At 43.5% G+C, this 72,089-nt stretch overlaps 1 protein-coding gene across 1 annotated transcript; it reads right to left on the minus strand.

Annotated features, from left to right (window-relative positions):
- Positions 1 to 18,265: 18,265 nt before the first annotated feature.
- On the minus strand, positions 18,266 to 52,298 carry LOC138260985 (myosin-4-like). Its single transcript, XM_069209553.1, has 40 exons — positions 52,227 to 52,298; positions 48,217 to 48,435; positions 47,962 to 48,105; positions 44,652 to 44,808; positions 44,538 to 44,565; positions 44,311 to 44,428; positions 44,134 to 44,226; positions 43,972 to 44,035; positions 43,783 to 43,881; positions 43,115 to 43,218; positions 42,840 to 42,978; positions 38,375 to 38,493; positions 38,101 to 38,250; positions 37,844 to 38,014; positions 37,453 to 37,759; positions 37,254 to 37,333; positions 37,007 to 37,094; positions 36,784 to 36,901; positions 36,348 to 36,471; positions 36,126 to 36,262; positions 35,779 to 36,034; positions 35,449 to 35,691; positions 35,183 to 35,359; positions 33,272 to 33,417; positions 32,739 to 32,829; positions 32,246 to 32,635; positions 32,033 to 32,159; positions 30,885 to 31,003; positions 27,776 to 27,972; positions 27,505 to 27,688; positions 27,250 to 27,415; positions 26,811 to 26,935; positions 26,383 to 26,691; positions 24,744 to 24,947; positions 24,523 to 24,648; positions 22,110 to 22,280; positions 21,485 to 21,589; positions 21,169 to 21,264; positions 19,085 to 19,219; positions 18,266 to 18,415 (listed from the first exon to the last, which is right to left on the minus strand). The coding sequence occupies exons 2-40, from the start codon at positions 48,418 to 48,420 to the stop codon at positions 18,395 to 18,397; spliced, it is 5,832 nt and encodes a 1,943-aa protein (XP_069065654.1). The 5' UTR covers positions 48,421 to 48,435; positions 52,227 to 52,298; the 3' UTR covers positions 18,266 to 18,394.
- Positions 52,299 to 72,089: the final 19,791 nt, after the last annotated feature.

Genomic DNA, 72,089 nt, shown 5'->3' on the forward strand with positions numbered 1-72,089 from the left:
AACATTGGGCTTGTGTTTGGAGCTGGAGAGACAGAGCCTCCTGACATTAGCAATCATGTCACTCCCTCTACTTCATACACTTGAAAAATGTCATCCCCAAAGGTGAGTACACTTCATTTGTGAGTTTAGAAAGAAGGGTATTTGGAGAATTGAACACTGGCCTTGTGTTTTGAGTTACTGAAACAGTGCCTCCTGGCTTTACCAGTCATGTAACTTCCTATACTGCACACACTATAGAAATATCATCCTCCCAGTTGAGTACACTTCAATAGAGAGTTAAGAGACAGGGGTCTTTGGACTTTGATGTTTGTAGTTAAAGAAACAGGGCCTACTGGGAGTTGCATTCAGGTCACTCTCACTATTTCCCAATACTTGACAAATGGAATCCCTCCCAGGTGATTAAAATTCATTTGGGGGTGAGTTGCCATACAGGGGGTCTTTAGACAAGAGAACACTCGCTGGTGTTTGGAGTTACAAAAACAGGGCCTCCTGGGGTTGCAGTCAGGTCACTCTCACTGCACCCCAATACATGACAAATGGTATTCCCCTCCCAAGTGAGTAAAATTCATTTGGGATTGAGTTGCTAAACAGGGACCTTTAGGCAGGCGAACACTGTGCTTGTGTTTGGAGTTACAGAAAAAAGGCCTCCTGGCCTTAGCAGTAGTCCCTCTATTACACACACCATACAAATGGTATCTTTCCAGCTGAGTTAACATACATTGAGGGTTGCCAAACAAGGGTCTTTCAACAAATAAACACTGTTCTCTCGTAGGGGATTTCCATGTATAGTCATAAGCACTGAATAGTTCCGCGCGCCTGCGGGGACCCCGGAGCACTGTTGTGTAGTATATTCTTAAGTGCAATCATCAGCTCCTTGACAAAAAAGGTCTGTGAAAACACTTAAGAATAACAATGTGCAGCCTATGTGAACAGCTACACAGGCCAAATTGTTAGAAGAAAAAACAGTTGTAGTGTAAATTCACGTTTAAACCTCTATTTATTCTATAAATACATAAATAAATACATTCTCATATTTTATTTACACCTCTCATGAGAATAAAACAATGTAGGGCAGTGTAGCCCATAGGCTGCCATTATACAGAATGAAAATAGAGCTGTGCCTTTAAGAAAGTAAAGTCTTCCTGTTTCCCATCATGCACAGCAAAAGGCAGTTGCCTCAGTTCTTTTTTCCGGCTCCTTTCTGACAGGACCCTGAAGCATTGAGCTCTACCTCACAAAATCCTTTTGTGACAGAAATTCATTTAAAATCTTTTGAATTTCATTTTCACTCGACGTTTTTAACATTGAGTGATCATTTTCTACTTTTTTCTGTTAGATTCTGACAGAATTTTGAGGTTTTTCTACTTCAGAAATGCCTTCACTGTTTGACAAATGTCCTTCTTGTGGCAGAAAAAAGGCCAAAACAGATCCACATCGGGTCTGCATAATTTGCCTTCCATCCAGCCACAAACCGGAGTCGTGTGACATCTGCAAAACCTTCTCCAGAAGGACCCTTCGTGACAGGGAGAAGATCCGACTCCAGGCGAAAGAGGACAGGAGGAAAAGTGGTCATTCTACCACAGAGCGAGGAGAAGGTCAGTCTTCTACCAGGGCTCACACTGGTTCCTCTATAACTCCGGCCAGACCAGCTCAAAAACGGCACAGGTCTCCGACGACGTCGAGGGCGTCGACGTCGAGACAAGGAACGGCGCCAACATGCTCGCCGTCGAGGAGTGGTTCGCCGGCGAGAAAGAGACATCGCTCGCCGTCGACGACGATTTCGCCGTCGAGACGGCGTGGACTTTCGCCGTCGAGATCTGGGTCGCCGTCGACACGGCGAGGACGTTCCACGTCGAGGAGATCTGAATCCGGCTCGCCGTCGACACGGCGAGGGCGATCAACGTCGAGGGGTGCTCGACGTCGTAGGCGTTCACCGTCATCACGGCGACGTCGAGGGTCGTCGTCGAGAGATTCTCAACGGCGAGAAGAATCGACGGCGAAGGGTACTCGCCGTCACCGTACTTCGACGTCGAGGAGTGTGTCGACGTCGAGACAAACAAAAAGACCTAGAAGGGTTTATACAACCTCAGAATCCTCGGCTTCACTCATCCTCCTTCCAGCGTCTCCACAACTCTCTCCTCGACAATCACCATTGCCACAGACGCCGGTAACACCTACGGCGCCTCTTCCGGCTCCGCCTTCAGAGTCTGTTTTGAGGACTCCAACGCGGTCTGTAAGACGTTCGGGACATTCCTCTAGACGCTCTTCTTCCTCTCGGCACCGTCATGACTCACAGAGATCTCAGCATTCACATCACAGGCGTTCTTCTTCGTCTACACGGGACTACTCTCCAACCCTATGGGACTCACCGTCCCCGAGAGTGTCCCCCATAGATGATGTGAATACGTTCCAGGAGGTCTTAGTACGAGGGGCGACCAAGCTGAACATCCCGCTGGCGGTACCTGCCCCATCGACGTCAGTGATCTTCGAGACCTTGCATCACAGGACATCTTCCAGACCTTTGCTTCCACTGGTTCCAGGTCTCCTTGAACCAGCAATGGATATTTTCCTTGCACCGGCCGCAATAAAGTCTGCTCCTTCCAGACTTATTAAAAAATATCGTCCACCAGAACAAGATCCTCTATTCTTGAGGTCGGACCCAGTACCTGATTCGGTGGTCATAGTAGCGGCAAAGAAACTACATTCAACCTCACCATCTTCTTCTTCGCCTCCAGATAAAGAGAGCAGAAAGATAGATGCTGCAGGACGAAAAGTATGTTCTACTGCAGCCGTCACGATGAAGGCAGCCAGCGCTACTGCGTTATTAGGGCGGTACGACCGTGCCCTCTGGGACTCTTTAATGCAGTTTGCGGAACATCTTCCTAAGGATAAAAGGGAAGATTTCCTGGAGGTCGTGGGTGAGGGAGCCATGGTTTCTAACCAAATTATAAGTGCTGCAGCTGACTCTTCGGTGCTATCCGCACACAATTATGCACACGGGATAGCGCTCAGAAGGCATGCATGGTTGAGACTTACATCACTCAAACCTGAAGCGCAGCAGAGAATACAAAACCTGCCTTTCTCGGGCTCCACCTTGTTCGGTTCTCATGCCGATGACGAGATGGCTAGAATGAAGGCTGAACTAGATACCCTGAAAGCGGTAGGCATGGAAAGACCGAAAGAACAAAGAAAGGTTTTCCGGCCATATCAACGACGACTTTTCACCCACCGGTATCAGTCGCCACACTGGATGTCTTCGCGCCCCCAGCAGCAGCAACAACAGCAGCATCAAAGGGGTTTCTCTACTCAGCGAAGGTCGACAAGGGGTCGTTCAACACCTCAAACTCAGGCAACTCGACAGGCTCCCACGTCTAAGCCCTGAATCTTTGCTTCCCCCTCCTCCGTTCTCCACTCCGGTAGGGGGAAGTATCTCAAATCATCTGGACGAGTGGCTACGCATCACAACAGACGCCTGGGTATTGAATATTGTGAGACATGGTTACGCTCTCAGATTCACCAGTTCTCCACCATCTGTTCCACCCAAAACAGCCAACCACCATCTCGAAGCTCTACAGTTAGAGGTCAATATCCTATTGCAAAAAAGAGCCATAGAACCCGTTCCCATCAGCCAACAAGGGAAGGGGATTTATTCGAGATATTTCCTTGTACCGAAAAAAGACAAACAAGAGTTTCGTCCCATCTTAGATCTGAGGACAGCAAACAAATGGATTCGCAAAGAAAAATTCAGGATGTTAGCCTTACACCAAATTTACCCACATCTACGTCAGGGCGACTGGCTATGTGCGATAGATCGTTGCGACGCTTACTTTCATAACCCAGTAACCAAGAAACATCGAAAATTCCTAAGGTTCACCGTCGGAAAACGCCATTACCAATTTGCAGTTCTACCTTTCGGCCTAAAATCAGCGCCAAGAACTTTTTCCAAATGCATGGCGGTAGTAGCCGCCCACTTGAGGAAACAGCGAATATTCGTCTACCCCTATCTAGACGATTGGCTCATAAAGGCCTCCAGTTGTCTCGAGGCACAGCAACATTTCGAATGGACTCTACAACTGCTGCAAAAACTTGGTCTTCAAGTCAATCTCCTGAAATCTACAGCAACACCTGTTCAGAGGTTGCATTACTTAGGGGCCATTGTAGATACCAGGCTAGGAAAGGTGTTTCCTTCGGAGGAACGATGGTTATCGATTCTCCAAAAGTGAAAACAACTTCAGGAAAGACCTCAAGCCACTGCAAGAATAATAGCTTCTCTACTGGGCTCGATGGCGTCTTGTATCCATCTGGTTCCCAATGCTCGCCTCCATATGAGACCATTGCAGGAAAATCTGGAGGATCAGTGGTGTCAACTGAGGGACGATTGGGAGAACAAAGTCCTTCTTTCTCCTCACACCCTACAATCCCTCAAGTGGTGGTGTTTACCCAGCAATCTCTTGGTGGGGATTCCGTTCCAACAACGGCCTCCATCTCAAACCATTGTAACAGATGCGTCACTGCTCGGATGGGGGGCGCACATGGAATATCTTCGAGTCCAAGGCGAGTGGTCACAGAGAGAGAGTCTCTATCACATCAACCTGCTGGAACTTCGCGCAGTCCACCTTGCGCTCAAAGCCTTCCTTCCCTCTCTGAGAACGGAAACTCTCCTTCTCCAGACAGACAACGTGGCCACTATGTACTACGTGAACAAACAAGGAGGCACAAGGTCCAGAATTTTATCCAGAGAGGCTCAGACAATCTGGCATTGGCTTCTAGCCAGGAACCTGTCGCTAGTGGCAACTCACCTGCCCGGCATCCAGAATGTTCAAGCGGATGCCCTCAGTCGGGTAATGGACGAGAACCACGAATGGGTACTACACGACGACGTCGTTCATTCCATTTTCGCACTCTGGGGTACCCCCTCTACAGACCTATTCGCAACCCCAGAAAACAAAAAATGCCAAAACTTCGCCTCCAGATATTACCATCCAGGGACACTGGGGAATGCCCTGTGGATAAGCTGGTCAGGAGCATTTCTTTACGCCTTTCCACCGCTTCCCCTGATTCCGGCGGTCCTCCAGAAGCTGTCCAATGCTCAGACCAAAATGATCCTAATTGCTCCGGAGTGGCCACGCCAGTGGTGGTTCCCAGACCTTCTTCACCGGTCACTCAAACCACACATCAGGCTACCATATCGTCCGGACCTTCTCACGAAGTTCAGAGGGCAGATATCTCATCCCAACCCCTCATCGTTGAGTTTGGCAGCATGGCTCCTGAGCTAGTGCAATATGGACACTTGAACCTACCTCAGGACTGTATGGAAATTCTGAAGGAAGCAAAGCGCCCTTCCACACGATCAGCCTATGCAAGCAAGTGGAAGAGATTCTGCATTTGGTGTTTACACAACAACATTGACCCGGTTTCCTGTGGAGAACAATCTATACTGCCATACTTGTTAAGTTTGGCAAAATCGGGCTTACAACTGTCGTCAATAAAAGTTCACTTGGCGGCGATAACGGCATACAGAAAGAGTCCTTCACAAACTTCCTTTTTTCGGATTCCGATTATTAAGGATTTCCTAGAAGGTTTAAAGAAGGTTTTTCCTCCCATTAGAAAGCCTTCTCCTCCATGGGAACTGAACGTTGTCTTATCACGTCTGATGCTGCCGCCATTCGAGCCGATACATAAGGCATCGCTGCAGCATCTCACATGGAAAGCTGCTTTTCTGGTGGCAATCACTTCAGCGCGTAGGGTCAGCGAAATCCAGGCCCTTTGCGCTCAGGAACCCTACACGGTTTTTCATTCTGCGAAAGTGGTAATGAGAACTCATCCAAAATTTTTACCTAAGGTAGTCTCCTAATCCATGTGAACCAAACAATTTCATTACCGACTTTCTTTCAGAATCCAGCTACTCCTGCTGAGAGAACTCTGCACTCTCTGGATGTAAAGAGAGTCTTGAAATTTTACTTGGACAGGACAAAAAGCTTTCGAAAATCACAACAGCTTTTTATTAACTATGGCCCAATCAGAACAGGTTTGGGCACATCTAAACAATCGTTATCCAGGTGGATTGTTTCATGTATAATGTTATGTTATCAGTTAGCAAACAAATCCCTTGGTGGTAGGCCAAAAGCCCACTCTACCAGAGGGAAAGCAGCTACTGTAGCCTTGATGAGAAATGTCCCTTTGGCAGAAATATGCAAGGCTGCCACTTGGAGGTCGGTCCATACCTTTACTAAGCATTACTGCCTTGATACAGACGCTAGGGCAGATGCTCAGGTTGGACAGGCTTTGCTCAAGAATTTGTTTGCATGATTCATGTTTTTCTCAGTATTCTTATATCTACTCCACCGCGGTTATGGGCTTGCTACTCTATTCAGTGCTTATGACTATACATGGAAATCCCCTACGAGAGAAGGAATGGTTTCTTACCTGTAACTCCAGTTCTCTCGTAGGGGTATTTCCATGATAGTCATAAGCAACCCTCCCTCCTCCCCGGTGGAGTTGACATAGAACATGAATATTATGGAGGTTGGTACTCCAACAAATGTTTTGTTTTTCTTCATGTCAGGTTAATAGCCTCCAAAAAAGAACTGAGGCAACTGCCTTTTGCTGTGCATGATGGGAAACAGGAAGACTTTACTTTCTTAAAGGCACAGCTCTATTTTCATTCTGTATAATGGCAGCCTATGGGCTACACTGCCCTACATTGTTTTATTCTCATGAGAGGTGTAAATAAAATATGAGAATGTATTTATTTATGTATTTATAGAATAAATAGAGGTTTAAACGTGAATTTACACTACAACTGTTTTTTCTTCTAACAATTTGGCCTGTGTAGCTGTTCACATAGGCTGCACATTGTTATTCTTAAGTGTTTTCACAGACCTTTTTTGTCAAGGAGCTGATGATTGCACTTAAGAATATACTACACAACAGTGCTCCGGGGTCCCCGCAGGCGCGCGGAACTATTCAGTGCTTATGACTATCATGGAAATACCCCTACGAGAGAACTGGAGTTACAGGTAAGAAACCATTCCTTCTGGTGTTTTGACTTGCTGAAACAGTGCCTCCTGTGAGTTGCAGTCAGGTCACTCCATCTAGTTCACACACTTTTCCAATGTTCTCCTCCTAGGTGAGCATACCTCATTTGTGAACTGACAAACAGGGGTATGTGGACAAGTGGCCACTATGCTGGTATTTGGGGTTCGTGAAGCAGAGCCTGCTAGGAGTTGGAGCCATGTCAGTCCCTGAAATGCACAGACTATACACATGGTATCCTCCCAGGTAAGTAAACTTCAATTAAGAGTTAAGACACAGGGGCTCTTGGAGATGAGTACACTGGGCTGGTGTTTGGAATTACAGATGCAGGGCCTGCTGGGAGTTGCAGTCATGTTACTCTCTCTACTACACACACTATGCAAATATTATCCCACCAGGTGAGTACACTTAATTTGTGAGTTACCAAACAGGACTCTTTGGAGAAGAGGACACTTGACTGGTGGTTGGGGTGACAGTAACAGAATCTCCTGGGAGTTACAGTCATGTAACTCCCTGTACTACACCTACTATACAAATGTTGTCCTTCCAGGTGGGCACACTTCAGTTGAGAGTCCACAATCAATGGTATTTGGACAGGAGAACACTGGGTTTAGTAGTAATCTCACTCCATCTACGTCCCACATTTGACAAATGGTATCCTCCCAGCTGAGTAAACTTAAATTATGAGTTGCCAGACAGTGGTCTCTAAATAAATGCACAATGGTCTGGTGTTTGGAGCTGCTGAAACAGTGCCTTCTGTGAGTTCCAGTAAGGTCACTCTCTCTACTACATGCACTGGACCAATGTTCTCCCCCCAGGTGAGTACACTTCAATTGAGAATTACGAACAGATGTGTTGTAGCATGTGACCACTGTGCTAGTGTTTGTAGTTACAGGACTAGTGCCTGCTGGGAGTTGTAGTCATGTCAGTGCCTGTACTACACACACTTGACAAATATTATCTCTCCAGGTGTGTACCCTTCAATTGATATGTAACAAACAGGGGTATTTGGCGAAGTGACCACTGGTCTGGTGTTTAGAGTTATAGAACAGTGCCTGATGGAAGTTGGGGTCATGTCAGTCCCTGTACTACACACACTATACAAGTGTCATCTCCTCAAGTGAATACACTTCAAATGTGAGTTGCCAAATAGAGGACTGGTGGACACTGAGCTGGTGAGTGGAGTGACAGTAATAGTGGCAAAGGTGAGCTGTGAGCATGCATGACATGGCATTTTGATGACATTTTTTGTGTTGTGACTTACAGACTCCACTCCCCCAGGTATTCCTGCCAAGCCCGCAGGATGACCAAAACCTTCTCCTCCCAGGGAAAGAGATGCAATGGGGCTCTGGGAGGGCCACCACCAGTCTTTTTGGCCTTCAGCAGGTGCCTGGAGACCAAGGAGCAGACCTTGACCCTGAGGTTGTTCCATGTCTTCCCATTATCCTCCCTTGTGTGAAGGGTGGTGCCTACAGCATTGACCTTGTTGAGGATCCTATCCCACATTTCCATTTTCCTACTGAGAGGAGTGTGCTGGACATGTGCTCCAAACAATTGTCGCTCTACTCTTATGATTTCATCCACCATGACTCTTAACTCATCTTCTGAGATTGTTTTTTTTTTTTTAATGGACCATTGTGGGGTGAAAAACAGGTGACAGTGACTTACTAAAGAGGGGAAGTGCCAAAGGCTGTGACTAGACAAAAGTATGCATAGGGTGTTGTATGGGATGGTATAAAAAGTGGTGCCTAGTATCTGTAGTGTGTGGAAAATAATTTGCTCTGGCTTCTGTGTTTGCAGTGTAAACGCAAAGGATTGTGGTCTGTGAAGTGGTGTGTTTTATAGTGTCCTTTGCAGGTTTGTCTAGTGTGGCAATGTGTGTCAGCTGTCTTGTTTTCAAATTCATCCAATGTAAAATTGTGTATTACTTTGGTGTCCGCGGACCACTGTGGTTCGGACCACCATTGGCTGACCGGCATGGAGATCCGCCATGGTGACAGTGTGCTTCTACTTGGTGCGGGAGGTTGGATCGCCTATTTCCAGGCCTTTCTGCCACTGCAGGTCTGCCTTTTTTGGTTGGCGGTTCTGCCTGTATGACTCATGAAAGACAGCCATCATGCGATCTTTTGAGGACCGCCAACCTTGTCCTCAGTCCTGTGCTCCCTGCTGACGACAACAACTCCTTGGACACAACCGGCTGACTTGCCTTGCTGATCTCTACCTTCTCCTGGACCGTTTCTTCAAAGTTTCCCTAAAAGCATTAATATTCATAACTCCAGTTCTACTGATTAGATTTAATTTGTGTTGGTGTAATTTAAAATCTTTAAATGTATCCTATTTTTCTAAATTGGTCTGGGATTTTTCTTGCATTGTGTTTTCACCGTTTTGTGCTGTATAAATACTTTACAGTTAAGCTTGACTGGTTTTGTGCCAAGCTACCAGAGAGTTAAGCACAGGTTAATTTAGTGACCTTTATGGTAATTTCTGACAAGGATTGTGGGTGTTCCTGGAGAAGGATTTCCTACATACAGTTATTAAGATCAGTGTGCTAATGTTTCATCTGTGGAAACTTTGAAGTCAGCATGTTGAATTTTCTTTGTAGCCAACTCAGTTTTTCATTTTCTTGTAATTTTGACAAGTTGAACTCCTCTCAGTAGTAACAACACCTATTATTTAGAGTGATACTTAACTGTAAGCCAGCAGTAAACAACTACACTTAACACACTAATGCTATATTCTTGAAAAAGTAAAACCTATTGCACTTGCAAATTTTTATTTATTTTAGGTAACATTCTTATCTTTCAAAGCTTGACCTCAGGGTAAGGGATTGATATGATAGAGTACATATCAGTGTGGTATAATGTATTTGATTGTGGTGTTTGGAATTGTTTTAAATTCTGGTAGGATGGCCATTTTTACGTTTCATGTTAATGAAAGTAAACAGTATTGGAGAAACAATAAGGAAGTTGGAATAGCTTGAGACAATTTAATCGACTACAATGCTGGGTGGATGGCCACAATATCATGACAGAAGTACAAGCTGGCTTTTAGTCACTGATAGGTGCCATTGATCCAGCATTTCGATTATGCATGATTTCACTTAAATTTACAGTTGCCAGGAATTCCCATTGGCAACCCTCTCATTTTGTGCAGTCATGGTTCAATGCATTCCCCAGTGACCACCAGGACATAGGATTCTCTCTTGTATCTCACTGAGTGTCCCAAACCTATGATGCCAGATGCCCAGAATCAGAGTTTACTCTCATCCCAGCCTTTATGGCTTGGTGTTGCTCCTCCTGCGACACACAACCTCCCCTGGACAGATCTCCGTAGAGATACCCTCAAATTTAGTAGCTAATTGTGAAGTGTTCCTTTCCACTATGTGTAACAGTCACCATAAAGTTCTCGGTACACAGCATCACTGAGCTTCTTCATTCTTTATAAGTGTGGGCTACCCACAGACTCGAAACATTCGATTTCTGCTACATAAGAATTCTGTGCATGCTTTTATCTTTGATATGGACCTGCAAACTGCTCATATTTGAGACGGACATGCAGAACTCAGAAGCTCTCAGAGTGCCTCAACCCCTTGAGATGCCTGATCATCTGCATCAAACCTGAAAGGAAAACACCCTCTTCTGTGGCTTTTCTGTCCTCTGGGAGTCTCCAAGTAATTCATCCATAATTAATCCATGATTTGTATTTGGAGGCTCTCTCCGAACCTTGCTCTTTCTCTAAGCTGAATGCTTTCTTTTTGGGGGGTGTATCTTTCAAAGACAACATCCAGTCACTTGTAATTCATTTCACCAAAATAAAATCAATGCTGGATCCCCACTACCTGCTTTAACCACCAAAGCATTTTAAGCAAACCTATCATATCCTGTTTGGGCTCCTACCGCTATTTGAGTGGGAGGAGCTCCTTGCAGATGCATCTGCCGAGTTGCCTGTCTTGCTAGCCCAACATTACCTCAACATGACACATGTCTCCCCTCTCCTAAACTTCTAAAAGGTAAACAAGGTACCAAAGATTATCCCTCTCATACCCCACTTCTGCTACAATCTGCCTTGACCTCATTCCAAAAGTAAGAGAACACAGAGTATAGGATCTTCACAGCAACATCATAGGTTCAATGTCACCTTTGGTCCTCTGCTCAGCCACCAACTTCAAACAAAATCATCTCTCATATCAAGCACACCTACCTTTTAAACATTTCACTCAGCATAGAAGCTGTGACCAGCCCACTATAGGATAACATGCTGTCATCATCCCTTGCTGACAAAGTTAATAGGCGACACAAACATCCTCTCAAACTGTTTCCCAAACATCGATCTCTGAATTCCAGCATACTCTTAGAAAGCCATTTGCTATTGAGGAGAATTGGCTACCTGACTACGAGCCTTGATTTAAACCCTTTAGTGGCAGTGAATCAGTAATAGCTAACATAAATGAGTACCTCTGCCCCATCGGCAAAGTCAAGAAGTTAGCTGTTAAACACCTCAGCCTTTCAACAGCCTGTCAATGTTATTTTCAATATTTGTTCCTTGATATTGTGTCCCACTGATATCGTGGGTTCGATATTCAGGGTGCACACTGTGAAATTGCTCATACAGTGGGCAGCAATATCAGGTTTGTTCCTTCCTGGATTAGATTTTTTTTGTTGGGGGTGGCTGTATACAGCTCCGACATGGTCCGGAACTATCAGATCTCTTCACATTAAAGCCAGAACATATCAATAACAAATACAAACAATATACATGTTAATTGAAGTTGACATGATCGTCAGATTAGACCCTCCCAGAAGGTAGACCTACATTGTAACGAAAAGCATGTGGTACCGTACAGCACCATGTGAGGATCGTCTGTAGTTCGTGGAGGTGAAACTGATGTGCAATTGGGGAAGCGTGAGGAGGCAGTAGCAGTTTAGCCTAGGTGTTGTTCAAAGAGGAGAGCCTTTATGCCATTTTTGAAGGCGGCATGAGTGGACTGGCGTAGGCTCAGCAGGAGGAGTTTCAGATTCTTGTGGCACTTTCAGAGAAGGTTTGATTAATGAATCGTTCATGTTTGAAGGTGGTGGGGGTCGAGGAGGAGCAATGGACAGTTTCTTGAATCTCGGTTGGCAGATTCAATTTTCAGTTTCTCAAGTAAGGCGGAGTGAAGAGCTCTGTGAGTGGTACAGGCAGTTTTAAATTGAGTCCTCCAGCTATGGGCCGCCATTGAAGGGAGCGAAGAATGGGGAGAATGAATCCTGACACGAAGCAGGGAGGCCACATATGGGACTGCTCTGAGTGGACCTAAGTGGATTTTGGGAATGCTGAAAAGGAGTGCAATTCAGTAGTCAAGTCTGGAAAGCACGCGTGCCTGGACAACAGATGTAAGCTTTTGGGCTGGGGTGAGGTTTCCGACTCTCTAAAGCAGCCATAGCTAGCACTGGGCACTCTGAGTCATAGAGGAGATATGGCTCTGAAGGTTCAGATGTTTGTCGAGGGTTAATGCAAAAGAGTTGGCATTCGGAATGATAGAAAGGCGGCCGTCAATGTCCAGGAGGAGTTCCAGCCAGTCTTGGATCGGACATATAGCTTTCTTTGGAAAGATGAAAAGAAAATCTGTTTGCGCTGGGCTTAGTTTGAGGCGATTGGTTATGATACAAGTTGTAATTGTATTCAGGAGGTTGGATAGGAGGATGAGTCTTCTGGGCACTATACCTTCAGGTAAATCTGGGTGTCGTAGGTGCACATGTGAAAGGGGACTCCTGAGTTCCGGAGGATCGTGCAGATGGATTTGAGGTAGATGTTGAAAACGGTTGCAGAGAGACTCAGACCTTGGGGGATCCCTTGTTGCAGGCTGACTGGATCTGAGACGGAGTTCCCAGTTTTTACCAGTTGAGAGTGGTCTGTTAGGTATGAGGTGAACCATTTAGGAATGACACCATGAATACCCATTTGATGCTTCTGGGTGTTAACAAAGCCTGGCAGGCCACTGTGTCAAACACAGCAGAAAGGTGGGAGGAGCACATGGAGACCTTATTTCTGACCACGACCAAAAAGTCCTACTAATGCCATTTGAATCTTCCACTTGTGGCCTGTCCTGAGGGATTACAACAATCATCTTTTTCCTGTTTGCTGTGTAACATTTACATGTGTCCTTCCGCTTAACCAATACTAAGTCAACTTCCAAATGTATACAACATCAAAAATTCCCTTTCAGCTAGTTATTTGCCTGGATAATCTTCCATGATGGTTTAAACATGAGCCAGCATTTGTTCATGGTTGAAACATGTGGCCCTTTGAATACAGAAGCATGTTGTGATAAAACTAGGATTCTTACAAGAGAAAGAACTGAACCAGACACCCACATTTCATCTCACCCTAACGTGTGAGTACCCCTACAACACCTGTGTGAAAAGGGACTTCTCCTTGACTCTGAACTCTCATGTAACTTCCAAAGAATTGTTTAGTATCAGGCACCGGCCACGAGCTCTCCTCCTAGCTAAATTGTGTCACTACTCCAAATTCAAACTGAGCCCCAGGTAGAGCTGAGAATAGTACTTGTTATGGTATGCCTGGACTTTTACAACATCATCTTCATGGACCTACCCAATAAACATATGGCCATTCTAAAAGGACTTCAGAACTGGGCTCCGATATTGCCCCCAAACCTCTGCAAATATCACAACAGTAAGCTTGCCCCGAAGGACCTCCTGCAATCTATAATCCTATAAACCTATATGCAAGTATTAATTCAGATCCTTTGCACTGTCAGAACTCCTTGCCCTGTAGCACTAAGGGAGTCAGAAGCCTGCTGTAGTTGAAGAAGAACTGTGGGCAAGATCGCAAAGGTAGAGAAGAAAGACAAACTTGAGAGAATGGAAGTCACCAAATCTGCTAGTGGAATACCTCACCCAGTTGCTGATGTCCTGTCTGTCATCTGTCTACCTTCAGTCAAAATAAAATTGGCCCACATGTAAATTGGCTTTTATCATTGTTTCTGCGGTTTTCTCTGCCTGTCTCGAGTTCCAAGTGGAGGTAACAATATGTGAATAAAGGATGGTCACGGACCTCACACACATGGCAGGACACCCACTAGAACCTAACATTACTGCCAGCAACAGAGTCAAATACAGTCACACTACCGAGCTCACCTGACCAGAATAGGCTATCATCCAATTTACCTACACAACAGCCCCCAACTATGCCACCAGACTGATCAGCACCTCTCACCCCAGCTGGAATAGAGTATCCAAGAGCCAATGGACCAACGCCTTCAGCTCCTCCCCAGACCCCCCCCAAGCTCCCCTCCCTCAAACCTACTCAGACATCGAACAAGCCTTCAAAACCTTCACCACCTGGATCTTCAACAGCGCTGACAGAGTCACCCACACAAAGCACAACAGACACTCCAAACAAGCCAGCTGGTACACCCTGGAACTGAGAACCTCGAAACACAACTGCAAACAACTAGAGAAGAGATGGCACACAACCAAGGAGCCCACTGACCAAACAGCCTTCAAGATCTCACTTATCCAGTACCACAGACTCCTGAAAGACACCAGAATGAATGCCTCAGCCAACCACATCCAAGACACCCCCAACCACAGCAAACAACTCTTCAACATTCTCAAGGAGTTCTCCAAACCCCCAGCGACTGAAAACAGCATCATCCCCTCCCAGAACCTTGTTAAATCCGTTGCCGACTTCTTCTATGAAAAGATATCCACCATCTACAGGAACCACATGCCCTAGCCTACCACCGCCGACACCCTCAGCCTCCTAGACCGCATTGACATTGGACAGCTAACACCAGCTCACCACCCAGAACACTACCTCCAACTTCATGTGCTCTGTCCACTCTCAATCACCCATTGACCCCTGTTCACACCACATGTTCAACCATGGCAACAGCAGCATCAGCAGTAAGCTCACAGATATCTTCAATACATCCATCACTTCAGCCACCTACCCAGATGACTAGAAACAGGCCGAGATCAAGTTCCTCCTCAAAAACCTTCTGCCAATTCCAGCGAACTCAAAAACTACTGAATGCTATCCCTACTCCTCTTTCCTGCCCAAGTTCTCAAAAAATCTATCAACTAACAGCTCCAGGATTGCCTAGAGAACAACAATCTTCTGGACGCAACCCAATCTGGATTCCATTCCAACAATAAGCACCAAAATTGCCCTGATCGCTGTGACAGAAGACATGAGAACCCTCTTGTGCCAAGGAGGCTCGGCCGCCCTGATCCTCCTTGGCCTCTCAGCATCATTCAAAACTGTTTTCCACCACACCATGATCAAGAGACTTCGCCAGATCGGCATCCAGGACGATGCCCTCAAATGGATTGCATCCTTCCTCTCTGGAAGAGCTCCAAGAGTACTCCTTTCTCATTGGAGCCCAAAAACATCATCTGCGGCATCCCCCAAGCTTGATCCCTCAGCCTCACCCTTTTCAATCCCTGCATGCCCCCCTTGGCCAACATCATCAGAACCCACAGACTGAACATCACCTCCTACGTGGACAACACCCAGCTCATCCACTCGCTATCTAAAGACACCACCACTTCAAAGGCCAACTTCCACCTTTGCATGACCAGTGCGCCAACTAGATGCAAGACATCTACCTCTGACTCAACATAGACAAAATGGAAGTTCTGACCTTCAGGAGCCCCACCTTACTGTGGGACGACCCCTGTTGGCCCACCGACCTGGGACATCTCTGCTTCCTCCAGTCTCCACACACCCATGGACCTAGCCCAAAACCCTGGTGTCATCCTGGACAACAAACTCTCCATGAAGAGCCAGATCAACGCAGTCTCCTCTGCCTGCTTCCCCACCCTTCACAAGAGCCATAAGATGTCCAAATGGCTCCCAGTCTCCACCAGACAAACTGTCACATAAGCCCTCGTCACCAGTTGCCTGGACAGTGCTAACGCCTTGTACATCAGCAAGTCATCACATCTCACAAAGAGGCTTGATATCACCCAGAATTCAGCAGCCAGACTCATCCTCGACTTCCCCAGACAAACCCACATCACCTCCCACCTCGGGGAACTTCGCTGGTTCCCAGTACACACAAAATGCCAATTCAGGATTTTCACACACGCATGCTAAAACCTTCACAACCAGTGCCCAGCATATCGCAAGAACCTCCTGAACTTCCACCTACCCTTCAGACCTCTGCACCCTGCCTCCCTCTTCTTCACCAACACTCCCCCTCAACTGCCACAGCAACAATGGAAGTCATTCCTTCTCCTACCTTATCCTAATCCTGGAACAGCCTCCCCATCCACCTCAGGACTTCTCCCTCCCTCCTGGAACTCAGAAGGGACTCAAGACCTGGCTCTTCAACTGAAGCCCCAGAGCAGCCCGGACCTAGTGCCTAGATACCTTCACGGGTGATTAGCGCGCTCTACAAATCCTGATTGATTGATTGATTTAATATTTAACAAGATAAGTTGGACAACAAATTAGAAAGGAACGGATAGTGGCTACACGCTTCTCTGCCCTGTCAGGAGGAACAACCAAAATTGGAAACTAATTGCCCCTACAATTTCTTGTTAAATATAGTTCTTCAGTGTAAGCCTCCCCCTGTTTCACTTTGGGGGTTGAAATGTCAACAGGTTTCTCACAGATTAAAGTTTAAAATTCTAGATACATATCTACTACTGTGACTGCTCTAAAAATGTCATTCAGTGTTTCTAATGGTATATATTTTGCATATTTCTTTGTATAACCTTTCTGCGCTTGTTCACTGCCTCATTACACTTGTTTCTTGTATGCAGCCAGCACCAAGATTGAAATTCAAGAAATTATTAAAAACTATTCTTTTTGTACTTTGGATTTTTTATTGCATTGTTAACCTTCATTATAGCACTGTGAATGATTTCTTTTTCTTTTCAATAATCCTCTTCGGGGACCACTGTACATTCATTTTGTCTGGTGCCACTTCTCTGGCAGATAAAACAGATGCTATCTTTGTCCATGGTCATGTTTTCCTTAAAGGGTCATCACCACACATAAAGGTTTGATGCTAAAATATCTATGTTCACTTGGAGGCATCTTTGCTAACCAACATTTACGGGAAATAATATTTTGGGAACAGGTTTTAATAAGTAGATTTACATTATTCTATTGTTTCCGTCCTGTTTTCACATATGTCTTGTTACAAAGAGATCTTGGGACATGTTTAGGACAGTAGGGTTGGTTTGGCACATATAGGAGAATCTACACTTTGGTCTGGCTGAATCTTTGTCAACATTCATCCTTTTAACTCATTACTGTTTAATACTGGTGGCAGGCATTGGTGATTGATACTTATTTTTTTTTTTCTACGGAGCCATGATTAAAATCCTATCTTACTTCAACATGTCCTCCAGTCCACAAAAGTGTTCATCCTCCTATAGCTTGCATTAACTTCACTGGTTACGAATTAGATACACAGAGTCTAAACAACGTATTTACATACACAGCTGAGGCAACTAGATTTCAATTTTGTTTTTCGTTCAAGCTTCTCAGTTGCATAATTGGATGATTGTTAAAATTAGGTGGTAGTCCTTCAACCTCATTCAAGGCTGTGATCCAGTCTACATCCTCAAACATCCCATCTGTTCTTTGAGCCTGTTCAAGTACATTGGTAAGTTAAGATACTGGGTTCATTCTAGCATCCACCTTGTCTGTCACCAGCCGAATCATTGTAACTAGGTGAACAACATTATTATACATGTAGGTTTAGAGAAAAAAATACCTTATATGTGTGGTTGATGCAGAGGTACATAAACAATTTGCTTTTGGGAATGTAGTAAACTGCATATATCTGCAGCAATCAAACACTGGCTTCTATGAGGTAGTGATCTAGCGGTTGAGCCAGGATGACACGTGCAATTTGCCCTTTTGCCCCAGTAGCTACTGAGGACTAACATAATCCGGTTTATAATGGCCTGCTTTATTCACCGGTTAATCCATGACATTCAGTGTTCCAAAACAAAATATCACTGACTCACACACACACACTCTCGATCTCTCTCTCTCTCTCTCTCTCTCTCTCTCACATTCACTCTCTTAAATTTTAATGTATATTCTTTGGATGTGTATACTGTAGACTCTTTGTGTGTGTATTCAGGAACGTCAGAGGTGTTTGTTGACCAAATTAAATTACTGTTGAATCATCAAAAAACTCTGATTGAAGTACTCATGATATGATAAAGTGGAAAATTATGATGTAGAGGTACATCAGCCAGACAGCTTGGTAAATATTTTATTGTGACAAAGATAGACATAAAAAACACAACATACATAGAAATGTTCAAAGAACAAGAAATTTACATTTTGCAGATTTCTGTTTGTTCACTTGTTGAGGGAAACATGATCACTCTTCGCTTTCTGTTTTCTAGGGGGGAAATAAATCAAATGCATTAAAAGAGTTATGTGACAGTCACATAGAAACGTTTGCCACCTGCAGGATATGTGATTGCTATACTAAGCCTACTGATACTGAGAAACTAGTCAAACACCTCAAAAAAGAATAAATTGAGAAGCTTCCAACAATGTTGTCCAGATTTATCTTCACTTTACTGAATAGTACCCACTCTATTATGTTTGATGATTTTTTTATGATTCAATGTTTTTATCAGAAATGATCAAAGATAGATATTATCGTTTTCTCAGTGGCTAATGCACTAACACTCTCACATGACTGCAACAAACTCTGACACTTTGAGGACATCGCTACCTATATGTTAATTAGGGTTTACGTTTTATGCTCTAGTGGGCTTTGATTGTTAATGGTATAACTCTTTCTTATACCTTCCTGGAATTATCAAGATTTTACTACTCCTTGTATAATCCTTTTGTGTACCCCCCCCCCTTATTACTGGAGGCTTTCAGTGTAACATTTGATGAAAGAAAAAAGTGCTGCTAATTCTGGAGCTTTGCAGTTAGGGTTTGATCATGTATAATCTTGTCAAAATGTAATTTTAGGTGAAACGGATAGAATAACTCATGAAATGAAGAAAGATTTGAGTTGAGAACAAAATGCCTTGTGCTTCATATATATTACCTTGCTCCCAGCATCACGACTCTTGGTCCTAAGTTTATTGACTTGGGATTCTGCAATGTCGGCCCTTTCCTCGGCTTCTTCAAGCTCATGCTGCACCTTTCTGAATCTGCTCAGATGAGCGTTAGCTTGTTCCTCCTAATTGCAAAAAATCAACAATACCAATGTACTTGCACTTACTCTGGACTATTTTATACAAGTTACAAAGTTAAACATTTAATGGAGGCACACAACATCCACATTTTAAAATGTATTTAAAATGGAAATGATGGACTTTGGCACGTATCTGATCTGTCATACTTCTGTCTCTGGTTTGTTGAAGGGAGAACTTTTGTATATCTGCTATGGTTCCATCACTCTATCAGCTGTATATCCTTACAACTTTCCTCCACAATATAAATATATGTGAGTCATGTTTGGCATTGTTCATTACAAAAACGTAAACCAGGTCAGTGCGCAGCCTTTGTACCTAATAGAATGTTGTTAAATCATCTGAATAGACCTTTAAATCAACCTTCTTGGACTTAAATTGGAAACCAAAATTGTGAATAAACATACTGTTGCAGATGCTAAGGGATTGATTTAGAGTTTTGCAGGAAAGGTACTCCATCTCAAATGCGATGGCGTAATCTACCCTGCAAACACTTGGTCCACCCACCTCATTTAGAAACAGGCAGACCTTAAGTATTCTATTGACTGATCCCCCATTAACTCTGTCTATTGAATACTTCCTCTGAAAGCCCAAAGGAGTAGGGACCAGTGGAGGAAAGACGTTACACTGCCTGCCTTATTTAGAGTGGATGGGGGAGTGTTTTTTTAACTGTCTGTCACTCCAGGAAAAAACTTGGCAGGGATGGGACCGAAAAAATATATAGTAACCACCTCTCTCTGGGAGAAAACTGCCAGGGAGTGCGGTCATTCATGTTTTGATTTTCAAAAAGAAACTACTAATTTAGGAGTTTGTGTTTGAAAACAAAAAAAGTTTGGTGTAATTTTACTACTTCAAAAGAAAGCGTTGGAAGTAATATCAGGATGGAGGAGGTAATGTCCTCCTCCACCCTGAGGGACACTACTCTGTCTGCCATGAGGCCCTTATTACAAGTGTCCCGTCCGTGTTAGATGTGATTATAATCATACCTGCTAATTAGCAAGACTACAGGCCACATCGGGTGCAATAAGTAGCACCTATTACCAGTTCCCCCTTGAAACAGGGCTTCACTTGTGGATTGTGTTGCTTATCCCACCAAAATCTGTAAGTTATAGATTTACTAGAGAGCGTTCTCCCTTTAAACTCTGGCAGGTTTAGCCTGCCACAATTTAACAAAGCGTGCATATTTTATCATACTGGTTACATTCCGGGTATGATAGAAAAATGCAAAGCTCATAATTCCAATATATGTGGTAAAAGGAGCTACTGCACATCAGTAATTATCTGTCTACTCATAATGAGGGCTTTTAAGGGAGGTTATATGTTTGCACTTCACTTACCAATCCCTTTATCTTCTGCTGTTAAATTCTGTGTGCCTCAGCATAATTTGATTCATTTGTCAATCGATAACCATGCATCCTAGATGACAATCTGGGACTCAGACAGCTTAGACAGGTGGCATGAGCACCGGTTTCAGTGAGGGAAACATAAAGATTTACCTGCTGTAATGAACTTACGTCTTAGTCAGACCTCTGCCACAATTATATCTAAAACCTGGGCATTCTCGTCAGCTAGCAACAAAGCATTGAATAGTTCCCCAGTGTGTCTGTTAGAAGCCCTTCCAACTTCTGGTTTATCATGTCATTAAAGAGACTGTACCAATATTCAGGGAGTAGAAGGGAAGGAAAGATAAATCCTGCAATGCTAGCAGGCTGTCATGGAAAAGCATTGGCACTCTTTTCTCCCGTTCATGACTTGTCAGGTGCATTAGATTGTTAGCATAACAATTGATGTATAGAATAATAAAAGGTAAGCACATTTTCGGTTATGGCGCACTTGTCTAATGCAGCTTGTTTTGATTTTATCAGCAATAATACTGAAATGTATGATTGGAAAATATCTGTATAAAAGGGTAAGATAGAAATACTGCAAGACTTACAGTTTCCTCGGCCTGTCTTTTGTAGGCTTTAACCTTTAACTGCAGTTTGTCTGCCAGGTCTTGCAGTCTCAGGACATTCTTCTTATCTTCCTCAGACTATAATTACAAAAAGTGTTGGATTAATTAATAGGATTCATTCTTATCAACAGCTGAATTGGTAAAATGGGAAGCCTTGCAAATTTATAAGCTATTTCAGTTTTCTTAATAAAATAATCCTAAAATATGTTATTCTGTTATGAATAAATAGAAATACATTGTTTGGAGTTTTGTTTATTTATGAATAAGGTTTAACTTCATTGTGATTAATTATACATACCTGGTATGTTAGTTCTTTCACTCTCCTTTCATACTTGCGGACACCTTTAATAGCTTCTGCCCCACGTTTCTGTTCAGCTTCCAGCTCATTCTCGAGTTCATGGACCTGATAAGGGATTTGATAAGATTATAGTCGTCTGTCACTGATCTCCACATTCAGGCCCTCCTTACGACTTTGGTGGTCTTTTTGAAAGACCGCCAAATCTGCGGGTGCCATCATACCGCCAGTGGTGGGGGTATGTTTGCCGCCCAATTAGGAGTTTTCTGCTCTGCCATCGGGTGAAAACAGCGTTTCTGCCTGGTGGCCCAGCGGAAAATTCACCACAACATTGAAGCCGGCTTGTAAGAGTGCCGACAGCAATATTGCGGTGCTTTGGGTGCAATAGCACCCGTTGCGCATTTCATTGCTTGTAATTCGGGCAGTGAAATGCACAACAGGGCTGTCCATGGGGGCCCCTGCATTGCCCATGCCAAGTGCATGGGCAGCGCACTTCTGCCACGGTCATAATAGGGTGGTCCGACCGCCCTGTCTGCGGTGGTCCGACCGCCATCGCTAGTGTGGTGGTCGTTAGATCGCCACACTTGTAATGAGGGCCACAGTTTTTAATCTTTGCTGTGTAACTCACTCTGCTCTCCAGTTTCTGGAGCTGCTTCTTCCCACCCTTCATTGCGAGCTGCTCAGCTTCATCCAGGCGATGCTGCAGGTCCTTCACAGTCTGCTCCAGGTTTTTCTTCATGCGCTCAAGATGGGCACTTGTGTCCTGCTCCTTCTTAAGCTCCTCCGCCATCAAAGCAGCCTTCATAGAAGCATAAGTTTGGACTTAGTATTGAAGAGGACACATTTCTCTTTCAAGCACTTTAATAGTTTTTTGGTGAAAACACTTTTTAGTGTGGTAACACCCAAACAATTGCAACAGGATTATGTATTTATCAAATTACTGAAGATGAAAACATGTCTTGAGAACTTTCCTCAATTAATTTTAAGTGTACTCTTTCACTCCAAAAAATCGTTGTATAGATTTTCTCAGTTGTGTTAGTGGAGGCAATTAGCTGCACCAGTCTGACCAACTACACATTGCCATAATTATTTGCTTACTTGAGCAGTTCATCTGCTACTTATGCCACAGTTACTTTCATATTCCTTCCCAGATCAAAACACTTCTTTAATGGGTCCAGTATATTACAGGACCCTGCATAGAGCTTAGCAGCAGGCTAAAAAGATGTATCCAGAAATGGGAGCTGGGAAATGGGCCTGAAGTTAGAAAGTTGGATGGAGAAAAGGTATTTTTCAGCATTAGTGTTCATCCTATAAGTTCCTTTTCCTGGTGCTCTCAACTGATAACAGATTCATAAAAATAACTTTTGATAGATGTTAATGCCTGAAAAAGGGAAATGATAAGAGACAGTCTCTGAGATTCTGGATATCAGACGAATGAGGGAAATCCTCTACTTCAGAATTGCTGTGGAGTTTTGAACACTGAAGCAAAACAAGTAGGGTGACTCGACAGACAAGTCATTACTCCTACATTAGGCAGGAAACAAAAAATCTCCAGTATATTTATTAGACCATAAGTACACCTTTGTTGAAATTGGTTTTTACACTTTGGTTAACATATTTTGAAGCATGAAATTGCATCTGAACGTTGGTTCAAATTGATGTAGCATAGACCAACATCCAGTATTTTCTCGTGACAGGCCTTTTAATTGGCATTAGCCAGCTGAAACATCAACTAATATAAAGGCTTTTGTGGAATTTACAGACTGACAGTTTATGGGGACTGGCTCATCATTCTTTCTGGATTGGGTGAAGTTAGTAATCTTTAGTAGAATATCAGTGACATGCGAAACTGGAAGACAGAATTAGTATCCCAGTTTTGACAAGGGAGTGGAAAGGAAGTACTTTCCTGAAATTAACACAAGGGAAGGCTCTAAGATGTGAGTATATGCTGTGTCCCTCTTATTTAGTGGATGTGGGAGTTTATCACAATTACAATTCCCTGTGCCACTCAAGAATTCTGAACTTTTGGAAGTGAGATTTGCTTCAACCAATAATTTACGTCCCCCATAATAAAAATATTTCAACTACAAGTGACATTCGCTGCTGTGTTAGCAGAAAAAAATAATTGGTGACCAGAAAATGTGAACTATCAACTGATTTATAACTTCAGACTCTTGATGGAAATAATTTACAAACCACCACTCTGTTAAAAAGTGTGGCCTCATATAATGATCCTAAGGTTAAGAAAGGTGGTCATCCAGAATACAGACATATGGCTTGATATGTAACTCAGAAGGCCAACATTCCATCCACCATTGAGGCAAATGTTCCCATCCTCCAAAGAAATGCAGGAAATCTACCACATCTAGTTATTTGCCAGATTGGACGAGTATTTTCAAGTGGCTTTGTCCTCCAGGGAACGACCCAGTTGCTCAGTTAATTTGGATGGGTTGTGGGCTTTTTGAGGATGGCATAGATGAAGTTTCCATTCATTTGAAAAAGTGGTGGACATGATGAAGGTATTGGTGATGTGGGTCAGGGTGGTGCTGATGGTGCTGTTACCAGGTTGTAGCTATAGTGGAGTCATGGGTGTTTTGGAGCCCCTTAGTGGACAGTTGGCATGATTACTGCTGTGTCATATCTGGTGAGGATTCATTTCTAAGAGGTGATCGATGTAGTCCGACTTGTGGGTAAGCCCATATTACACAGGGGTTAGAATTACGAGTTGATAGGTATTTAATGTACCCAATTATTATTGACTGCATTAAATACCCTAACCTTCATTTACGTTCAGTAGGTCAAACCTGCCCAAATTTAATGGCGGAAAACCATATGATATTTATTGTATCAAGCAGATTATGGTGCATTAAATACCAGAATCCACATTATTCCCACAAACTCGTAACAAGTGGTATTTATCACATTCAATAGATAACATGCCCTGTGATATTGTTATTTATCATGTGCACTTGTAATCAGAGCCCTATTGTTTTTGGGGTGTTTTAAAACACAAATAAAACATAATTTAAGAAGAAACCTACATCAGTGATGGCCTTCTTGGCTTTTTCCTCGGCATTCCTGGCTTCCTGGATGGCTTCCTCTACTTCACCCTGGAGCTGAGAGCTTTCACTCTCAAGCTTTTTCTTGGTGTTGATGAGACTTGTGTTCTAAAAATAAATTTAGCAATTAATTCACTGTTTATCCTATATTACAAGCAACACCTTATGTTGGCATGTTGTGTAATGTAAAAGATATGCTGTACTTGAGAATGAAGGAGCTGTAATCGTTCGCTTGCATCAAGAAGTTCTTGTTCAGCAACTTTGCGAGATCGTTCTGTCTGATCCAGGGCAGCCCTCATCTCTTCAATTTCTGCCTGCTGCAGGTTGTTTCTGCGTTCAATGACAGCCACCTGTTCCTTCAGGTCCTCTTGTCCTCTAACAGCATCATCAAGATGAAGTTGTGCATCCTTCCAGAAAATAAATACACTTCAAATAAATTAAACTTATTCTTGAGAGAAAGATTGACATGACAATTAATAATTGAAGTATATGCAACTCATATCTAGCAATGAATATATTGGCTTTGTCAATAAACAAGTGTGCGGCAATATAAAGGATTTCGCACTGAACGACATCTACATGTAGCTGCAATAATGTAGGAAATTGTGGATTCACCTCTAGAGCACAAAAAGATCTCACAACCTACAGAACAGTCTACATAAAAATGTACACAGGTTTCCACTCACTCCAGTTGTGACATCACTGACCACCTGTAGTAAAATAAACAACGTATCTTTTTCAAATTGATTTATAACAGTTAAGATCTAACATCACTATACCTTGTACTAGACTACCACCCAGAATAATTTCAACTTCCAATAAAACTCTTCTTTTTAATACTCCTCATTGTCAGAAACCTTTCTCTAAGTTCACACCCATTAGCAGATACCAAAATATTTATGGTCCTTTGTTGATTAAGGTGCATTGTTGAAGGTCAGGACTGAAGAGCATAAATCTATCAACTGGTGCCTGTAAATGTTACATCGGGAAACTAACGTTCTTTCTAAGTGACTTCCGTGAAACCATCAAGTTCTATAAACATTTGTTTGTCACAAATTGGGAGCTATGTAGCAGTTAATATAATTTCTACAGACTTTATTTCAATGTTCGTTCTATCTACCTACTGGAAAATATGCCTTGCATTAAAGATAGCAATAAATGTTGAATGTGAATGTACGAAGTGTCTGACGTTCACTGTCTGTTATAAGAAATATAAAAAACCTTGCAACACCTACAAAGGACATCGCAAGAGATCTTGGACTTGAATTTAATTCGCCCACATGTCTTGCTTCTCTATATAGTAAAATAACTTCTCAGCGAGTAGCAATATCTTATTAATATTGTCTGGGGATTATATGATCCTGTGTGTATACTTGTAAATGATGCAATGCATGTTCTTGAGTGAGGCACAATCTCAGGCTGTACTTATCCCTCTCTCGTTTTTGGTATGTATTTTCTTATGCTGGATGTGCAGTTCATGTATGACTTCAGCAAACATAAGCACAAAGCTCACATGCAATAGTAGATTTAAATAACAGCATGAGTAAAATGTTAGTATAAACATGTAGTCCGGCTTACACTACCATTTGTAACAGTGCGTGTGGCAGAAATTAGGGACTAAGCAACATGTGTGAGGAGTAAACCACACCTACTCACAAAAATACTTTACATATCGAGTCCACCCTTTAATAAAATATAATGTGATTACTATTGGAGACCATTCTACAGTTGAAAGCCTGGTTAGTAATATAAGTATTTTGCTAAAAACGAGTATAGTAAAAAAAATTAAACGCTAAAGATAGAAAGCAGAAATATAGCATGGGCTAATTTAAATAACAATACCTTGAGTTGACCCTGTACATTCCTGAGCTGCTTCTGTGATTCAGCTGCTTGGCGATTGGCATGACTGAGCTGAATCTCGATTTCATTCAAATCTCCTTCCATTTTCTTTTTCAGCCTCAGAGCATCATTCCTGCTTCTGATCTCAGAGTCTAATGTACCCTGTAGAGAATCTACAGCTCTCTGGTTGTTCCTCTTCAGCTGCTCAATTTCCTCATCTTTCTCTGCCACCTTCCTGTCTACCTCTCCCTTGATCTGGTTCAGCTCAAGTTGGATTCGCAGGATCTTGGCCTCTTCATGTTCCAGTGATCCCTTTTAGAACACAAAAATAAACATTAGTGAGGTAAAGAGCATTTTAATCTTTATATTTATACTAATCAATAGGTCATTCGAGTTAATTGGTTATTGCCAAAATAATAGTCTTCACTCACTTCAGCTTCTTCTAGGGCGGCTTGGAATTCACTCTTTTCTTGTTCAACTTGTTTTTTGGATTTTTCCAATTCATGGATGCATTTTCCATTTTCCCCAATTTGTTCAGTAAGATCCGAGATCTCCTCTACAATAGAAACAGAGTAAACAGACGTAAAGTAGTAATGCTTTAATGTGTGCATTACACTTTATTAGCGAGAATTATTTTTATGCAACCTATAACCGACCAGCACCGTATGTACAATATAATCATGTATTTATTAGTTGGAAAGGTTAATGGTGTCTGTCTTCATGCCCAGAAGACATAGAAACTTTTATTTACATCATGGGCCTGATTATTAGCTCCTTATTTTCAGTACAACTTCTTTGCATTGTCTTATCTTTATAATTGACAGAATTATTGTAATTTTGGCTACCATTAAATGCAAGGGAGAATCTTACGTTGCAGGTTCTTGTTTTCACGTTTCAGGGTTTCAAGGTGATCCAGAGACTCTTCATAGGCGTTCTTCATTTTAAACACCTCAGTGCTCAAGGATCGGGCATCCTTTAGCGCTGCCTCTAATTCAGCCTGACCTTCTTCATACTTCTGTTTCCAGTCTGCTAGGACCTGGTAAAAGAAGTTTTAAATTGTATACCACAAATCACAATTGCAAGGGACACTTCAGACTTGCTGTGAAGTTTGGTGTCAGATGTTACCTTATCAAAGTTCCTCTGTTTCTTGTCGAGAGCCGCAGCAGCACCGTTGGCTCTCTCCACATCGACCATGAGGTCCTCCACTTCAGACTGAAGTCTCTGCTTGGTCTTTTCCAGGGATGCACACTTGGAATTCACAGCTTCAACCTGTTCCTCGGCATCCTGTAGTCTCTGAGCAAGCTTTTTCCTGCAATGTTGTAAGAAAATAAGAATGTTGTGGATCATAAAAAACCGCCATTCACGTTCATGTACCTTCTTGCTAAATTGAACATACTTGGCTTCTTCCAGTTCCTCTGTGCGCTGAATGGCATCGGTTTCATACTTGGTCCTCCACTGGGCAACTTCCCCATTGGCTTTGGACAGAGCGCGCTGGAGCTCAGCCTTGGCTTCCTGTTCCTCCTCATATTGTTCACGGAGCAAATCACAGTCATGTCGAGCAGATTGTAAGGCATGTGCCAGGGCATTCTTGGCCTGTGATCAGATTAAAACGGTAAATTCACATTCACTCACACCCCTGCTAAGAGTCAACACTGTGAAAGATTCTTCCTTATTAACCTGTTTTCAAAAAGGGGAAATGTTTGAGGATGGTTCTCGCCTGCTTGTCTTCTTGCTTACAACTCAACTTACTCCATGCATCTCACTTGTGTCCTGTTACAAGCCCTTGAATACCGCTTAGCAGTGAAACAATGAAAATAAGTATTTGCCGTAATTACCTACAATGAGTTTTCAAAATGCAGTGATTTTTGTGTGTTCTCATTGTTTCCTATTTTTTTAATTATTTGATTTATTGTCTCCTTAGAAATGAAGGTGTTCACTGTCCCAGGATCATCTTAATACTTTGATATGTCACAGCACCACCTGTGTTACAAAATAGCATTTTGACATAAACGTATACGCCAGTCATCTAGAATGATTTTTGACATTTTCCATGAAGGTAGTAGTCCAGCTTTTGGTTTGGATACATATTTGAATAATTGTCAGTTCAATGAAGTAACCAATAGGCCAATGTACTATGGCAATGCGAAAAACAGGCATGAGGGACAGTACACCTACTGGTTTCCAAACAGGGCTGCACTTTGCCATGCAATAAATGTACGAATAGGTGTCATCACAAATGTTCAATTTGCAGAGGGTCGCAAAGTGAGCTGCCTAATAAATGGCAGGGCGCCGTTTGTGGCTTTCTGCAGTCTGCTATTTATTCAGAGATGATAGCCTGAAATATTTTCTTTCAAAGCAGCTCATATCTCTTATAGAAATGGGTGCTGCTTGTAAAAAAAAATGGTTCCTTGCTTGGGAGAATCTCAAGTGGAGACTACAGTAGTCTCCTGGACCACTGTCTGCTCCCCCAGGCCATCCCACACAGTTCCCATCAGTGAATCATTTATCATCTCCTTTGAGGAGTCGGTAACGTGTCAATGTTTTTTGCCTGAGATTGTAGTAAAAACATTCATACATTTAATCGTGACTCAATTAAAAAGGGGACGCACTTTCCTCTGACTCCTAATTACGATTCGCAATGGGTTACAAATTCTGTTTTACGAGTTTGAAAGGCTGATCTGCAAAATGGCTTTAGTACATTGTATATCACCATTTTTCCAGTTGCAAACACAGTGATTATTCAAATGCCAGGGTTGCAAACACAACTTTTCAGTACATTGGCCCGTAGATCTATCCTGAAAACAGACTGGTGAAGCACCGTGTTCCATATTATATTTTATCTTAGTGGGTGTATTATGCTGGTTCTATTTAGAAATGATGTGATATTGAGATTCTTCATTTAATCATCAATACAAGGGCTAGCCTTTATTTTGTAATAGGGAGTCTGGCTAAGCTAGACACTAAGCAAAGTTAGGTCCCCTATACACCATTTTTAAATAGTTGTCAGGGGCATTTGTCCCACCAATACAGCACAAGCTGTAGTTTTCACTCTGAAAGAGGATCGCTCACCCATTTTAAAGACCCCCTCCAGAGCGGCACTAGAGTTGCAGCTCCAGTGAAGCCACTTAACACTGCTAAAAACAAATTGGGAATCTTTAAAGATTTTTCTTAAAAACGTTCATCACCCCGTGCATTGAGGTCATTGTTTGACTTAACTGCCCTGTTATGCATGGCTGTCATAGACAGGGAATTCCAAAGATGGTTGCACTATCCTAAATAAGAGTGTTAGATGTGCTGCCAGGTCAGGGGTTCATGCTAACTGAACTGCTGAGGCTCTGCTGGTGTAAACCTGGTGCGTCTCAAACCTCTTAATGAGGCAGGGAAACTACACGTTTTTCAGTAAAGGAGATGTGCAGATCTACTGCGGGTCTCCCACACTTGTGATTGTGCAAAACATCAAATAGTGATCCATAAGTGTTTTAATTGTTTCGAGACAATTCCTAGGGAATCCTTGTTTGTGTACCAATGGTATCTTTCCTGTCTCCATGTACCAGGATATGAGAAAGTTTACTTATACTGTACTCTGAATGAGCCTTTATGCCACTCTTAGCCCTGTTGTGACCCTCCTGGACTTAAACATTAGTTCGTTTGTACACATGTGATTGTGTAATGGCATCCTCTAAGACTTCCTGGGTAACACTGCTGTCTTACTGACAAAACCACAGACACCCAAATGTGAAAACCTGCCCCACAAGTAGCAGTTGCCCATCCTTAGTGTTCAAATTGGTCTGTCTTTCTTCTTGCACATATGCGGTTAAGGGATCTCTTTGTTCCAACATGAAATATTCTTCAGTAATTGCTAATGTTAAAATGAACAATTACATTTGTGTCCTGTAGATAGTGTCAACCATTTTGAAAAGCACATCTGTCATCCTGGGAGCTTGGAAAATGATGAACCAACTCTAACCTGGAACTCAGGTTGGAGGATGAAAGGCGAGTGATGGACCGTTTTTATGTAAAGATTACCATCTTGTAAGTGTGTATTATCTCAGACCTATAGACAGCAGTTCAAGATCAAGGGTCTGATTTGGATTTTCGCAGACGGGTTACCCTGTCACAAACGTGACGGATATCCCGTCTGCTGAAATGTAAATCCCATAGGAAAGATTTACATTTTGGCGGACGGGATTTCCGTCGCCGTTGTGACGGAGTAACCTCTCTGCCTAAATCTAAATCAGCCCCCAATTCTTTACTTTTACACTTCTGGAATATTGCAAATGGTGTAGGTTTTAAGATGAATCTGAGAGCGTCTGCAGGTTTCTGTGTTTTGGTTCCTACAGAAGCACCCTGTCAGAGGAAGGGGGTCATAAGGATGTGCTGTGCTGTTTTTGTCTCTTATGTCCAATGATGCCCAAGTGGATGTTTTGGTAATCTATAAGACTTCAACTATAAGCAGTAATGCTTGCATGGAACGCAGTTAGTAATATAGTCCGAAAGTAAGATACCTTTGTCTCTTCTTCCAGCTGCCTCTTCAGTTCTTCTGTCTGCTGAGTAAAGGCTTGCTTCCCTCTTGTCAACTGAGAGATCAAAGATTCTTTTTCTTCCACTTGGCGGGAGAGTTCACCTTTTAATAAAAATAGATAACCATATAAGTAAGGTTACAACACATTTGAATATTTGGCTGAGCTGTGTGCAATCCCTTTATAGTGTGAAACCTAAATAAATGTATTTCCTTAGTAATGAAATGGCCTCTGGAATTCTGAGTTTAATGTTTCTAAGAGACCGTTAGATATGAGCCCTATTGTGTGACAGAAATTAAACTTTTGCCCAGTTAGTTTTAGTACTGCTACCTATAGCTGAATTTCACTCCCCACTCATTCTTGAAATTTAACAATAATATTTTGTAGGTCGAACTGCTAAAAGCAAAAATATTGTCTGACACAAAAACATGTTTAAAACAGTATTGCTTTGTTGACTGTCATTTTAGTATTAGTAACTCCAGTATGATGCTTTTTTTGTAGGTATGTCGGACACGTTATTCTTGTAGGACTGTAGTTAGGCCATGAGTTTCTGGTGCCATACTCAATAATATTTATGAAATACTAATGTGTAAAGCTGTACTATGTATATGCTACATGTCTGCTGATGAATAAGTTGAGATATTTACATTGTGCATTCAGTGGACTAAATCAACTCTCCTGGTATAGTGAGGTACTTGGGGGTGTCAACCTAGCATGTCTAATGCATAGAACATTAATAACCTATTGGGGCATTGCAGGATTTGAGATTGTTTTCAGTCTTAATTCCAAAATTGCACCTATGAAGTGTAAATGTACTTGTGGCCATGTCCTGGTGAGACTGATGGTGATTGATAGTAGAGTGGCACATTTAGGTTTATATATGGAACTTGTTACAAAGGTGGGGCAAGTATCTCTTGTTGAATTCTAGTCAGACAATGCTCTGCTTGACTGTAGTGCAGTGGCTAGCCTTTAGTGTCCATTGTAGTTACAGCAAGGGTTTTTACCTTAAATATAGTGCCTCTGACCAGTTCTGAATTGTCCTTAGTAAGAAAAATCTAGGTGCAAATGTGAACTTGTGTGCTGTACTTGAACAAACTGGTATCGCCTACAGAGGTTATAACTGAAATTCCTACCGTTTTCTGTCTGGAAGCGTGCCTTCTGTGTAGTGAGGTCATTAATAAGACGTTGATGCTCATCACTTTTGGCCTTAATCTCACTGAGTTGATCCTCAAGTAAACGGCTCACCTTCTCAAGGTTTGCCTGTGGAATAAGAGGAATTGAATTAGAACTGGAAGCCTTTAGAGAACAATATTTAATGATGAAAAGATTACTTGCCATTGGCTTACCTTGGATTTGGATACATTCTCCATGTTGCTGGCGAGGTCATCTATTTCCATTTTGTATTCACTCTTTTCTTTCTCCAGCTTTTGTTTGACCCGCTGCAGATTGTCGATCTGCTCCCCAAGTTCTGCAACACTGTCCGCATGCTTTTTGCGAAGGGCAGCAGCAGTAGCTTCATGCTGAAGGGTTGATTCTTCCAGGTCTCGCCTCATTTTCTGGAACTCTGATTCGCGTTTCTTGTTCATTTCAATCTGGGCAGAAGTGGCTCCACCAGCTTCTTCTAGCCTTTCACTGATTTCTTCAAGTTCCCTGGAGAGATCAGCCCTTTGTTTCTCAACTTTTGCTCGAGCTGCTCGCTCAGCTTCAATTTCCTCCTCCAGTTCTTCAATGCGTGCCTAAGAATTGAAATATCACATTCTATGAATGACATTCTAATGATAACATTTCCGACTTTGTCAATGCTAACTAAGCTGACAATTTATCTATTAAAGTCAGTACCTGAAGTTCTTTGATTTTTTTCTGTAGCTGGGCTGCCAGAGATTGTTCATCTTCAATCTTGCTCTGCACTTGGCTTAATTCAAAGTCTTTTCTGGTTTTCACAAAAAAATGTGCGTTAATATATTTAAATGTGTACTAGACTGCATTTTATATTGACTGACTTCAGAACTGCTAGTTTAGCCATATTAAAACTTTAATAAGAATAACACAAATTAAATTACCCTGATTTCCTGTACAAACAGCAAATTCCATCAAAAATAATTTTATGCAAGAAAAGTTTGAAGACAGAAAAAAGGAAACACAGAAATTGTTGCCAATATCAATCTTTACAATGTTGCCATCCTCTGACAGCAATGTCTGTATTTGAATAAAAAGTTTCCTAGTAAAGGAATTTACATCAAACGTTATTGAAAAACTGTCAACAATATGTAGCTCTTCTACGTTCTAGCTCCCAGTCTTGCAAATTTCCTATATTTGATTTGAAACATTGGAACAACATAGCTTTATATCAGCTCCTCCTTGCATGTACTTACTTCTTCAGTTTTTCATCGCTTTGCTGTTTATCATTTTCAAGGTCCATCACAGTTTCCTGGGACAGCTTCAGGTCACCTTCAAGCTTCCTCTTGGCTCTCTCAAGATCCATGCGAAGTTTTTTCTCTTGTTCCAAAGACCCTTCAAGCTGAGTATTTAAATTCATATCTTAACTGTTATGATGATGAACAGGGTTGAGTTTTTCATGACTATTTCTATGGTCATTTTTGAGAGAATGATGGCATATAGCTTTACTTGACAAAAGTATATAGTGTTCTATTTTGGCAGACGTGTTTTTGAAATATTTATTTGTTTTCATCTGCATCCGTGCTCACAGAAACAGGTAGCTTGATCTGATGTTTTGTGCTTGTTTTAACATTTGTTTATTAATATCTGTGTTATCAAGCTTATCTGGATTCACATATATGCTGTTTGAGCAGGCTTAATACTGTGTGAATTTGATAGGTTTAACACTTTTTACGTGATTTTGGATCCTATAATGATGTGAGCCATGCCATAAAAAACACTGTCATTGGTTGAAATGTTTCATTCAGGTGACTATTAAAGCACTGATAAATTAGGCCAAAGGAGAGAAACTATTTGCCAGATTTGAAGAAAGTGGTAGAGGTTTGTTTATGTCTGTATGTGGGTGTGTATACATGTGTGTAAGCATGAACACAAATGAGTTAGCTGAATGTCTGGTAAAACTTTACATTTTTCTCAAATATCCGTTTCTGAAGATTTGAGCATGGTTTTAGCAAAAATTAGACTGAATCATATGTAATTGTATATTGAAGTAATGGCTTCAGGTTCCCCTGGTGTCAGACTTACCCTTCCTGTTATGGATTCAATAATACTTCGTACATATGAAGTAATGTCATACTTGAGCAGGCTTTATTTTAAAAAGTTGTACTAGGTTACCGAGAAATATTGCACAACTGAATAGTATTTTAGCTAACTACAGAGAAAGGTGTTTTATTGTGAATATATATTAAAATGTAATGTAGCATTTGTTATAAATTATTTATTAAGCTTGCAAAGGCTCCATTCATATTAATTCTGACAACCAATTGACCATTTCTTACTGAATCTGTTTAACAATACAACAGAACTTTCAGTTTTACGGAGTTGTTTGTGTTCTGCCACGTACAATACTAATAGAAGATTTTTTTTATCATCAGTTATTACTAAGTCAGATTCTCTGTTAACCATTAAAGAGGTGCCCACTGTAGGACAAATATTTCTTTTAGTACCTTATAGTTTTCAGAAAAACCAATTCAGCATTATGCAAGTGCATGATCTCCTATTCACCAAATGTTCAGCAAATAGGAAAAGGGGTTTACAAACGATTTGGTACTCTGGGCCATCGAGGATTGACCTGCCTTTCCAGTCCATAGCTCCCCGGCATCTCCTACTGAGTAGGTATGGAAAAACCACAGAATGGAAGACTCCTAGAGCTGTGTTTGCCTTCATTTCATGATGCTCCTTTCATGGCCAGTGAGACTAGGAGTACCAAAAGGCAGCTCTGAAAACCTAAAGCTGCTCCTCCTGGCTACCTGTAATTGGCCTCCATATGCAGGTGTTCTAACTACATTTTACTCTAAGATGCAATGTCACACAATTAGTTGCTTTGTACTTAAATAACCTTCCCAGAAATTGTGTGCATTCTGCTGTTTAAATACACTCTGTCAATGTTGTAAAAGTGGCCTAAAATATTTGGAGAATATGTATTTTATGTCAATTAATTAAGGTAGTAAATGTAACAACATGAAAGAATGTTTTTTATAAATAGTAGTAAATATTATTAAAGAAGGTTTTTGTAAAGGACTGTACACCATAGAATAAATCTAATCTTCAACAAAGGGTTTCCTTCCATGTTCTTTGAAACAGTATCCTTTTTAATTGATACTTACATCGTCCACTTGCTGTTCCAGCTTGGTTTTAGCTTTGGTCAGAGTGCTGACCTTGTCTTCCTCTGCCTGTAGGTCATCCAGGGTTTGCTGGTGGGCCTCCTGGAGAGCTTTCTTCTCTTTTGAAACTTTTGCAATGTTTTCATCTAGGACTGCCATTTCCTCTGTGAGGTTCTTTACCTAAAACATTCAGATCAATAAAAACAATTTAGGGTGCAGTAACATACTTGCAATGTGTATGATACTGTAAACAATCTGTCTACATTTACCTTATTTTCTGTGGCATGCTTCTCCTTCTCTACTTTGGCGAGAGTGAGCTCAAGGTCATCAATATCTTTCTTCAGCTCAGAGCATTCATCCTCCAGTTTCCTCTTCTTTGCAGTCAACTCAGCATTACTTTCCTCCTCATCTTCAAGTCTTTCTGTTAGCTCTTTCGCTTTAGCTTCTAGTTGGATCTTACTTTTAATGAGACCTTCACATCTTTCTTCTGCATCTGCAATGTTTTCACTTTCCTAACAAATTATTAAATGCAAAATGAGTTTAATACTTATTTTGTGAAGGTACAGGTCATTGTCTTTGACCTACGAACTTTTACCTACCGATTGAACCTGTAATGCAAGATCATTCTTCTCCTGAAGAAGGACAACCATTTTCTCCTCCAGTTCCTTCTTTCTTGCTTCAGATTTTGCCAGGGCTTCCTTTGTCTTTTCAAACTCTTCCTTCATGTTTGCCATTTCCTTTTCTGTCTCTGCGCTCTGCAGCAGAGGCTTTATCTTAAAATAAAGCTTCATCCACGGCCAGGTTTTGACATTCATGAATGATCTTATATTGTACTGGATAGTCATAATGGATTCTCTATTCAGGTTAAAAACAACAAAGATGTTATGAAAGGTTCAGTGTGGATCATTCATATAGATTTCAGTAAACAGTGAATTTTATTAAATACCTTCGTTCCATCATCTTCCTGAATTCTACTCTCATGAGGAACCCTCTGCAGGCTGCCTGTGTTCGGGTGATAAGCTCTGCTAGCTTTTCATCTCTCATTTCTTCTAGGGTACCCAGGAGGCCAGCTTTGAAGAACACCTTCAATGAGGATGTGCATGATGAATACCTACTGACATTCTTAATGTTCCTCATTATATTAATTATTAAGTATATAATTTCCTACCTTTGTGTGGCCAAACTTGTACTGAGTATGGTCAACATCAATGGAACCCAACAGTTTCTCACTAGCCTTCTTGCTGTCAATGAAGGCACCATCAGGAATAGCACTTGCATTTAGCACTTTGTACCTTAAAGAAATTATGATGAACATTAGTCTCATGGTCTGTTCAAAAAAGAAGAAGTGCTGCTACATTGTTTTACTTAACATAGTTCTAATATTAAACGCTACTGTGTTATCTTGCGGTTTTAGGTGACTGTTGTATGTGATAACAATAATACTTGACTTACAAACGAAAGAATAGTACACGTTTTTAAAAAAATCACAACCCCTGGAACCTTGCTTTTTGCAGCTTTTGTGTAAAAAGATGTTTTATCTACGTAAGACAGGATGTATTCAGTTATGTTTTAGGCAGGTGTTACTTGCAATCTAATCTTTTTACCTCTGCTTAAAGTCACCATAGAGGATCCTGCTTGGAAATCCCTTTCTACAAATCCTAATGCCTTCTAAGACACCGTTACATCTCAACTGATGGATCAGCAGATGATTGTCCATTACACCTGCAGGCAGAGAGTAGAGACGATATCAGTTCACCTAATGCTCACATGCCACACAATGATATTCCAAAACTGTATGCATGGGTAATCATCAAAGCGATGCTCTACCTGGAGTCTTTGTCTCATTGGGAATCAGACAACGCACAAAGTGGGGATGAGTGCTCCTCAGGTTAGTCATCAGCTTGCCCAGATTTTCCTGAAATAGTGAAAATACAAGTGTTTAACACACTGCAGACACAGAAGCCCACTTCTAAAATATCCTGTGAAACAAGCTACTCTCAAGTACTAATATCTTATATATTGTGCCATGGACTAATTGTCCCACACTGAGGTACATTTAGCTGTTAACACTCACTCTGAACAAAGCTGACACAGTCTGAAAGGACCCGCCCTTCTTCTTCTTTCCTCCTTTTCCAGCAGATGAAGCTGCAGCTTCTAATATTTGAAAGTAACAAAAATATTCAATGCATCGGACATTCTGTCATAATAACTTAATTTTATTATTGTGGAATGTTGTACTATACTATTTGCATATAATATAGCATGATATTTACCAATTTCTGCTGCAGTAGCGCTGTAAAGCATGGACAGCACTTTCATGGGGGACTTCTGGTAAAGCTGGATAACAGATTCATTCAATGGATCCTTGTTCTTCTCCAGCCAGCCAGTGATATTGTAATCCACAGTACCGGCGTAATGCACCAGAGAGAAGTGAGCTTCAGCCTTTCCTTTGCCTGGCTTGGGTTTCTCAAAGTTCTTGCACTTACCCAGATGTTGGTCATACAGCTTGTTTTTGAAGGATGTGTCTGTAGACTTGGGGAACATGCACTCCTCTTCAAGGATGGAGAAAATTCCCATGGGCTGAAAGGAATATAAGGCATTGGTGAACAATGACATATTTGTAGTGGGTTTTACTAAAACTATGTAATTCACAAAGTGACCCACCTTCTCAATAAGTTCTATGCACGCAGCCAGATCCATACCAAAGTCAATGAATTCCCAGTCAATGCCTTCCTTCTTGTATTCCTCTTGTTCCAAGACAAACATGTGGTGGTTGAAGAACTGTTGCAGTTTCTCATTGGTGAAGTTGATACACAGCTGTTCTAAGGTGTTGAACTAGAACAGAATGGTAATTTAGTTGATGGATATTCATTATGATCATAGTATCAGAATGCTTCTATGGCAAAGTATCTTAAACTCACATCAAAAATCTCAAAGCCTGCAATATCCAGGACTCCAATGAAGTACTGCCTGGCTTGCTTGGTGTCCAGCTGCTGGTTGATACGGATCACCATCCACAAGAAGAGTTTTTCATAAACAGACTTAGAGAGTGCGCCAATAGAGTTATAGACCTGGTGGAGGAAAGATTACATATTTAACCTTGAAACAATGTAATCAGTAAGATATGTGTTGATATTTTTCTTAATAAAAAAACAATTCTTATTCTTGGAAACACATGCAAAAAAACATACGTACCTGATTAACCGTCTGTCCCTTGGTGACAAATTCATTCCCAACCTTGACTCTTGGGTAGCACAGCGCTTTAAGCAAATCCGCTGAATTCAGACCCATCAGGTAAGCAATTTTGTCAGCAACTAAAAGTAGAACAGATGTGTATTACATATCTGCTCTGTAAATTTTAAGCACATTTTGACCTTTTAACCTGTTTCATAATATTTAATAATATGAATTCCATCCATGCCTATTATCTCCCATTCCACCTATTCTTGGCTTTTTAATTTGGTTCTTCACTTCCATTACATTTCTTCCCTGTCATAGTCATTAAGATTCTGTGACATTAACGTGTTTGTTGTCCTGTTCGTGTAGTTACTGCTTCAGTTATAAAAAAATTTAAGCACACCTTTTTTGATTAAATCATCTAGAGAAGCTTTTTGATATTTTAATATGGCATTTTTTTTACGGAGTGATCTTTTAATATGGCATTTTCATTGAGCGAGTATATGCAGTCAATCAGTCACACAAACTTTATTCGCATGTCAGACACACATATAAAATCAAATATACAGTTATAAGGCAATTCATGGAAATGTAGGGACTATATAAAATTACCAAAGCATATGTTAGGAAAATATTTCAGTTTTAATATGAGTACTACCTCTAAAACAAATATCTGCATTATTAGGTAATATTCTGACTATTGTTTTCTACATTGTGCGTAATTGAATTGTTTTAAATGTGAAAATACAAAGGTTTTTAGCAAAAAGTGCCTAAAATTACCAGAAAAACATTAAATGTAGAAAGGATCCAGTGGCGATCACATGGACAGATTTGAGATGACAGAGATGACAGCATGTTGTTAGTGCAAAGGAAAATAAAATGGATAAACAATTGTCTCTGACCGGCATCTAAACAGTAATGGCCTTTCCCATCTGCTAAGCGACAATCGCTTATAAAAAGCCATTACCATGTCCAGTTCAGGGAAATGTATTCTTTCAAAGTGGTCTCACAGTCTCAGCCTTTTCCCTCCTGAGGTGATTACCATGTACTGTGCCTTCACTTCCTTCTTATCTTGTGCTTGTATTAAAGACGGATTGTTAAATATTTGCGATAAACCTGTCCCTATTTATGGTTTCGGATACATAAGCCAACAAGGGAAGAAGAGAAGCCTTATACAGGCGTAGGCAATTCTTTAGGATGGTATAATTAAAGGTTGCCTCTGGATTACTCTAGACTGAAAGCCACAAAGCTAAAGGTGCCCAGTTAATGTGATCTCACATTTAGGTAAGACCTAATTTCCCATGACCAATAGATGAAGGGGTTGTCTAACACACTCTTGGAGAAATGTTCTCCTCTATCCATAAATTGGTACAATTTGCAAATCTCCACACCGCAGCGCCATAGGCTACAGTTGGAATGCACTGGCTTTTATAGATTCCTAAATGTGGGATAAGGCTTGTGCACCCAGAAAGTAGATTTATTAACTTAAGTAGGTGTCCTGAGTCGTCTATGACTCTGATGAATCAAAACAAATGCCTAAATATGACATGAATTCTTGAAATCCGTTGACTCACAAATGTAAAGTATCAGGTGTTTGTGCAGTCAGCACTGTGTCATCTGCAAACAGCAGAGCCAGTAGTGATATGTTATTGGCAATGGGGATATCACACAAGTAATGTGCCAAGGACAGGGTTAGATTGTTAATGTATAAAACAAATATCAACTAGGGCAGCACACAGGCCTCTACCCAATGATAAAGGCCCTGTGAGCTCCTGAGTACCCATATCTAACCCTTTCTATGAAGTTCTCATGGAGCGAGTGCAAAAATGAACAGATGTATGGTCCAAGCCAGGTTTTAGCAATGTCTCCCACAGTTTGAGTGGTTAATTGATTCACAACGCTGTTAACAAATCCATAACAGTTAGTTACAGTGGCCAGCTCTTGCTGGTGGTGTATTTGACCAGAATAAGATGTAGTTTAAGGCACTGTTCAACTATACCCAGTTGCTCCCTATTCTGTATTGAGCGGGATCTAAAATGTTATTACTTTGAGCCAGTACTCACACCCAATTGAAATTGACCCTGCCAGTTATCTCGACTGTAGTATCCATAAATGATAGCGGGCTGTACCTCTTGGGGTCTCCCTGGTTACTTTTTTCCAAAACTGGTACTATTACTGAGGAAGAACAACAGCTTTGGAGGGTGCCCATAATTCTACATTACACTTATTTAAATCTATCAGCAGTCTGTCTCGTCCAGCGCCTTATGGTCCTGACAAAGTTAGATGGTTTCCTTAACCTCCTCTACTGTTATGTCCAACTAAAATGCGTGAGATATTCTAGGCTCCGACAGAATGGATGGTAATCCAACCCTCCCTCTTACGATGTACAGGTGAGAAACAATTAAACCATGCTGCAGCTCTTATGTGACAGGTTATTTGTATTACTTCGCAAAAGCCTAGCTTACACACCTTGGACTAGCCTAAAATTACTGTGAATTCCTTAGTTCAGTTGCAGCTACCAAGCGCTCCCAGTTAGTTTTATTAATTTCTTGCTTCCTTTCATTCAACATTGCCTTATAAACCCTATGTGCAGATACTACCTCACAAGGTAACCTGGGATACGCCATTAAGGCTGACATCAATAGTCTATTTGCTCTCATGCATTTAAAATCATACCATTACGGGTGGGTGAATATGGCATTATTGTTCATACTGAGGGCACAGTAGACCAGATATACCAATTACTGGTTTTAAAAATCAGGTCGCAGTTGGCAACCAGTACTTTTGCAAAGAGTAAAGAAATTAATGAACTTAGCTATGTACTAATAGGTCTGTTTTTTACATTTCAAATCGGAGTGGGCCACGCATTTTAATGAGGTACGTGACTTACTCCAGTTGGTGGCCATTAAAAGTATGATAGCCTCGTAGTCTAAGCAGACCATCATGTCTGGGACCGCTTTTCAATAAAATACAGATTTTTTTTCAATAAGTAACCTTTTTCATTATTAGAAACAATGCTGCATTTAAAAAGAAATTTTTTTTTTTTTTAAACGTTTGTTTGACATCTGGCAGTGATCCACTGAACCACCTCCTACTGCTCAAAAGGTTATGTTTTTACAATCCCTTCAGCAAATGTATTACCATCTAAGTTTAGTTGTCAACATTTCCGAAATGTTAGGACTAGATTTCAGTGGGAAAACCTCAATAAGTTGCACACTGATTCGCTACTTGAAACGGACACCTACAACACGCCCTTTCGAAATACTGAATCAGTATGGGTTTGAAATCCCATTTTAGAAATCATCAAAAGTTTACAGATCTTAAAATGAGATTAGCGTGTTTAAAAAAGGATTGACAAAGGCTACAAGTTGTGCCTTTAAAATGTGGGTGCAAAACTGTTGGCTTTGCCATTGTTTGTCTATAAATTATTGTTTAAAAACAGTAAAAGAAAAGAAACATTTCAAAATGTTGATTAAAAGGCAAACAATCATCTTAGGGTTTCTCAAAACTGTACACTGAATTTAATGTTTTACATTTTTGTAAATAACATGGCTTATATTTCAAATACTTTTCGCTCAGAAAACTTAACAAAATTTTGAAAGAAGGATGTATCTGAATGTAAAGGGAAACATTTGCCAAGGCCTAATTTACTTTCCACAAGATTCAGCCATTTGCTCCCCTGAAATGGTTCAAGGAGCAGATTGAGAGGCTCCAGGAGAAACTGTGGTGCTAAATACACCTTCTGCCTCAGAGACCAGCAGGCTGAGTGGCTGCAGAAAGCCTTTCTTTCAGGGCCATAAAAGCCTATGCATGCAAAGCTTCTTTTATGAAGTATATAGAATTCAGGAGATAAAATAAAAATAACCCTTAAAATCTGCTGTTCAGCCATACTCCCTGCAAAAATATTATTTTTGTGCTTTTACAAACACTTTTGGGGGGGGGGGTGAGGAGCAAAACAGAGCAGGAGGTTGGGAGGGGTGAAACATCACAAAAAGGAGAGCGCTAGAAAACACATGCACTTTCATAAAGTGTTGAATGAAAAAGAAAAAAGAAGGAAAAAAACACAAGAGGAAGGCAAACCATCGAATAAAAAACAAGCAGATGGGAGAGATATTAAAGTCAAGAAATGGGTGCACTGTAAACCTACTGTAAGCTCACCGGTTTCTTGCTCACCCTAAAAAGTTTTTTTTATGTAGCAAACTCCGAATTGGGGTGTTACAGTCATAAACATGTTTTGTACATTGGGCCCAGAATGCTTTATGCATTCTGCATAATGCAGGATAGCCTTTCAGAGTAGTGTAAAATATATTTCTACAACTCAAATTAATCATGATTTAAGCAGTGGTTCCTCTTCGACCCTTTAATTTTGACCTTTGTACTGTAAAGCGAGTTTCACTTTGACTAATGAGATTAATCCTCTTAAAATGTATGGGTTTTAAATTCTGATGCTTTTATCTAAGATGAGGGTAATAGCACGACTTACCCTCTGTGCCGTCGGGCTCGGCCTGCTCCTCACGCTGTTTCTGCTTGAATTTCATGTTTCCGTGGTGCATGACCGCTCCTGTCAGCTTGTAGATGGCGAGCTTCTCATCTTGGTTGAACCCCAGGATATCGATGGCACTCTGTCATTAAAAGGGAAGCATATTGTGATTGGGATCTTCTACTTAATGGAATTGCCAGGTATTGTTATTCTTACATCCCTTTCTTGTAACGATTTTGGGCGATTAGACATGGACGCCTGTGTTCATTGTAACTTACGTCAGTAGCCAGTAGTTCTTCTACGTCATCGATGCTCTTCACCGCAATCTCACCCTGGCTGATGGTTGGGTAGTCATATGGGTTGGTGGTAATCAGGAGCATCTCTGTTAAAGAGAAATGGTAGAATCCATTGAATAATGCAGTAAGACGCTTAGCAAACAGCTAAATAACTACAGTCTAATGAATTTCATTTGTTTGATGTACATTTATCCAAAACGCTCCCAGGCATCGATGGGTGCGATATTTCCATTATAAACAATGGAAAGTATTTCAATAATTACTGCAAGTGCTAAATATTCCGTTTTACATTTTGATCTTGTCATTGAAATGGAGAATTTCAGATTTCTGTCAATATTTCTTATTTACCCCGATTTATTATCAATTCCCCAATGTTTCGTCTCCGAGGGAATTTTATTAGATCATATCAATCATTCACTTGCACCGGTTTCTGTCTGTGGCTGTTACAATAGGAAACAGCACTCAGGAATGAAGTGACCACAAGGGTTTTTCTATTTTTGTCGCTATGACTGTTATTCTAGCAAACAGGATTGAGGAATGTAGTGAACCACAATGGTTTTCTGTTTTTGGCACTACTAAAATGTCATCTTTTAACACACACTTCCATTGAGTGCAGATAAAAGGAAATTTGAACCATTTTAGAGACTAACCAACAAGCTCCGGCTTCTTGTTGGTCATGATCTGGTAGAAGATGTGGTAGCTCCTCTCAGCTGAGAGCTGGAATGTGACTCTGGACTTTTCCAGCAGGTCTGTAATGCAAAACATATTTTATGTTAGATTATTAAATATAAATCTTTTTAATTTTTGGTTTGAAATGTGTATATGTAATACAGTCTTACATGTTTCAATATCTGCGGAAGCCAGTTTTCCTGTGGTTCCAAAGTGGATTCTGATAAATTTACCCTAAAAAATAAATAGAGGGTACACTTAATACGGTGTTTCTGAGAGACATTAAATGGTTCTTTAGAAACTGAGAATTTGGAAAGATTTGAAAGTCTTACAAAACGGGATGAGTTGTCGTTCCTCACAGTCTTGGCGTTTCCAAAGGCTTCCAGCAGCGGGTTAGCCTGGATGATTTGATCTTCCAGAGTTCCCTATTAGAGAACCAAGGTTTCAGCATCAATTAAGTTGTCATATATAGCATTGTTTTTTCAAATGAATTGGACAGAGAAACAAACCTGCATCTTGTTGCCTGTGCCGGAGCCCTCTTTCTTCTTATCACCCGCGACTGCAATTGTTGCAAAGTACTGGATGACACGCTTGGTGTTCACAGTCTTTCCTGCACCAGATTCTCCGCTGTTGGGAAAATAGGAGATTCAGAAGAATTACTTTAAGAACCTCAGCCACATAGAGTTGCTGATGTAATTCATGCACATCAATTTTTTACTAATGATTTAATACTTACGTAATCAGGACAGACTGATTTTCACGATCTGTTCATGGAATGTTAAAAAAGATTGGGTAAAGCAATGCTATATTTGAGTAGAAATCATAACGGTTAAATAAAGTAAAACTTTACCTGTCAACATGAACTGATAGGCGTTATCAGAGATGGAGAAGATGTGAGGTGGGGCTTCTTGGCGCTTCTTGCCTCTGTAGGCTGCCACTACTTCTGGATTGTACACTGGCAGCCACTTGTAGGGGTTCACAGTGGCACAGAAAAGACCAGAGTAAGTCTGAAATGAAAAAAGGTGATTTAATTGAAATCGAGGAAATAATGATTGGTCAAAGCAAAATGATTTAAACTATAACTCCATTTTCAACTCTGTTAGTGAATTGTAAAGTTATTTTTTATAATACACTTTATGCCCAACTCCCACTGTGCATGGCCTTTAGGTATATACAGCAAGGCCTTTAGGTATATGTAGCCAGGACCTCACCTGCCCTGACACGTGTGCCCTGTCCGCCTGTGCACATACTCCTGCCCTTGGCTCTCCTCCTCTCTTTCATTATCGTTCACTCTCTCTAGCTCCGCTGTCTTTTACTTACCCTTTTAAGAGTCATGAATTGATTCCAATTCACTATTTTTTCACAAAATGGAAAGCAAATCCACTACTTGAGATCGCGACTTATTCTAGTCGCATTTTGGCGCAGGAATCATGCATTGTTTTATGTGTCTTTTGCTGGTGTGGCACTTGAGTTTTCCACTCCCCTGAGTGCCCCTTAGCATTCCGCTGGGATGGAACAACTGAGATCCGACCACTAGTATGGATATTTTTTTCTCTACAGCTCAGAAGTCACAAATTAAACTTGACTGTTAATTTTCAAGATGACAAAAAAAATATCTTCAGAGGCCTTCGCCAGCCAACGACATTTGTCAGAAATTCAGATGTGATTGACAGGAATCTGAGCTCACTGAATCGTGACTTTAGAGTGCACAGATTTAAAATGTGTTAAACCTTTCCACCCTGCTCTGCACCATTTATTTAAGCCTTATATGTCACACACTTCTAAACAGAGTTGTACTACACCAAAGGAAGGTGAAGTTTGATATAAATCTGTCAAGCATTTTTGACTGTTTGTGCAAAAAACTTCATGTGGGAGCTAAAAGGGAAAAACACATCTTTTTTCACCCCACTTTTAATTATTTTTCACTACATGAATCTTCATGAAAATCGACATGCTGGGCCTTATCAGACTACCCATTGAATGGCCAAATTCGATCCAGACCTGTCCATGAAGTCAGAAAGCTATCAGAAACTCAAAAAATATATTTTGAGTGAAAAGCTGTCCTGAACCATAACTCCAAAGTGGTGACTGCCGCTATACAGCAATAACCGAAGGCTTTAATACACATGGATAATTGTGGGTGTTTCTCTGCATTGTGTAAAAATGTTATCTTTTGTGTTGTGAAAGCCCCTGAACATTTCATACATCCACACCCCTAGATATATGGATCTTGTCGTGTTAGTCTCAGTCCCCTGGTTTTGCCTTCTTAGGTTTCACCTCCACTTGCTGTCGGAGCACAGGTTTAATCTCTTGAAGTGGTGGAGCAGAGTGGTGAAGCACGAAGGCATGCCTGGCCTACTTAAGCTCCCACTAACCTGCCATGCACTCTCTGTGCGTTTCTGCCTGCCGCCATGTTGGGTGCATTCTCCTAGGTTTGTAAAAGTGCAGTTTTTCACAGGCGATTGTTTAGTATGAGTATATAATCTCCAGCTAATCAACATGTGTACGTCTGTTGCTTAGTGTAAAGCAGGGCACTGATGTACTCATTGGAAGTGGACCTGGGGCAGCTTTGGTTGTTTCTCCACTGTTATAGCTAAAAAATGAACACGTTGTAATCTTAGTATTACTAAATACAGGCAGGGGCTTTGGGTGTGTTGTCTTCTGCCACTTGTCTATCAGAGTGCCATTCTCACTTTGCTTCAGTCCAAATGACAGTATATGTAGAGATGGAGACTGATCCTAAACCCTTCAGCCACTGACTACTAGGCAATGCCAGTCACATCTTGAATCAGGGCCAGAATAGCCATTCTGTGTTTGACTTGTCAGACAGTGTGAGTTAATGTATAATGGCTGTTTATATGTTTGGGTGCTTAGAGAGGTGTAAGTACCAGGAGGCGAAGGAGTACACTCTGTGAAGACATCTCATCTCCCCCCAGTGCAAACACACAAAGAATAGTACATTTTGCGACACCGCCCCACCCCTGCATAGCCTCCGTGAAGCCGTGAGAAAGTGTTGATACATAACTATCACAAACCACAGGAGCAGCATTTCCAGGACCCACTAGGACATCCAATACAGTCTCAGTCCTTCATTTATCTCTTGGACGCGTTGTACGCGTTGGAGACTTGTAAGTGCAGCCACGTTAAAAATGGGGGTCCTTTTAACATCCGGCACCAAGGAAAAGCTATTATGTGGCCAATTTGCTCCCCACAACCCATACCAGTTCTGCTGGGATATTTCCAATGCTGCATTATTAATCAGTATTTAAATAAATACTTGCTAGTATAACTGCACGAGTGCTCTTAGATATTCGTGTGCGTCTTTGTGTGTGTATTTGTGTATGGGTGTATTTGTGCCTATGTGTATGTTGAATTTTTGGGATTTTTGGATACCTGGTAGTATTCGCTAAACATCTGCATTTCGACTTCGTGAGTGTGTGAGTGTGTATTGTACCTGTGTGTGTATGGATGCCTGCATACTGTAACTTTGAATGTATGCACTAGACCAGTGCCAGGCCTGTAGGCTTTACCAAGGAGTGCTTATTTTAGCTATCTGTGGCACTTTTATCATTGCCAGAACCATTATTTTGCAGAGCACCATGCCTACTGCGATTCAGTGAGTGTTTTTCTGATTGGTCACAGAGGTCCATTCTGTGTCCTCAGACTTCTGGTGCTAATGGTACATGTACATAAGCAAGAGTGCGCTATTGTGTGCTTGGCTTCTTTTTGTCATGCATGGAATATATGGGACATACTCTTTTACATAATGTTTCGTGTGGTTAAATGTCTACTGTAAATACTATCAAGGCGTCTTGCCATTTAAAGCTGTTTGTGGGTTTCTTCTATTCAGTAAGTTACTTTGTGTAAACTGTTTCATCAGTGTAAACTCCCTCTGGCTAAACCCAAGCTTGCCGTGCGATAAGCAAATGGCTGATTCATTAGTTGGTGGCGCTAAAAAGACTGAATTAGTAAGGGGTCCTCGGGACTTCTCCAAGTCAAAGGGTGTGACACTTAGGAAGTATGAAATGTGTAGCTTCAGACCAGGGGCGTCTCATAGGTTTGATTTTCTGGGGGGAAGCAGGGGCTGCGCTCATTGCCTGGACATTGTTTGGGGATATGGTGGGAAATGTCAGTTGGTATTTCATTCTTCTTGTACTTACATAGATCATCCAGGCTGCGTATCGCTCGGCGAGGTTGAACAGCACGGAGGCTTCATTCAGATGGGTCATTATGACCATGTCTTCAATCTTGTCGTACTTGGGAGGATTCTGAGGGTAGACTTGGGTGTCTTTGACTGTTACAGTCTGTAAAGAAAGAAATACAGACACCGATAAAGTTGGAATTAAGCAGAGACGCCTGGCTACATTATAATGCTAGACTTGTTCTTGTCATTGTTGGTATAAGTTTATTTTTACCCTTCCATCGTCGGTCTTCACGGTGACTTTGCCACCCTCTCGGGCCGTGATGGTTCCTTTGACGAAAAGCTCTTTTTCGTCATCTACGAAGCAGGTGTTCTTGGCATCAAATGGCCTGTTCTGGGCTTCCAGGCGCTCCTTTTCAGACTTACGCAAATACTGCGCAGCCTCCCCAAACACTGCCATTTCTGAGTCCGACGACATGACTGCCGACAGTTACTAGAGTAAAAAAATAAAAAAAATAAAAATAAAGGAAAATACTTTTTACTCCTGCAAACACACCTCAGCGGACTTTTAAATTTGGCGAATGGAAATTATGATGGGCATTTCAGCATTTGCACATAATGTCTATGTGGTGGAGCTCTAACTATCACCAATAACCGCACGAACTCAATTGGGCAGCTCAGTGGGGAGTTGCACTTTTTTTATTGGTGGGTTGAATCGGACTCTGCTCAGTAAAGATAGACGGGTGTTATTTTCCAATCTGCTCAGAAGCCTGTATGGAATAAGTTCATGCTTTCTGTCCAGTTCTCTGTGCATTAGTGTCAGATTCACCAACGCACCCCCACAAGTCCCTCTGATTGGATTCCCTACTGTAGTCACTGCAGAGCGCCCACCAGTGATGCAGCATGGAGCCTGGATGCTCTTCTGCAGAACAATCCTCACTTTTGCTGTGCTGCAGCCTGCGTGAAGTATGTAGAGCTCCCCAACCTGTCCCTTGCACAACACTGAAAGCTCACACTGTTTTAGGAAGGGTGTGTTTTGTCAGTGGCGGCTGGTGAACTTGGGAAAGGTTGGCCTTATTGTCACTAGCGGGCACACTAAGCACACTTATCTTCCTGGGTAAAAAACACTAACATGAGCATTTGATGTAGTAATATTTAAGAACATTGACTGAAAACTATAAATCCTAGATAATTCCGCTATACATTTTCAAGCTAACTCCTGTAATTTTTCCAAACATAAATACCATCTTGGGTCTTTTCGCTCACTTACATCTACATAATTTCCCTTTTGTCCTCCTGCCCCATCCAAGTGGATTATCATAAATTCAATACGAATGACTGAAAGGCACTGAATTAGAAAGTGAAATGTTACACTGGTGTCACAATCTCAGCTTCAGAAAACAGACCTATCCTTAAGGTGAATGTTGTACAGGAAATACGTCCAATTCATTCAATCACTCTTGCATGCATTTTCAAAGCTAATGCACTGCTGTGCCTGATTGTTGACTGTTGAGTGCTGTCCTGCGTCTCCTCTGCTTAAACAAAGTGGCGTGTGCCAATCTTTTGTGGTGACACTAGGCAGAGAACTGCTGCTGGCGACCCCACAGCCACTGTGTGATCTTGTTAGACTACAGATGAAATGCACCTGTCTACAATTTCCAACCCCGCTGTTGATATCCTTCACGTTATCAACTCAGATGCAGCTTTGCACAGTTGCACATTGAAGCTGGGCTTCAAGCTCCAGGTGGTGCAAGGTTCCGGTTCCCTCCATGGACGACAGAGTAATACCCTCTGCGCTGTGAAGTTGCATGAAGGGCATGCCTGGGTGCTGGGTAGCTCACCTCAGAAATGCTCATGCAGTATGGAATACATTCTGTGTATATTAGATAATGAATTCATATTATGCAGATCTCCCCCACGATGAAGCAGTCGCAGACATGTTGTTTTTAGCAGTAAAGTCCTCTGCTTCAGGCTGGAGTACAGAGTGCATGAGGAAATGATCTCTCACCGAAGGCGAGTATTAGTACAACCAGTGCTTAATTTGTAAATAAAAACGTGCCAGTGCCCAAAGCCCTCATTTTAAACACGCAGCTGCTGCAATTAAATGTGCGAGCTCGGAATACTGAGGCAGCGGAATCCTGAAGCCATCTCGGACCTCTTCAATCCATTTATAGCCACTCCCTGTCCCTTCAGCTCACTCTTGCAGCTTCCGTTTTTTCCCATTGTGACGCTTGTTGATTTTTCTTTTCCTCCGGCTTTCCCATATGTGTCTTTTGCTCGCAGTAAATGGTTGAGGCAGAAAAGTAAGTGATTGCCCTCAAAAATAAGTGCGGTGTCCCGTACCGGAAACAACAGGCACAAATTAAGCACTGAGTGCAACCTCTGTCTGGAGGGGGCTGAAGCCCCAGATGCAGAAACTCCAGTGCAGTGTTACAATTCTAGGTGAGTCCCCTCAATGTGCTTTTTTACTTCTATGGTGGTCTGCGTAAAATCTGCCGAGAATGTACTATTTTTATGGTGCATCTGTTCCGAGGAACAGTTTCTTTGAACGTTTTCTGTTAAATAAAAGACAGCGCCACTGAGCAAAGACTTAACCGCAGCCTCAGTGTTTCAAAACTCTGTGTTACAATTTAGGGAATCCCAGCTGAGGCCGTTAAAGTGTCAGAGTTATCGCTCCATGAAAAGCAGGTGCCTTAAATAGTTTAGGAACCACAAGTAGCTATGTAGTTAACAATGGCATTTAGGCGCTGTCATAAGACCCTCATCTTAAACCGAGAGTTATATTCAGTCCCTTGGAGAGGTGACTGGTAATCTAACCTCAGACACCTAACTGGGAAGCACATGACTATATGGTCTGGTATTCAACAGGTGCCCCGAAGGGGCCAGGCCAGACTCGAGAGGTGCAGTATGATAGCCTGTTAAATGTTAATGTTAAATACTTCATTTAAAGTTCTTTAGAAATGTGAAATTCCAGTTAGAGGAAACTAAACGTGCTTTGCTTTGATATGGAAGTTTTTTTTTTTTAAATTAAAATAAGCACTCATTTTGTGATTGGTGTACTATAGACACTCTCTGCTACATTGCACTGGAATACTGGCAGCATTTTGTGGCACGTTTAATTCACTGGTCACATTGGCTCCCTCCCAAAGTGATATCTTACCCGTCTATTGCTTCTTTATAGCACTACGAGGCGAGCCTGGACCTCCACTCATGCTGAGTGCTAGAGAAAGCTTGTGTTTACGAAGACACCATTCTAGATTACAGTGTTGTGCCTTTCAGAGGCCTAAAGGAGCTTGCAGGTCACTTTCCAAATACCGTTAGTTTTGACCTCCCCACTTGCCGGTTATTATTCCACTGGCTGCCACATTCTGTGGAGGAGTTATTGAATTTTAGAAATTCTGAATGTCATCCAAGTCGGTCTCAGAAGTAGGCCTCTGAATATTTGTTATTTGAGTTTCCCGAATATGCATTTGGCACATGCATAGCAAACATGTTGCCATCATTATTCTGAAGTAATGGTAAATAATATTCATCTCCTTGCAACTCTTCCAGTAGTTCAAATAGTGAAGAAAAGGTATCATCAGATCTTAGAATAAGTCATAAGTGTGTTTTTTTTGTCCAAAAAGATATTGTAAGGAAGGGCGACAATGTGCTGCTCAACTTCTCTCAAACTTCCTTCCTTCCAAATCCAATTTACCGTCTTCTATTCAATTCTATAAGTAAGAGGTTTTGAAATAGTGGAGGTTTTTAGCAGTGAATACATGCCAGACCCATGGGAATGGCTTCTTGGCCAGGAATGCAGCTAACCTGGACTTTGACTGCAAACTCGTCTTAAGCATTTTGCGTGTTTCTTCCAAATGAAGGAAGATAAAGCCACAAAAACAATTCTTGGTGGGAAGATTTCCAAGTTATCTGCCAGTGTTACCTATCACCTCCTCAGGACCCTGGTCTCTGGATATGGACTGTCTCACCTGAGTTGGAAGCCTCTGTACTGTTACCCTGTGCATGTGGCATTACTGTGTTTATTTAGGGTAGCGCATCATGAAGTGAGTGCACAACCACACAAGCCCCGAGATCCTTCTCTGCCCACCAGCCTCACTTATTTCTACGCTTTTCTGTTGGAGCAGGACTAACGCAGCTCAGCACAGAATACGCCGTGTAGCGAGCACAGGGTCTGCGTGCATCTAGGGGCAGCAGAAGCAGATGATGACATCCTGTTAATTCATGCCCAAGCGCCAAACCTTTCTACTATGCAGTGTCCTCCTGAGTGGGATCGAGTCTTACCTCACAATGCCTCTTGCTTCAGAAACCAAAACCTTCACGGAGCCCCTGTAAAGAAAACACAGCCATTAAGTAATTAGGACCAAACATCACAGTTTTGCTGCCTTTCTGCAACTTGTAGTATGTGCATGCATTTCCACTCTAAGTTGTGAATGTTTTTTCGCTACAACGCTTGGGTGTGATGGAGAAAGGGTGCAGGAGGGTATGAAAGTAGCATTAAGTGTCTGAGTTCTTGAAAACGTACCCTCCCTTCACACCTTAAACGACATAAAACGGTACCCCCAGAGCTGATGCACTTACCGGAAAGTCTGAAGCTTCAGTAGTGGGACTTCATCCCTCCTTATATACAAGGTCCATCTGCTGATTCAGCGCGGGTGACCTTCTACTTGTGGAAATCAGAAACCGAATGCGACAAAATCTGCACTTAAATCTATAAATAACGGCGGTAATTAAACATGATCGTGGATGGCAAGTGGCGGCCAGCTATCATATAGATAGAACATTAGTGATGCCGGAGCTATGTGTGCACGGCATGGTGCTCCGGCGCCTGCCTATGTCAGGAATCTCCAGCGTTTACAGCATCCCTTTTAATACAGCAAAGCTCTGCCAATGATGGAGCTGACGATCCAACCAGGGACGCGCTGCACGCTGGAGGGAGAGCACGTACATCTAAGCAATATTGAATGAACTGTTTCATGACGTGGTCGTTTCTTGGTCAAAAGCCAAACTGCTGGCAGGTGCATTCTCCTTGATCAGAAGCACAGATTTCCTCTGTTTGAATCTTCGGTCACCCGGGCCTGTACAGCGTGTAAAGCTTTTCTATACGACCCCTCGTATGTTCTTATCCCAGACTTCCGTAGCACTTCACTTCAATTGCCCCAACAGGCCTTTCATCAGTTATGTTACCCCTGTCAGGGAGGGACCATTGTAGTCGACTACTCTTTGCTCCCAACTGGCTGCATTCCGCTCATAGCTCGCTGCTCTTCGGTCACCAGTATTTCACTTCACAAAATACCTTTTTGATAGTTTTGACCTCGTTTCTGAATCATTTAGGGCATTTAGTGCGAGAATGCAGTACGGATTGGAAATGGGTTTTCCTAGATGGTTTTATTTCAAATGAAAGTATGAATGCGTGAACCCGGTGGAAGGAAAACATTGTGTTTTTGTGCATGTTTTTATGAGGATTTAAACACACGTTAGAATTGTAAGATATGAATTAAGACACAGTGGGAGCACGTCTCATCAGTATTTGGTTTGTATGTGCGTGGCGCAGGGTTAGAAGTATTGCATTATTTTGTTTTAAACCATTTATGTAGGTCTTTCTAACTCATTCAGGGCGTTAAAGCACATTTTAGCATGCACAGCACACTACGCAGTGATGGAGTGCTTGATAGGCATTCTTATTCGTTGTGAATTTATGTGGCAAGCGTTTTGGTGCTGTGTGTAAGTAACCAAAGTTCTCTTATCTTGTGTTGTATGCAGCACCTACTAGTGTGATAGGTTAGAAGTTGTGGAAGCTAGGCGCACAATATACATACAATGTAAATAGATAGAGGCCATAATTCACTTTGCCGGTCCAATGCTATTTTTCATGTTTTGTATTGTGCTAGAAGCAGGGGAAAGAGGCAGATATTGAAGTAGATGGTCTGTGTTATATGCATGTCAGTTCCTATAGGCAACAACAGTCCAGCTTTTCCCTGACCGGTGAGCTTTGCAAAGAAATGCGTGGACTGCACACATCAAATGGCTGAAGGCACCTCTGTGTTCCATAAGTCGTCCTGGCTCTGAACCCTAGACAAGAAAGTAACACAGCTCTATGGAGATGCTAGCATGTCATTTCCCACTCTCAGCAACAGACCACCACCTTCTGTCTCATCCATAGGCCTTCCAGGCAGAGCAAGGACTTAATTGATACATTCTCAGATCTCCTCTCCACCTTATCCATTCAACATGTCCACAACACCCTCTTGGGTGACTTCAGTCTCCCAGACAACAAAAACTCAAAAACCACAACAGACGCCATCTTCAGTCTCATGGACTTAATCAACATGGTACAGAATGTCACACAACTAACACTTTCCAAAGGCTACAACCTCAACCTTGTTTTCTAAACATCACCAACAATCAAATGCAAGCCACCCATAACTCTGAACTAGAGATACCACTTGGCCACTTTGCCATCCGTTTTACCCTACTCAGTGTTCTACGACAAAGCATGGTGAACCTAGAAGAGAAGACCAATCCTGCAGATCCTTTACAGACATCCTAATGCTTTACCTAGTTTATAACCCTGTTAACTCCACGTCTGATGCCAATAACTATCTAAACAGCTTCAACACTTTATGGACAACTATGTGAACATTCAAGTATCAATTGAAACCTGCAAGTACAAGTCAAAACCTTCAGTATCTTGGTACTCTTAAGACCTGGCAGAGAATAAACAATCCATCCACTGAAAATTAAAAAATGGAATAAAAACCAAACTCCAGAAATTCTCATAATAAGGAAATGCCTTTGTGCAATGTGCAGACAGCTCACATGATCAGCCAAAGCAAAATACTATGCCAACCCCATCAATGAAGCCACCAACAGAAGCAGATCGCTGTTCAAAACAATCACTGCAGGTGCCTCTACTAGTTCCTTACTCCATAGAAATATGAAATGCTATCAACATTTTCTTTAGTTCAGAAGATTCTATAGTGTATCAACAACATCAAGCTTGCCTGTCTCAAGTCCACCCCTTTCTATAGAGTTCTGCTTTGGTCATCTTTTAAAGCCCTATCTCTTGTAGATCTTGCAGACATACTCAACTCCTTCAAAGCCACTTTTGTATGAAGATTGTGTCCAACCCTTGTCCTTCTTCAAAGCTCTCTATAGGGATGCTCTCTCACCCTACTCATCATTGTCAATGCCTCCCTTTCTCAAGGAATCCTCTCAGAAGTTAGCTCTCAAGGCTGACCAGACCCTCCCACTTCTAAAGAAACCTACACTAGACCCTGATGACATCGCCGAAAGCCAGTGCATCACTCTTGTACATTTTCAAGATCTTTGAAAAAACTGTATATGTTCAACTCAAAAGTCACATTATATCTCTGGTACAGCTACCATCTTGCTTTATATCACACAGCAGCACGGAAACTCCTACCTTACATATCATAGACAATGCCCTCCTGACCACAGATGACGATGACCATTGCCTCCTGATATTGCTGGACCTTTCTGCTGCCATCAACACAGTTGACATCCCACCCTCATATGCACCCTGGAGTTTTGAATGGGATACACCAGCAATATCTTTCACTGGTTCTCTTCCTACCTTTCCAACTGACACCCCTTTGCTCAAATTGGCACTCCCAGGTTCCCAACAATGCCTGTTACATGTGGATTCCCACAATTTTCCATGCTGTCCATTGTCATCTTTAACCTCTGGAGCCGCTTGTGCTCTATCACAGGTAACAGCATCAAGATTCACCAATTTGCTGATGATACACAATTCTACTTGAAAGTCTCCTCTGCTTCAGACAGCAAATGCCTCAAACACCGCTTTCACATCTTCCAAACCTGGAAGTTTAGAGCTTATCTGAAGATCAACCAAACTACAACAGAATTCCTGTTATTCGCCAAGAACCGCAAACAAGAACAATCACTAACCTGGCTCAATGACATGAACCTTAACAATTTCACACCCCAACTTTAATCAAATTGCAAGGCAATTAGATTCACCCTTGATAGCAGTCTCACCATCAAGGAACACATTGTCAAAAAACAAAGACTGCCTCGTAAAGTGAAACTGTTTCTTCCAGAAAATGACTTCAGAACTGCTGTTCAATTCCGCATACTCTTACATTCGAATTCTGGTAATGCCCTGCTCCATGTCCTCCCATACTAAACATGTCTCATCCAAGGCCTAAAGAAATATGATCACATCACCCTCATCCTGATGGAACTCCATTGGCTTCCCTTGCCAGCTTACCCCATCCTCATAACCAGCTGCATTGTTTACAAAGGCACCATTACCAGTGGTTCTTGGAACACTTACAGCCAGGACACGAGACTGCAGACTAAGAAAAAAAGCAAGGCAGCAGGCCTTTTTTTCATCTATGCCCCTCAGAGCTGGATCAGTATTCCCGTATACTATGAGAACTGCCCTAACACTGCTCCAATTTAGAAAATAGTTGAAAATGCACCTCTTTGAAACATACACAGTCACAATGCATTAACTATCCACCAACCAGCTTTCTCTCCTATCTCTCATTGATTTAATGATTGTATTCAGCCCCAGTGTTATGCTGACTTTTGGCTAGGTTTACGCTACAGAAATACCAAATACATACATAAATATCCACATATATAAAAGAATGAGATAAGTCGGACTGCTGCAATCTAGATCAAGTTTAAGATTGTTTAATACACACACAAGCATATTCAGTTTATATTTCTGCTCTAACAGTCTATAATTTTCCACATCATTTGGATACAAAATTGCTTTTGCCAAAATATGGCTCACTGCTGATTTCCTCCATCCCTGTGGCACTTCTTTGCTAGAGATTAAGACAATAAAGATAGTAACGATCATATGGTTTACAGCCAAGGACGTAGCTGTTTGATTAAGACCCTAGCAGCAGACCCAGCACCTGAATACACTGATGGGTGAAATGCACACTACACAAATCCTATTGATTGATGGAAGGAGATATAATGAAAAATTCCCTAGCTATCATAATGGAAAGTTTCAATTCTATTAAGGACTTGGAGGCGAGGATTATGCCTTCTTTCTTTGTTTATTTTCAAATAGGATTGTATAAGAACACTGAATGTTTGAGAAAAACAATAAGAAACTTAGGCCCTCATTACAATCCTGGTGGTCGGTGATAAAGTGGCGGTAATACCTCCAAGAGGCTGGCGGTAACTACCGCCAAATTATGACCATGGAGGTGAGAACTCACATAGACAGCCACTTTACCACACCGACCACCAGGGCGGAAACAACAGCCACCACGCCAGTAGCCGCCTACAGCCAGGCGGAAGACAATATTCGCCCACGGTATTAAGACCACGGGAACCGCCACCTTTTCCGGGGCGGTACCAATGACATCAAAAGCCTGTCATAAACTCTGCACAGAAGGAAAAGGACTCACCTTTGGAGACACAGGGGAGAACCACGCCGCCATGGAGCCCGAGCTGCATGCCTTCCCAATGATTTTCCACGTCCTGCTCCACCACGAACACCAACGACGGCGAAGACAGCGACGGTAAGTACAGCCGTCTAGCACACAGGGGAGGGGGGAGGAAAAACAGAGTGACACACACACACACAACACCAGCCCCAACCCCCAACACCATACACACAATCTGCTGCAGTGATAAAACATATTTACCCCGTACCCCCTGATTAATAATGCAAGGACAACAGGAATGTACGAAAGTGAGTGTAATGAGATTAACACAGTAGAAATAAGAAAATGCAATGTAACTGTTTTATACATATGTACAGTTCAAGGGAAACTGCCCAGTCCTGCTGGTGGAGGGGAGGCTCCAGCCCATCCCCTGCATCCTCAAATGGCTGCCCACTGGTGGTGGTGGTGCTGCTGCTGGGGGGAGGTTCCAGCCAATCCCCTGCAGCCTCGGACGGCTGCCCACTAGTGGAGGTGGTTCTGCTGCTGGTGGGGGGAGGCTCCAGCCCATCCCCTGCAGCTTTGGGCGGCTGCCCACTGGTAGTGGTGGTGGTGCTGCTGCTGCTGCTGGGGGGGAGGCTACAGCCCATCCCCTGCAGCCTCGGATGGCTGCACAACCATGATTGGTGGTGGGGTCTCCATCTGAGTCCCCGCACCAGGCCCCTTGTCATTCCTGCCTGCTGGTAATGGCTCCTTGCCCTTCCTGGCAGCAGCTGGGGCTGCCTCCTTGCCCTTCCTGGCAGCAGCAGGGGCTGGCTGCTTGCCTTTCTGAGCAGCAGCTGGGGCCGGCTCCTTGCCCTTCCGGGCTGCAGCTGGGGCTGGCTCCTTGGTCCTTCAGGCCGCAGCTGGGGCAGGCACCCTTTCCTTGATGCTGGCAGGTGCAGGCTCCTTCAACTTCTGGACATGTGCCCTGGATCCTTTCCCACCACGAGTGGATGTGGATACTACTGGGCCCGTGGACTGGTTGGCTGAGGTGCTTGACTGGGTTTTTGCCACCCTGGCCAGACGTGAAGGACGGGGAGGAGGAATAGGGAAGAGGTCAATGGTAGAGAGGAAAAACTTCTTAGAGACATTGGGGCGGGAAGAGGGAGAAGGTTTGGGAGTGGAGTAAGAGGGAGTAGTTGTGGGAGGTGTCTGTCTGCTGAGTTTGGGTGCCGGTGCATGGGCTGGATGCTGTTGTGAGGTGGGTGGCTGTTGGGTGTCTGAGTGCTTGCGTTTGTGTACCTTGGGGGAGGAGGGGACAGACACAGTGGAAGAGGACACAGGGGACGTGTGCATGGCTGTTGTGGAGGTGTCTGCCTGTGAGATGTTTGTTCTGCTAGGTGTGGTGGTGATGCTGGTAGTGGATGAAGATGTAGTGCATGTAGGTGTGAGTGTGGATGGAACTGGGAGGGAGGTGGAGGAGGAGGAGGAGGAGGGGAGACAGTGGAAATTGTGGATGTTGGTATGTTTGTATAAGGATGGTGTTTGTGTGAGTGCCTGTGGGCACACACCACTCCCACCACAGGGAACAGCCCTACACACGATGCATTGGCGCTGACCTGCAGAGGAAATACACAATGGAAAATAGTATCAGTCAGACAGTCCTGCCTGTTACACTTTTGGCCCATCATACCCCTTCACATCACCATTTACACACACATGGCCCAGCACACAACCTGTACGCCGCCCAGGAGACTTCCACCAACCCCCCCCCACATGAGGCCCTCACTCACATCACTCCATGCATGCATGCCACATGCATGTTGCCCACAGTGTACTCACCTGTTGGTCTGGAAGCCCATACAGCAGTCCGTACTGAGGTAGGACCCCATCCACCAGTCGCTCCAACTCCGCCGAGGTGAAGGCAGGGGTTCTTCCCCAGTCACACAGGCCATGGTAGGTTCCAGACACAGGTCACAGCAGCACATGCAGTGTAGGTCCTCGCCTGTTGAAGGTCAGGTAGCAAGTGAGGGATCAGAGAGAAAATTCCAGTCACGTCCATGGCGGTGCATATCGTCACTGCCGGCGTACATCACCATTGGCCACTGTAACCCATAGGGCCCAATGTGAACCAATAAGGAGGTGCACAGCGGTTCCTGACCGCCTCCCGCTATGGTGCACAATGTCAGCTCAATAACCTCACTTCTGTGGCTCCAATCTTCAGTTTGTGACTGGCTTCTTACTCTTTTGTCCCTTAGACTACTACCGCTGCAAATGAATTGGAGATGGAGACATACCCCCTGTGCAGACCCCTGGTGGACTTGGCAACAAGGGAGGACAGGCACATTATCCTCACCTATAGACTTGACAGGGCCACAATCACAGAGCTGTGTGCCCAATTGGAGCCTGTCCTGATATCTGCTATCCGTCACCCCACTGAGATCCCCCCTCTTGTGTAAGTCCTATCTGTGCTCCATTTCCTGGCAACTGGTTCTTTCCAAGTGACAGTGGGCTTGCCAGCAGGAATGTCACAGCCAATGTTCTCAATAGTGCTGACAAGAGTTTTGTCTGCCCTAATTAAGCACATGTGCATCTACATTGTCCCCCCCCCCCAAGTGGAGTGTTTGGCCACAGTGAAGGCTGACTTCTATGCAATGGGACATATCCCCAACATAATTGGGGCGATTGATGGAACTCATATTGCATTTGCCCCCCCTGTCAGAATGAACAGGTGTTCAGAAATCAAAGAGTTTCCACTCCATGAATGTCCAGATGGTATGCTTGGTGGACCAGTACATCTCACATGTCAATGCTAAGTATCCAGGGTCAGTGTATGATGCCTTTATCCTGAGGAATAACAGCAACCCAAATGTCATGGCCCAACTACAGAGTCACCGGTGTGGCTAATAAGTGAGCCCTGGTTCTCACCCAGTGGATGTTGGTGTATGGGTATGGTGTGGGCCATATGGGATAGTGTGTGGCTAAATGTTGTCCATCGATACTTGCAGGTGACTCAGGTTACCACAACCTATCATGGCTACTGACCCCTGTGAAGAATGCCAGGACAAGGGCAGAAGAACGTTACAGTGAGGCACATGGGCGAACCAGAAGGATAATCAAAATAACTTTTGGCCTCCTGGCAGCCAGGTTCCGGTGCCTCCATCTAACAGGTGGATGCCTGTGCTACTCACCCAAGAAGGTCTGCCAGATAATTGTGGCATGCTGCATGCTGCATGTTGCACAACCTTGCCTTGAGATGCCATGTCCCTTTTCTGCAGGAGAAGGCTGGAGATCCCCGTGTGGCAGCAGTGGACCCTGTGGACAGTGAGGATGAGTAGGCAGAGGATGAGGACAACAGAACAGCAGTGATACGACAATACTTCCAAAGACTCACAGGTAAGACAGTGTTACTTCACATTTCATTGTCATTATTTAGATTATCTCTGGCATTGGCATGCTGTTATTTCCAACTTCTATGGCCACGTACTGTACCCTTTGGCAATCCATTTTGCAGATGTTGGTGCCCCACTATTGCTCCTGGTGTAATCACTGCAGGAAACTACAGGTCTTTCCTCTGTGCACAATCACTGTAAAGTTGAATTGCAATGTTTGCACCTGGTTAAACGAATACATACTTTACAAATGTAACATACTCCATACTTGTAGTTTTTTCAAAGGGTGTTTATTCAAGTGCTAAGAAGACGAGGGGAAAGTGCATTGGGTTGAGGTGATGATGTAGTAAACTCCAGGGTATTGATCCAGTCTATTTGTAGCAGAGGTGCATAGTCCAAGGGGACATAGGAAGGGGATCAATGGCAGTTCAAGGTGGACACAGTGACTGTGTGGGACACAAGGGTGACAATCAGGAGAGTCTCATTTCCGAGCAGGGGTCTTGGCAATAGTTTCTGACTTATGCCTGGATTGCAGGGAATGTTTGCGGGGTAGGTCACCTTCTGCAGGGGGTTAGGTGCTGGTGACCTGTTGTTCTTGTCCACTAGTGGCTGCGGAGGTGGAAGGCAGTTCAGATGTCTGGCTAGTGGCAGGGGCCCGCTGTTGTAAGACTGCCTCCCTCATAATGTTGGCCATGTCTGCCAGCACCCCTGCAGTGGAGACCAGGGTGGTGTTGATGGCCTGCAAGTCCTCCCTTATCCCCTGGTACTGTCCCTTCTGCAGCCACCTGTTCTCCTGCACATTGTCCAGGATCTGGCCCATCCTGTCCTGGGAATGTTGGCAGGCTCTCAGGATCTCAGTGAGTGCCTCCTGTAGAGTCGGTTCCCTCGGCCTGTCGTCCCCTGGCACACATCAGTCCCCCCAGTTTCTCTATTGTCCTTTGCCTCTGTCCCGTGAACCGTGTGCCCACTGCCACTGACCCCAGGTCCCTGATTGCCTTGGGTATAGGGGGGTGTCCTGGGGTCCCTGTAGAGGTGGACAAACTGCTGATTGACGTGTAATGGGGACAGAGGTATGGGTACACTGGGTGGGCACTGTGGTGGTGTTTCCAGATGGGGGAGGCTCTGTGGTTGTCTGTGACTGGGCCTAGGTAACCGACTTTCCAGAGGTCCCTGATGGGCCAGGTTGGTCATCCAGATCCAGGCGACCAGAGTTGCTGTCATCACAGTAGGCCTCTTCAGTTGGGGGACTGGGTAGTGCTGGCACCTCTTCTCCGCTGACATTGGCTGGGATATCTGTGGGGATTTAAATGCTGTGTTATTGTTTCTTTGTCTGAAATATTGTGCATCCATGGCTTGCCCTCTTTGGTTGTATTTGACCTGGCAGTTTTAACTTGTGTAAGTTGGTATGTGGTGGGGTAGCTGATTCTGTCTAGTGTGCATGCTTTGGTGATAGGTGTCCAGGCAGGGCTATGAGTGATATCTATGCATTGGTGGTGCATGCAGGGCTTGGTATTGGGATGGGTGGGATGTGATGATGGGGTGTGTGGGAGGTGGTGGAGTGATAGGAGTGAGGGTGAGGGTGGGGATATGTGATGGTATGCAGGTATAGGGGGGATAGTAGTATAGAGTTGACTTACCAGAGTCCAGTCCTCCTCCTACTCCGGCCAGGCCCTCAGGATGCATGATTGCCAAGACTTGCTCCTCCCATGTTGTTAGTTGTGGGGGAGGAGGTGGGGGTCTACCGCCAGTCCTCTGGATAGCGAGGTGGTGTCTTGCTGCTATGGAACTCACCTTCCCCGGTAGGTCGTTCCACCTCTTCCTGATGTCATCCCTAATTCTTGGGTGCTGTCCCAAGGCGTTGACCCTGTCCACGATTCTCTACCATAGCTTCATCTTCCTAGCAATGGATATCTGCTGCACCTGTGCTCCAAATAGCTGTGGTTCTACCCTCATGAGTGTTGTGTGTGTTGTGTAGGTGAGGGTGTATAGGGTGATGTGTTGGGTGTGTGATGTGAGGTGCGTGGGTGGTGTATAGGTGAAGGTAGTGTATGGCTCTGTTTTTGTCTGTGGTCGTGGTGTCTGTCTTGTGCCAATGGTTTGTAGTCGTAAGGAGTTGTGGGTAATGTGGGTGTGTGTTTATAGTGGTGTGGGTGTGTGAGTGTGGTGTGTGTATGTGTGTCAGGTGTGTGTAGTTTGAATTGTCCAATGTGGTGTTCTTTTGTTGGAGTGTGTGTATTTTGAGCGCAGCCATATGTACCACCAATGGTTTACCACCATTGAATGTCCGCCGTGGTGATTCGTGGGTCATAATGTGGTGGGCGTAGTTCTGTTGGCATAACGGTGTGGGTTTTGATACCGCCAGTTTATCACTGACCTTTGGTGTGGCGGACTTGTGTCTGGGCTGAATTCTGTCAGACTGGTGTGTGTGTGTCATAATATGGTGAACGGATATCTGCCGCGGCGGTGGTATGTTGGCAGCAGTCAGCATGGCTGTAAGTGAGATTTACCACCAATGTCATAATGAGGGCCTTAATTTACCACAATCCCCAAGGGAAAGAATTTGCAGCACAACAGTCCATATCCAATCATCCGCCATCTAGCCCGCTTTCTCAAGCCCTTTTTCTTCCTGTGAGAGGATGACCATGGAAGAACTTCATTCCTTTTTTGAGGACTTCTTTCCTGTAATTGAGAGATTACTCGTTAACTTGGGAAAAAAGTTTCCCACAAAAGCAGCAGCATTATACAATTTAAGAAAATGTGCACTCGCAAATGGTCACTACACATAGCGAGTATCTTCAGACAACTCAAAGAACAAATACTTTACTTACTTCCATAAGCATATCCAAAAACCCGAGTGGGTCACTCTTCATCCAGGGTGGGCTAATCCTCACCTACGAGTCCTTAATAGAATTAAAGCTTTCCGTTACCATAGCTAGGACATTTTTCATTCTATGGCAGGACCCAGATGCGCAGATTATGCTAGTTTAAAGATTATCCACAACCAGAGCCACGATGGAGGAGATTGGAGATTGGTTTGAAATAAAATCTTTTAAAGGTTGAATCCGACAACCACTCCGCTGCGTTCAAAATATCCTCAAAACTGGCTCCTAAAGCAACCTGCTTTTGAGACCATGGCTGTTCTAGCCAAGTGTACACCAAAGGCCTGGGCATCTATCCCTCCTTCTGTCATGATCCACCACACCCATCGTGTAATGGCTGAGGAAGAGACTGCACGGAAAGGTTTCCTCAGATTAATCAGCAGTTGGCTCTGTTCTGCCGTTGTAACCTCGTAGCCCTTAATGTACCAAACAACGCACAGTTCGTGAACCTCTGGGAGTATCGGATAAGAAATCACATGGGAATGGAATTTTGTATGCCGGGTTACACAAAAAGTATCCCCTTCTGGGGTGAAGGAAAGTCTAGTGATATCTAGGGCCCTGACATCCGAAACCCTCCTACAGGAAATAAAGCACAATGAATAGGCAACTGGTCCAACAACTGTTTTCGGGAAAGGTACTTTTTACTTGGCCATGCAGACAAAAGGTTTAAGACTTTATAAAAATCCCAAAGGGCCGAGTATCTGGGTTCCAGAGAAATACCTTGTAACAATTTCCTGAACAGTGGGTGTTCACCCAATGCTGTGTACGAAGCCAAGCCTTCCACTTCTAAAGAGGCCAGAAAGTTCAGGATATGGGCAGCGTCTGCCCCCACAGGATCCACACTCCTTTGCAGGCACCAACCCATCCATCAGGACCAGTATGAGCGATAGCTCTTGAATATACCATCCTCCCAGGCACGAGAGAAGGGGATCCACAGCATCCCTCAATAGGACAGGGACTTCTCATCGTGCCCTGTAATTCTCCAAGCCACAAGCTGGAGGCTGCCTCTTGTCACCAGATGATCTGGGTTCCCAAAGGGGTCACTCAGAAGATGTGGATAATGGCGTAGATGGATTGGAGAAGCCCCAAAAAGTTCCATCAGAATAATCGTAACCAAATCTGCCTTCTGCCGCTGCACCAGCATTGTCAGCTGCATGATCATGGAGAATGGGGGAAATGCATAACCTCGCACTGACGCCCAATTTTGGAGAAAGGCTTTGGTCGCTACTGCTCCCATGTCTGGTCTCCAACTGAAGAACCAGGAAAGCTGATATTCCGGGGGGGGGATGCAAACAAGTCCTTTGTGAATGGACCACAAAGGGAGGCAAGGGCCTGCAAAATTGTCGGAAAAAGCTTCCATAGGCTTGAATTCCCGAAGTGGCAAGATTGCCAGTCCACCACCTGGCGGTGTTCTACCGTCACTAACACATGCTGGTCCAGGCAGTACTGCCAAAAGTTCTTCACCAGGTCTGAAAGGGCCTTTGACCCTGTACCCCCTAGGTGATTGATATAATGAACCACAGCCATGTTGTCCATCTTCAGCAGGACACACAATTGCAATTGGTCCTTGGTCCCACATTTGACTGCAATGGTATCCGCCATGAGATCTAGACAGTTGATGCGCAGGGAATGTTCTGCACCGGACTATCCTCCACTGGTGCTGATCTCTCCACAGCAGGCCTCCAACCAGGAACACTGGCATCAGACTCGATCACGGGATTCAGTTGTGATCCAAAGATGGCACAGCCATTCCACACCTCCATATGGGAGAGCCACCACTGGTATTCTTCTTTGGCCTTGTCTGACAGGGGAATGTGTTGTGAGTATGTGAGACCCCAGCAGAGGTGCTATGCCTTCAGGCGTTGCAAGGCCTGAAAGTGAAGGGGGCCTGGGAATATGGCCTGAATTGAGGATGACATCAGGCCCACCACTCTGGCTACCTGGCAGAGGGAGGTGCTTGGTTTTGTCAGCGTCCCCCTCACCTCATGTCAATTTATTGCCATCTTTCCAAGGTAGGCTGAGTGTGGATGCCACTGAATCGATCACAAAGCCCAGAAAGGTGGCTGAGCGGGAAGGCATTAAGCTTGAATTCGCCTGGTTGATGACAAACCCAAGGGATTGGAGCAGTTCTTGTGCCATCTGTAGGTGGGGAGACAGAGAATGTGGGCATTGGTCCATCAACAGCATGTTGCCCAGGTACACCATCATTCATATCCCAAATGCTTTCAAGTGTTCTATCACTGGTCTCAGGACCTTGGTGAAACACCAAGGGGCCAAGGAGAGGGCGAGCAGCAGAGAACTCAAAAGTTTGGCCCTGCTGTATGAATTGTAGAATCCAACAGTGTGTTGGGAAAATGGTCACAGTGAGGTATGCGTCCTTCAAATCCAATCTGACCATCCAGTTGTTGGGGCGGAATAGGTCGCGAAGGAGGTGAATGCCCTCCATCTTGATGTGGCAGAATACCAGCCAGTCGTTGAATTCCCAGAGGTTGATGACCAGGCTCTGGCATCCGTCCTGCTTCTGGACCAAAAACATATTGCTGACAAACCCAGAGGGGTGAGGCATGGAAGGGCATATAGCCCCTTTTTTCAGGAATTCTTGAACCTTCCGCTGAATAAGGGCAGCCTCCTGGGCCGAGAAGGGGATGGGGAGTGGGGGAACAGGTAGAAAAGGGGATGCATAGAACTCTATGTGGAATCCTTGCACTGTTTGGAGCACCCAGGCATCGGATGTGAGAGCCTGCCAATTGTCCACAAATTGTGCAAATCGACCCCCCCAATCAACTGCAGGAAAGTAAAGAAAAACTTGCAGTGGGAATTAGAGTTGAGTCCTCTGTTGCAGTGACCTCTTTGGCATGACCGCCCTCGGGTGGGGTAGAAGCTCCCGAAGCATGAGGAATCGTGCCACTGACCTCGCTGAGAAGTCTAGTTCCTGGAGGAGTAGTTAGAGCGGCCAGCCGAGCGCCCCTACCACAGCCGGCCCCAGTGAAAACACACACATTGAAGGTGTGCTTAACAGTGGATTGGGCCTTGTCGAGTGAGTTGAATGTCGACACGAATTGCCCAAGCTCCTTGACTTTGCCTTGACAAACAGCTCGTCAAAGAGCCCACCCTGCGCCACCTGGCCTGCCTCTGATGTTGTCAATTCTCCGAGCTTCGGATCGATTTTGATCAGCAGGAATCTGCGCCTCTTCATGGAGATAGTGCAGTTGGCATTGCTAAGAAATATAATGGCTCAGTTGGGCCCAGCTGGATAGCACATCTGGGGAAATTAGAGCAACGGACGCTTTTGCGTCTTCCGCAGTGTCAAATATGTTTACAAGTGGGCCAGTAATGTCCAGGAGTTTGTCCTGGCCTGACCGCCAGGAGCAGTCGATACCCTTCTTCGGGTCCTTAATGTACTTGGCCAGAAAGGCAGCCAGGCGGGCATCTATCTTGAGTGTAACTGCCACTTTCCGGTCCATAGAGGGGTGGTGCCTTCTGCCCGAAGGTGGTTCTTTACCTCCTGTTTGAGAGGTTTTCAGAGCTTAATGGCTACATACTTGGCCACCTTGTCACTTGGGGTCCACTCCGAGGTGCAGTGATGTATGAGCTCTTCAGGGACTAGGAGGTCTGACTGCACATCTTCCAGGTCTGCCATTGTGGTCTGAGGTCTAGGGGGGGGGGTTGGAGGAGGGTCTCTAGGACCGGTCCTGGTCCGGTCCCCGTCAGAACCCGTAGGGGACCCATTTGAAGGTGGAGATGGGGGGGGGGAATAGGTGATGTCTTGCAGGGTTGCAAGGGGCTGGAGGGGTTAGGCAAGTCTGGGGGCGTTTAGGGTTTTAACCCTAGAAATGCCTTCTTTAGTCTTTGTAGGAGGCTGGCCTGGCTTGTAGTGGGTACCAAGGGATATTTACACTCTGTACCAGGTCCAGTTATCCCTTATTAGTGTAGAAGAGGTGTTTCTAGCAGCCAAGGCTGATAGAAGGTAACTATAGCAGAGCAGCTTAGGCTGAACTAGGAGACATGCAAAGCTCCCACTATACCACTGGTGTCATATGCACAATATCATAAGAAAACACAATACACAGATATACTAAAAATGAAGGTACTTTATGACAATATGCCAAAAGTATCTCAGTGAGTACCCTCAGTATAAGGATGCCAAATATACACAAGGTATATGTACACAATACCAAAAATATGCAGTAATAGCAAAAGGAAGTAATGCAAGCAATGTAAGTTACAGTAGATTGCAATAGGAGCACATAGGTATAAGGGCAACACAAACCATATACTCCAAAAGTGTAATGCGAACCACAAATGGACCCCAAACCTATGTGAGCTTGTAGAGGGTCGCTGGGACTGTAAGAAAACAGTGAGGGTTAGAAAAATAGCCCACCCCAAGACCCTGAAAAGTAGGTGTAAAGTGCACCTATAACCCCCAGAGAGCACAGAAGTCGTGATAGGGGGTTTCTGCAAGGAAGACCAACACCAGCAAAGCAACAACAGTGGATTTCCGGACCTGAGTACCTGTAAGACAAGGGGACCAAGTCCAAGAGTCGCGACAGTGTCGAGAGTGGGCAGATGCCCAGGAAATGCCAGCTGAGGGTGCAAAGAAGCTGCCACCGGATGGTAGAAGCTGTGGATTCTGCAAGAACGAAGAGGGCTAGAAACTTCCCCTTTGGAGGATGGATGTCCCACGTCGTGAAGAAGCTTGCAGAGGTGTTCCCACGCAGAAAGACCGCTTACAAGCCTTGCTAGCTGCAAGGGTCGCGGTTAGGGTTTTTGGATGCTGCTGTGGCCCAGGAGCGGCCAGGATGTCACCACTTGGATGAGGAGACAGAGGGGGCGCCCAGCAAGTCAGTGAGCCCTCACAGAAGCAGGCAGCAACCACAGAAGTACCGGAACAGGCACTTGGAAGAGGAGTGAACCGGAGTCCACCCAAAGTCAGAAAAGGGAGTCCCATGACGCCGGAGGACAACTCAGAAGGTTGTGCACTGCAGGTTAGAGTGTCGGGGACCCAGGCTTGGCTATGCACAAAGGAAATCCTGGAAGAGTGCACAGGAGCCGGAGCAGCTTCAAATCACGCGGTGCCCAGCAATGCCGTCTAGCATGGGGATGCAAGGACTTACCTCCACCAAACTTGGACTGAAGAGTCACTGGACTGTGGGAGTCACTTGGACAGAGTTGCTGAGTTCCAGGGACCACGCTCGTCGTGCTGAGAGGGGACCCAGAGGACCGGTGATGCAGTCTTTTGTTGACTGTGGTTGCAGGGGGAAGATTTTGTCGACCCACGGGAGATTTCTTCAGAGCTCCTGGTGCAAGAAGGAGGCAGGCTACCCCCAGAGCATGCACCACCAGGAAACAGTCGAGAAGGCGGCAGGATAAGCGATACAAGGTTGCAGTAGTCGTCTTTGCTACTTTGTTGCGGTTTTGCAGGCGTCCTGAGCAGTCAGCGGTTGATCCTTTGGCAGAAGGTGAAGAGAGAGATGCAGAGGAACTCTGGTGAGCTCTTGCATTCGGTATCTGAAGAATTCCCCAAAGCAGAGATCCTAAATAGCCAGAAAAGGAGGTTTGGCTACCTAGGAAGGAGGATAGGCTAGTAACACAGGTAAGAGCCTCTCAGTAGTTGTCTCTGACGTCACCTGCTGGCCCTGACCACTCAGAGCAGTCCAGTGTGCCAGCACACCTCTGAATCCAAGATGGCAGAGGTCTGGGGCACGCTGGAGGAACTCTGGGCACCTCCCCTGGGAGGTGCAGGTCAGGGGAGTGGTCACTCCCCTTTCCTTTGTCCAGTTTCGTGCCAGAGCAGGGGTGGGGGATCCCTGAACCGGTGTAGACTGGCTTATGCAGAGATGGGCACCATCTGTGCCCATCAAAGCATTTCCAGAGGCTGGGGGAGGCTACTCCTCCCCAGCCCTGACACCTTTTTCCAAAGGGAGAGGGTGTAACACCCTCTCTCTGAGGAAGTCCTTTGTTCTGCCTTCCTGAGACAGGCCTGGCTGTACCCCAGGAGGGCAGAAACCTGTCTGAGGGGTTGGCAGCAGCAGCAGTGAAACCCCGGGAAAGGCAGTTTGGCAGTACCCGGGTCTGTGCTAGAGACTCGGGGGATCATGGAATTGTCTCCCCAATGCCATTCTGGCATTGGGGAGACAATTCCATGATCTTAGACATGTTACATGGCCATGTTTGGAGTTACCATGGTGACGCTATACATAGGTAGTGACCTATGTATAGTGCACGAGTTAAATGGTGTCCCCGCACTCAGAAAGTCCGGGGAATTTGCCCTGAACGATGTGGGGCACCTTGGCTAGTGCCAGGGTGCCCACACACTAAGTAACTTAGTACCCAACCTTCACAAGGTGAAGGTTAGACATATAGGTGACTTATAAGTTACTTAAGTGCAGTGGTAATTGGCTGTGAAATAACGTGGACGTTATTTCACTCAGGCTGCAGTGGCAGGCCTGTGTAAGAATTGTCAGAGCTCCCTATGGGTGGCAAAAGAAATGCATCAGCACATAGGGATCTTCTGGAACCCCAATACCCTGGGTACCTCAGTACCATATACTAGGGAATTATAAGGGTGTTCCAGTATGCCAATGTGAATTGGTGAAATTGGTCACTAGCCTGTTAGTGACAATTTAGAAAGCAGAGAGAGCATAACCACTGAGGTTCTGGTTAGCAGAGCCTCAGTGAGACAGTTAGTCATCACACAGGGAACACATACAGGGCACACTCATGAGCACTGGGGCCCTGGCTGGCAGGGTCCCAATAACACATACACTAAAACAGCATATATACAGTGAAATATGGGGGTAACATGCCAGGCAAGATGGTACTTTCCTACAGTCTTGCAAAAGGGTCCAAGTCTGCCCGAGCGCTTTGTAAGGCTCTGAGAAAGGGGAAGAGTGGAGTTGCCAGGAAGGCCTGCCCATGAAAGCCGGCAGGCAACGGGCAGTGAAGGCTCCAAGGGGCAGGATATAATGTATTGGGCAGTACTGCCCACAAGGAGAGGACACTCCTCCCTACTCACAAGGTCTGGAACAGGGCCTGGCCAACACTCGTCCTTAATATCAGGCGAGTACACACTGACAGCCTGGGCGCTGTCTGCTGCAGTAAGGAGTCACAGCTCCTGACGGATCTTACCCCACAGGTTGTTCTGTCTCCAGGTTGGAAGGGGCATAGAAAAAGGTATTGCAGTGGGTAGAGGCACTCAACTGAAACTGACGCGTGCTGCGCTGTACAACAAGACGTAGCACATTGTCACCCTTGTGGCTCCCGGCCCCAAAGCTTCCACCTCTGAGTCCCTCAGATGAGGGAATTAGTAGTGAAGAGCAGCCGCAAAGGAGCGACAAAGCATTCCTGTGGTTGCATACCTGTAAGGAACAACCCTCACTGCAAGAAACAATAAATAAGCAGAGCAATAGCAGTAAGAAAGAAACAAGGGGGTCCGGAGTCCCAGTACTCAACTTGCAGCTGCGAGCAGCAAAGAGAGACGATGCAGATTACTCGGCTAGCTGGAGGCTGATTGGATATGGACTGTTTTGTTGCAACTTCTTTACCCTGGGGATTGTGGGAAATTATGTTTCTTATTGTTGTTCTCAAACGTTCAGTGTTTTTATACGGCTGCTATTTGAAAATAAACTAAGAAAGAAGGCATAATCCTCACCTCCAGGTCCTGCCATGCAATTCAAGATTTTTGTAGGACAGCCGTCATGCGGAGATCCTGATATTTATGCCAGTAGTAGACTTCCACCTCTAACTCTTAAAGTTAAAGTAGGGAGTGAATTGACTTCCGCAACAATGCTAGTAGTTGTAGTTAATACATTATGGCTTAAATTTTTCAGTTACACATTAACGAGACAGAGAATTATCTCTAATTCTAAATCTAATAATTAACTGTGCAGTCAATGTATCACAAAATTATTGTGTGTTGAGAGTAAAAAGGATTTTACAGCCAGGAATGTTGAATTTGGAAAACATTGGAAATAACTTTTTTCAGACAGCTGCACTATTTATGCTGAGACATAAAAAATGGTTTTATTGTTGCTCACAGCTTGTTTTTAACTTCCTAGCTTCTCTCTATATGTCTATTAATTTGTCCACTGTGCATCCTCAGTGTAGGATCCTTGCCAGAGTCTTTCCGCTAGCCTTACTTTAAGTTTTCCTATCTATCAGCTCTTCTGAGAATCAAGGGTTAGCCCTGTGATGACAAGTATCGTTGTAATGGGCTATCAGCATAAAATGATCAAGGCATGCTATATAGACAACAACAACATTTGGTAAATAAAGCTTCTGCATTTTGTGATGGCTCTGTACCAGCCCACTGTTGTTGAGAAAGCTAACTGGCTTTTGAAGTACCTGTTCTATTCTTTTACAAGGTATATTTTATATTCTTAACTCATTCATCTCCTCTTTGTGTAAGTACCCACATGATTGAGATAATTAGTAAATTACGGTCAGACCTAATGAGGAGCAGACATTTTGTCCATCATTATGAACACAGCAGTAAACACT

Source organism: Pleurodeles waltl, chromosome 10, assembly GCF_031143425.1.
Source record: "Pleurodeles waltl isolate 20211129_DDA chromosome 10, aPleWal1.hap1.20221129, whole genome shotgun sequence".
NCBI classification, from domain to species: Eukaryota; Metazoa; Chordata; class Amphibia; order Caudata; family Salamandridae; genus Pleurodeles; species Pleurodeles waltl.

Bases quoted from the DNA above. Each gene is read 5' to 3' on its own strand.
- LOC138260985 (XM_069209553.1), bottom strand. From the start codon at position 48,420: ATGTCGTCGGACTCAGAAATGGCAGTGTTTGGGGAGGCTGCGCAGTAT. The intron at 44,036-44,133 runs GTAAGACTTTCA...TTTATTTTTTAG, and splicing joins ACGACAACTCATCCCGTTTT to GGTAAATTTATCAGAATCCA. The intron at 26,692-26,810 runs GTGAGTGAAGAC...GTGTTCTAAAAG, and splicing joins CCGCCCTAGAAGAAGCTGAA to GGATCACTGGAACATGAAGA.